Genomic DNA, 60,948 nt, shown 5'->3' on the forward strand with positions numbered 1-60,948 from the left:
CAACTCCTGGGGAGACTGTGATTGAGAGGGTTTTCAATGCAGTGTATTCAATACATTCTTTTCTGTTAATTAACTATCTTTAAGATTTGTGAACGGAGTGAAATATAAGATGATAAATCTCGAGCACAATTGATTTACACGTGTCAGGGGAAGTTTTCTTTGTCAGTCCTTATCAATTTTGAACTTTAATTTCATTTAAATCTATTACTTACATATTTTTATATATATAACATGTAGACAACTTGATGACTCATTTGTAGCATAACGTGATAAACACAAATGTGAACAGACAAAATTGTCATCAGATTCATGTTTCAGAAGAAAAACTGCCTAAAACTCTGTATAGTCCTGTTCTATAAACTCTGTATAAAAAGTACATTTGTAATATATAACTTGGTGTGACAATATCTTGGATGGTTTGAACGATCTGTCTTATAATCCAAGTTTTAATATCATTTTTTAAATCCTTCAAATTCTACCACAATGTTTTTCACATTAACTTTTAACATTAATGATATGGAAGAGGTCTTTATTTCTGAATGTCTTAGTAAGTCCCATTAATGTGTTTTTCTCTTAACTTTCCTGGGTTGTAGAAAGTTTTATCAATTTCTTTTTAAGGAATATTTGCTAGTTATATTATAAATACCTTATAAGGTAAATGCCCTTAATACATATCGGCAAGGTGATTGACATGAAGAAAAATTCACATTGTTTTAATATTTAGTAATTAATATTGGGCTTTTATCATGTTCTGAAATCAGGTTCACTTGTACTTCCGATTTCTCATGTGCATGGTATCCTGTTTATAAAGGGAGGATGTTTTGTGCTTTTCATTAAATATCAACATATTACTGAAGAGGAGTTATCTCCCTTTTATTTTAATGGTTAGCACCTTAACATCCAACTGATCATACAAAACCTGTAGGTATATTTTTTCCTGGTAGAATTGATGTTTGTGACCATGATATTCGTTTTATCATGACATATTAAGTTGTTGAAAATTGTTTGCATAAAAGTTGTTTCTTTTAAAACAAACATGTATTAGAGGAAAAAGTCATTTCATGTAGTAGAAAAAATTTTAAAAATGAAATTTTTTGTTGTTTTTAGAATTTATAGTATGTTATACCAAAGATATAGGTACGTTTTTGTAGTTTGCTTTTGTAGGTATGAAAATAGATTTTAACAGGTAATTTGCAATAGAATCAATACACTTTACAAGAGGGTAAGGGACTATATTGTACTGTTTGAGAATTGCTATAGATTTGATTTTCAACTAAATGTTAGCTTGATAATTTTCGAAGCTTTACATATTGGGTTTATTCCAATTCTAGCTGGATTTGAATATTTGATGAAATCTTTCTCAATGACACACATTTTATTTTCAACTTAAATTTACTTAATCATTTATTTCAAATCATGATTTCATACACCAACTTGTATTTTGCAATATTATGTATTCTTTATGTCTTTATTTTACTAGATGTGTTAGAATATATCATAGAGTTCTTCATACCCATATATAATATGTATAAAAATAGGTGTGTGTCTGTATTTAGTTCCCTAAAATACATTTATATATTTAAAACTTACATATGATAAAGAATTCTAACTGAAATATACATATTATAAAATTATGTAAAGAAATATTGATTATGTTAGAAAACATTGTAAATATCATGATTCTGGCATATAAATGAGACATGTACAACTTTCAGATTGTGTTGATATTATAGTAACGTGTAAAAACGTTATTGTGTCATAAACTTAAACATTATATAAACAAAACCACAATTATAGCATGTGTATCTTTTTGTTGATGTTCATTGTGTGCTAATTGATAACGGAAAAATATTTTTTTTAGATTCTTCAACAAATCTGCTGTAGTTTACCATTATCACTTACATTTGTTAAAGATATGTACTGAAGATATATATATATATATATATATATATATATATACATGTATTGGGTATTGCATTTCAATTCAATCCTAAGATCTGTTTGTGTTAGAGATATATGTTGTGGTAGATAAATTTATTTGTGAGAAAATAATATTTCTTAAAAATGTTTATAGTGTTTTCTCGTCTTTAGTAAACTTTTTAAATAGCTTGTCTTTCATGGAATGTCCTCAAACAATTCTTAGGTTATCCTGGTCCAGGTTTTGTTTAGGGTTATTCCAGTCAAACATCTATCCCACCCCAAGGACTCCAGGTTTTGTTTAGGGCTATTCCAGTCAAATTTCTATCCCACCCCATGGACTTCAGGTTTTGTTTAGGGCTATTCCAGTCAAACTTCTATCCCACCCCCAAGGACTACATGTTTTGTTTAGGGCTATTCCAGTCAAACTTCTATCCCACCCCCAGGACTACAGGTTTTGTTTAGGGTTATTCCAGTCAAACTTCTATCCCACCCCAAGGACTCCAGGTTTTGTTTAGGGCTATTCCAGTCAAATTTCTATCCCACCCCATGGACTTCAGGTTTTGTTTAGGGCTATTCCAGTCAAACTTCTATCCCACCCCCAAGGACTACATGTTTTGTTTAGGGCTATTCCAGTCAAACTTCTATCCCACCCCCAGGACTACAGGTTTTGTTTAGGGTTATTCCAGTCAAACTTCTATCCCACCCCAAGGACTCCAGGTTTTGTTTAGGGTTATTCCAGTCAAATTTCTATCCCACCCCAAGGACTACATGTTTTGTTTAGGGTTATTCCAGTCAAACTTCTATCCCACCCCAAGGACTCCAGGTTTTGTTTAGGGTTATTCCAGTCAAACTTCTATCCCACCCCAAGGACTACATGTTTTGTTTAGGGTTATTCCAGTCAAACTTCTATCCCACCCCAAGGACTCCAGGTTTTGTTTAGGGTTATTCCAGTCAAACTTCTATCCCACCCCAAGGACTACATGTTTTGGTTAGGACTATTCCAGTCAAACATCTATCATATCCCCAAGGACTACATGTTTTGTTTAGGGTTATTCCAGTCAAACATCTATCCCACCCCCAAGGACTACATGTTTTGTTTAGGGTTATTCCAGTCAAACATCTATCCCACCCCCAAGGACTACATGTTTTGTTTAGGGTTATTCCAGTCAAACATCTATCCCACCCCCAGGACTACAGGTTTTGTTTAGGGTTATTCCAGTCAAACTTCTATCCTGTCCCGTGGACTACATGTTTTGTTTAGGGTTATTCCAGTCAAACTTCTATCCTGTCCCGTGGACTACATGTTTTGTTTAGGGATATTCCAGTCAAACTTCTATCCTGTCCCGTGGACTACATGTTTTGTTTAGGGTTATTCCAGTCAAACTTCTATCCCACCCCAAGGACTACATGTTTTGTTTAGGGTTATTCCAGTCAAACTTCTATCCCACCCCCAAGGACTACATGTTTTGTTTAGGGTTATTCCAGTCAAACTTCTATCCCACCTCAAGGACTACATGTTTTGTTTAGGTTTATTCCAGTCAAACTTCTATCCCACCCCAAGGACTACATGTTTTGTTTAGGGTTATTCCAGTCAAACTTCTATCCCACCCCAAGACTTCATGTTGAACTTTGACTTGTCTCAATGGCACCAGGAGAACTGGAGAAGTTTATGATGTTTTCAAGATGACGGCCCGATCTGATTTCTGTCAGAGCTGGAAAATAACACATTTTCAGGATCACTTCATCTCAATCTCTCTGTTGGGACTTAACAATAAGTGTAAAATTTAAATATTTTACACATGGCATACCATGGTGGATGAAACATGATGACTATATGTTGATCTGACACGAAACCCTGACCCTTCATATGGTTAAAATCATAACCCGAGGAAGAAAAACCTGAGGAAGGAAATTTCCATACACAATCAAAATCCTAAGAAACAAAGGTCAATAACACCTTCAAACTACCGTGCAGAATTACTCATCTTCCATGTCATGGTGATTAAGCCTGCTAGGTTTGAAAGAAATTGAAAGTAAACTGAGAGAGCTGACTTATGGACAACATTAACATTATGAAAACAAGGGGCAGTAACTCTTTCAAATATAGTTGAATCATACAGCTATTCAGGAAAATATAATTTCATATACGGGCGATTAATTTCTCAAAGTTTGAAAGAGATTGGTTAAAAGCAGTGGGAGATTTCCTGGTACAAATCACACAATGAAAACAAGAGGAGGCGATCACACTTCCAAAAACAGTAAAATCAAAGTCCCATTCCGAAAAGGCCAACTTCACGTCATAGTGGTTATAAGGCCAACTACATGTCATAGTGGTTATAAGGCCAACTTCATGTCATAGTGGTTATAAGGCCAACTACATGTCATAGTGGTTATAAGGCCAACTTCATGTCATAGTGGTTATAAGGCCAACTACATGTCATAGTGGTTATAAGGCCAACTACATGTCATAGTGGTTATAAGGCCAACTACATGTCATAGTGGTTATAAGGCCAACTTCATGTCATAGTGGTTATAAGGCCAACTACATGTCATAGTGGTTATAAGGCCAACTACATGTCATAGTGGTTATAAGGCCAACTTCATGTCATAGTGGTTATAATGCCGACTTCATGTCATAGTGGTTATAAGGCCAACTACATGTCATAGTGGTTATAAGGCCAACAACATGTCATAGTAGTTATCAGGCCAACTACATGTCAACTACATGTCATAGTGGTTATAAGGCCAACTACATGTCATAGTGTTTATAAGGCCAACTCCATGTCATAGTGGTTATAAGGCCAACTTCATGTCATAGTGGTTATAAGGCCAACTACATGTCATAGTGGTTATAAGGCCAACTACATGACATAGTGGTTATAAGGCCAACTACATGTCATAGTGGTTATAAGGCCAACTACATGTCATAGTGGTTATAAGGCCAACTACATGACATAGTGGTTATAAGGCCAACTACATGTCATAGTGGTTATAAGGCCAACTACATGTCATAGTGGTTATAAGGCCAACTACATGTCATAGTGGTTATAAGGCTAACTTCATGTCATAGTGGTTATAAGGCCAACTACATGTCATAGTGGTTATAAGGCCAACTACATGTCATAGTGGTTATAAGGCCAACTACATGTCATAGTGGTTATAAGGCCAACTACATGTCATAGTGGTTATAAGGCCAACTTCATGTCATAGTGGTTATAAGGCCAACTACTTGTCAGTGGTTATAAGGCCAACTACATGTCATAGTGGTTATAAGGCCAACTTCATGTCATAGTGGTTATAAGGCCAACTACATGTCATAGTGGTTATAAGGCCAACTTCATGTCATAGTGGTTATAAGGCCAACTACATGTCATAGTGGTTATAAGGCCAACTACATGTCATAGTGGTTATAAGGCCAACTACATGTCATAGTGGTTATAAGGCCAACTACATGTCATAGTGGTTATAAGGCCAACTTCATGTCATAGTGGTTATAAGGCCAACTACATGTCATAGTGGTTATAAGGCCAACTACATGTCATAGTGGTTATAAGGCCAACTACATGTCATAGTGGTTATAAGGCCAACTACATGTCATAGTGGTTATAAGGCCAACTACATGTCATAGTGGTTATAAGGCCAACTACATGTCATAGTGGTTATAAGGCCAACTACATGTCATAGTGGTTATAAGGCCAACTACATGTCATAGTGGTTATAAGGCCAACTACATGTCATAGTGGTTATAAGGCCAACTACATGTCATAGTGGTTATAAGGCCAACTACATGTCATAGTGGTTATAAGGCCAACTACATGTCATAGTGGTTATAAGGCCAACTACATGTCATAGTGGTTATAAGGCCAACTTCATGTCATAGTGGTTATAAGGCCAACTTCATGTCATAGTGGTTATAAGGCCAACTTCATGTCATAGTGGTTATAAGGCCAACTACATGTCATAGTGGTTATAAGGCCAACTTCATGTCATAGTGGTTATAAGGCCAACTACATGTCATAGTGGTTATAAGGCCAACTACATGTCATAGTGGTTATAAGGCCAACTACATGTCATAGTGGTTATAAGGCCAACTACATGTCATAGTGGTTATAAGGCCAACTACATGTCATAGTGGTTATAAGGCCAACTACATGTCATTGGTTATAAGGCCAACTACATGTCATAGTGGTTATAAGGCCAACTACATGTCATAGTGGTTATAAGGCCAACAACATGTCATAGTGGTTATAAGGCCAACTACATGTCATAGTGGTTATAAGGCCAACTACATGTCATAGTGGTTATAAGGCCAACTACATGTCATAGTGGTTATAAGGCCAACTACATGTCATAGTGGTTATAAGGCCAAACTTCAGTGGTTATGCCACTACATGTCATAGTGGTTATAAGGCCAACTACATGTCATAGTGGTTATAAGGCCAACTACATGTCATAGTGGTTATAAGGCCAACTACATGTCATAGTGGTTATAAGGCCAACTACATGTCATAGTGGTTATAAGGCCAACTACATGTCATAGTGGTTATAAGGCCAACTACATGTCATAGTGGTTATAAGGCCAACTACATGTCATAGTGGTTATGTTGACCAGGTTTGAACAAAATATAAGATGAAAACTGTGGGAAGATATCTCTGTACAAATGATGGACAGACAATGCCATACAATTATACATCAGGTCAAAGCTTTTTTATGGGCATATAAAATGGAATATTATCATAAACATCACATAAAACAAAACATCATATTCACTCTGTTTGGTTTTATTATGTACAAAAATCATCCTGCATATTTACACACAAACACACGTTTTCCATAAATTATTTTTCAGGTACATTCACAATAACAGTAACATAAATATAGAATCTTAAACAAGTAACAAAGTATCCAAAACGTCACTACAGTATTCTAATATCTATACTTATTCTAATGACAACAGCAGAGAGGTTCTGAAAGAGTAGATTGGATAGAAATGAGAATATACTGTTTTGTTGAATACTTTTACTGCGGAAAAAACATTCAGAAAATCAGAAACCTCTTAAAAGACAACATAAAAGTGTTTAACTTTCCATCTCTAATTACGTCTCTTGTTCTAAATTAAAATAGCAACATTGTAACAAGTTGATAGCTGCTCTTCAGTCTCAGTCATGGTTTATATCGTAATTATTTGGTCAACTGATGGATGTAACCCCAACAATTCTAGAACATTAATTATACAGTCTTCCTATTCAACATGTACTGTTATAAACTGAAAATTCAAGTTTTATACTGATGATGTAACCAAGAAAGAGTTTAAATGACGTCATATGTTAATGGACAAATAAACAATCTGAAAAATTAAAACTATGATAACAATGATTATAATTTATCATAATTAATTAATAAAAAAATAGATAAACAGTAAAAGCTCTGAACCTATAAGATGTCTCTCCGGTCAAAATCTAATTTACAAATAATTCATTATGATTAAAGACTATGTATATTGATACACAATGAATTATAACTTGTTGATATTTTGACACTAAAATGATATTTCAGAACTACCTTAATTAATAAAATAAAAAAATACTATAAACAGTAAAAGCTCTAAACCTGTTGATATTTCTGACACTCCGGTATGAATGACACTAATGTATGATTACAACCTGTATAATTGCCACACCTTATGATTAAACAGACCTGTATGATGTTTCCCTTACACTACATATTTCCCTGACACTACCTGTATGATGTTTCCCTGACACTACCTTTATGATGTTTCCCTGACACTACCTGTATGATGTTTCCCTGACACTACCTGTATGATGTTTCCCTGACACTACCTGTATGATATTTCCCTGACACTACCTGTATGATGTTTCCCTGACACTACCTGTATGATATTTCCCTGACACTACCTGTATGATATTTCCCTGACACTACCTGTATGATGTTTCCCTGACACTACCTGTATGATATTTCCCTGACACTACCTGTATGATATTTCCCTGACACTACCTGTATGATATTTCCCTGACACTACCTGTATATGATGTTTCCCTGACACTACCTGTATGATATTTCCCTGACACTACTGGTATATTCTCCATACAACAAGACTATTGCCACATTAACACCCTAGTGCACCAAAAGTCTCTAAAACTTAATTTTAAGTGTAAATGTGTCTTGATTTAACATACAATTAAAAAGCAGGATTTTTCAGTTGTCAGCTAGCTAATTCTAACTTAAATTCACTTTAACATTTTTCGCAGATTAGATATTTTTCAGAAATTTTTGGAAGCAAATTACAATTATCTCACGTGAGAGGGCCTGTTTTGCTATTTTATGAACATCAAATCTAAAAAAAATATATATATTTGATAAAATTAATTTATCATTTCAGAAGTCAAATGCATGGTAGAACATTTCTTGTCCTGGCATTCCAATGGACTATTTTAAGAATACAGGGTTTCTATGAAACTCAACTATTAGAAGTTTATATGTAAGTTAATTAAATTATTCAAAAAATTGTGCTAGACATAAGTCAGATGTTTCATCATAATGTATCTGCCTGTAGTAATTTAGTACTGACATCTACTATGAACAAATATATATACCAGTGACCAGAGGTATTCTGTCGTTACTGATCTACTACAAATGTTCATGTATTATTTCGTTCCCTGATTATATAAGTCATTACCTGAAGCCTATCTATGCAGTCTGTATAATGGTCAGTGTAAGACCATGGCAATAACCCATGTATTATTCAATCCGTGGTTAACTGTTAGCTAATGTGTATTAGTATTTTATCAGTCAATTAACATGGCTAGTATAAATACGACCACATCTCTAACCAGTATGTATCTGAGTGTTCCATCTCTTCATAGCCTACATCACAATAAACATACAACACTCAAACTGCGTTTGGACTTCTTCATCTTCACTCATCACCACACAAAACAAACTTCATTTTAAAACATTTGAGTTTCCACTTGCCTCATCTAATTATATTACTGATTATAAATAATCCATTCATGGCTTCACACTTTCATCATTTAACTTCAGACATGTAAGATTTTCAGGAGAATAAATAAAATTGACATGTACCCTTTCAAAAAGTAGGGTGTAGTAACCTTATGACTGTATGGAATACCCTGTGACTACATGGAACATACACAATGCATGTTGTTAATGCATTCCTCCAGTTTTACTGGTAAAGGATTACAAAAAGGTCATTACATTATTCTAAAGACGTGTTTCCACATACGAAATTGGCTTCACAAACAATAATTTAGACAAAGATTTCTCTTATTCCCACAAATACAGAAGTCTACAGCTGTTAAAAAAGTTTAACAATGAACATATCCTGAAAATAAAGGAGTAATGTAAATTTTCTGCTTTTTGTTCTGTTTTTAAGAAATCAATTCAGCCCCAAAAAGTACACCTGCTGGAATTACATGAATGTATAAATTTCAAAAGTTTTGAAAGTAAGTTAAATTACTTTAGTTTCACTGTAATAAAAGCTTACTATGTCTCAACGTATGAATTGGTTTAGCCTCTAGCTATTTTAACCTCATTCTATTTCATTTTAGCTAATTAAAATTTGTTTATGTACTTTTTCTTGTATTATCTAGCACTTAATAACTAAATACAGTAATTAAGATATTTGTTTTAATCAAGTTTCCTCCCTGATGTGCTTCATACTACAGTAACTAAATGACATGCCAGGGTTAGATAAATTAATCTTTATGCACACTCCATCTGCTATCTAAGACACCCAGCAAGCCAACAATGTTAAATTGTCAATGATTGGTCCATACTCATTGTACTAGGTACATGTACATATGTAACAAGGCATTCTACTGGTTGTTGTGTAGCAATCAAAAAGGTCTCTGCACTAGTCTATCCCATAATGCATTGCGATCCCCCTGTCTAAAAGTCTGCATTGCACTATGAAAGAGATTGCTAACTGCATATGAATATTGCTATCAAAACCTGCTATGACATATGTATCTAACATGATATGTGATTATCTTAATCACTAACAAATCAAAAAGATAGTTTCTTGTCACTTTCATCAAAAAACTTGTTGTCTTTGTGTGCGAGATTCTCTGGTAGTTCTAACTTTTCTTTGGCGTGGGCTATATCAGCATGGATTTCTGTAACAAGCTCATCTGAAAAGAAATAAAAACAAAATTGAAGGGTATGAATTTATTTTAAACACGACAATTACAAAATGTTACAGCAAAACACTTAATCACACTAAAAAACCTGGTTTCAATATACATAAACCCGGTGTGACTACCTATCTGATGATATCTGGTCAGAGTCCTTCAACGTGAAGTGGGACAGACAAGTAATACTGGATATCACCATGTTTTTTGATGTGTAATTTCTCAGAAATTTTAAAACCTATTTAATTCAATTTAAGTGTAATTCATCTTTTTCAATTTTATCGTCTCAAAATAGACTTCATTCTTTTGTGATTTTGACAGGGTTGCTAAATCCACAAGTGATAAGATACAGGCTAATAGACATGATGATCAGGTTGACATTACAAAATCAGTTGGAATCACTGTAAATATACACAAGGGTTAAGGAACATATTACATCAGAATCAAGTAACACCAGTTTGATTTTATGCAACAGCAGTATATATGTGGGCTTATTATCAGACATGGGCTTATTACTGGATAAATACAATTATCAAAACAATACTGAAAAATCAGAAATTTTCATTAAATTATCTAAGTCAGTGATACAAATATATCGTAACAATGTTCAACTTAAGGGAATTTCCATTTAGTTTCACTGTGAAATTAGTGAAGAATGTAATTCAATAGCTATATAAGACCAATTTGTCAACTTGCAGTTTTATAATAGACATCACTTTTCAGAATTAAATTTTAGGAAGTAGTTAAAAACCTTTTCAGTTCAGATCAAATACACGCCAATTTATTTTTAATGCAAATTAGTAGATTCGTTAAAATTAGGTTGGATAATTAAGGTGGTAATTGGAGAAGTCACTACACCAACTGACATTGATATGTTTCCTATTACCTGCTATAGTTTTGCAGAATTTATTGGAGAAATTATACTTCAGATTTTTTTAGAAGCAATTTTTATTATATAAAGTATTTATCATATAATTTGTATTAGATAAGTAAGTAAGCTGATATGGTCTGATGTATCAACCTTCTCTCCCAATAAACACTCTTTGTCATTTAAGTTAATACATTATATCATGTTCTTTGGGCTTAAGTTTTTCACACAGTAAGGTGATGACACACCAGAGTACCCCCACTCAGTTGCTGTGAGATGTTCCCTGAACCCTGTAACACAAACCAGGTATACACTAATTATTGGCTAGTGTACCCAGACATTACCCGAGGCTGATATCTGTAACAGGGGAGGAGTTAGAAACAATAGGAGTATCAAGTTGATGAAGTGGGAAAAGATTGAAGGTATTTTTCTTTCAATTATTTTTTACTCAGAAATGTTGTGATCAAAATTGTTTTTTAAAATTAAGAATACTTCAAGAAATATATATAAAAAGCTCTAAATGCTGATTGCATACTTACTCAAGGCAAAAGAGGGTTTTTTTTTTATTATTTTTACAGAAGTTAACCAAGACCTCATCCAATTTTTTTTTAAAATAATTGCTTAGTTTTGCTTTCACATAACCCTTTAATTTTTTTTAAATTTCCTCATAATTTCCTCAGTAGTTATTATCTTTACTTTTGTTTGCTGTGAATTTTCAGTTTACTGAAGGCTCCATAGATACAACAGTAATAATACAGAAATATACATGTATAAATGTACCATTATTGTGAATTATTGGTAGCATACATGTCACAAATGCTTACATATTAAAACTTTAAAAAGTTCACTGTTAAAAAGTCACTGATGAACCAGACATATAATGTTTAAAAATGTTTGTCTGAAAAGGAAGTTCTGCAAATATATGCAATATATCTGCATTGTTATCGTCATTGAAGTGGAGACGTGCTAAGTGTGTAATATACTACAAATATACACACATTATTTATCATGCTAATAATGTTAAACCTATCACTGATGTGCATCATTTTAACAATGATATTGTTACTTCCCACACAATAATATTGATATATCCCACACAATAATATTGATGTATCCCACACAATTATATTGTTACTTCCCACACAATAATATTGATATATCCCACACAATAATATTGATATTTCCCACACAATAATATTGATACTTCCCACACAATGATATTGAGACAGGAATGATATAAAATAGATTTATAAATCAATATGTGTTTAAAATTTCTAACTGAAATTCTGTGGTGAATTTCTGAACTGACATGTTTTTAAAATTATTTCTTCATTTTGGAATAATTTTTATTTACACACACATTACTCATGCAGACACATTTGCATAAAGAAAAAATAAAGTAAAGAAAGAAAAAATGTGAAGTTCATTTCATTCCTATATTTGCTAGTTTGTCACCCAAGTTTCATATTATAAATTTCTTTTATAGATAAAAGCCCAATGTAATAAAGAGCTTCAGACGTGGAAAATACTTAAAGATCATATTTGACAAACTTTATGTGTCCTGAATTGATAAACAGAAAAAAGTTGACAGGAATTATAGGTCTAGTGGGGTTTGTGATCAAGATTTATCAACAACAATCTAGTGTATATACTTGGAAGACGTCAAAATTTGAGCCCCATAGACATTTATGATTTTACAGTGTACTAGATGTGGAGAATGTTTTTACGTATTTACTGGTACAAACATTCAGACAAGTGACAGGTGTTTTCATGAATGTATATACAGTATCAGTACAGTGTAACTTATAAAAAAAGAAACAGAAATTATATTCTGTGTTGTATTATACTAATTTGTACAAGGACGCAAAACATTAGAACGGTGAAATGGAATAAAATATTTATCAACAAAAATTCACAGCAATTCCATTCATATTAAACTGGATTTTTGTCTAAAATTTTCAATTATTAAGCTAACAAAGCTGTATTCAAGATTTATTCAAAACTTAAAGATAATTAAAAACTTTGTACTATCCATAACATCTAAAGCAATAAATGACAGCTGTTGTATGTAGTGTAAACATACCCAAATAGTAACTCACATGATTCATTCACAAAACAGTTAGACAAGTACACTGTATTTCTGGTTCCCTTTAACAGTGGGATTGCCTGAAGGAATTCATGTAATTTTCATTCATTCAAGCACAACATTTCCATTAACAGTACAGATATATCTGTTTAGCACTAAACAAACATCATATCTATCCCTTCCTCAGGGTGAACTTGGATTTAATCTTATGACTGGTACCTCATATATATGCTGTATTCAAAAAAATAGGCACACATGCCCCATATTAATCTGTGCCGTTTCTTTTTCCGGGAAATAAGGATGGGTGCATTTAAGAAAAGTTATCCTTAAAAATTATCTTGAACGATCATGTAATATTTACAGTTCGCAAGTGATCCACCTCCTATTTTGCTGCATAATTCCTTTATCCTTTACGATGCATGGTTCATAATGGGGCATCATCACAAAGTTGACATTAACCAGTGTGACATTGCATCATTACAAAGTTGACATTAACCAGTGTGACATTGCATCATCACAAAGTTGACATTAACCAGTGTGACATTGCATCATCACAAAGTTGACATTAACCAGTGTGACATTGCATCATTACAAAGTTGATATTAACCAATGTGACATTGCATCATTACAAAGTTGATATTAACCAATGTGACATTGCATCATTACAAAGTTGACATTAACCAGTGTGACATTGCATCATTACAAAGTTGACATTAACCAATGTGACATTGCATCATTACAAAGTTGATATTAACCAATGTGACATTGCATCATTACAAAGTTGATATAAACCAAATTTCCTCAAGTAGACAGAAGGTCAATGCAGTTGACTGAGCTGTTAAAAACTGTTTTATTAATGGTTAAAAATCAGTAAAATGAATTTTAAAAACAACAGGTGGTAGCGATAAAGCTTCCTTTGTGACACGATCTGCTTTTACATTGCCTGGTGTTCCCATGTGCCCAGGAACCAAGCAAAAAGCAATACAAAAGTTTTAGGCAAGTTCATGATATAGTATTAATGTATTACGAATGAAATTATTTTCGATATTTCTATTGCTAAGACTATGTAGTACAGGAAGAGAAACTTTATAGGTAACAGCTCTCATTATTTTGTTTGAATATGTTCAAAGATGAGGTAGATAGCTCATGCTTCACCATTGCTGGGCAGCCAGCATCCATAGGCTTCATCTTGTGTAACAATGGCTGTTGCAGCCTTATCATTATCAATTGAGCCATCAGTATATAAATGTAGAAATATTTTAACTGCAATTTCAAGAAGGACAAACAAAAGGGTAACTGTTTGTGACTGATTTAACCATTTCATGAAGTGAAAAAGGTAACTTCAGGTGAATTCATGAGCCAGGGTGGAATTTCTATCGTTCCTAATGACTGAATTTCATCAATATCAATATTTTTGTTTTGCAAAAGAGCGGAAATTTTAATACCGAATGGTGGAATGGTTTTGGTTTGTTTTCAAACAAAGTTTTATATTTTGGATCAAATAGAAGTGAAAAAGCAGGATTTGAAGGATTTGACCTTAGCTGAATGGTGTATTGCAAAGCCAATTTATTTCGACGGCTATATAGTGATGGTTCATTAGCCTCTACATAGAGGCTTGCTGAAGGTGTTGTCTTAAAAGCTCCGAGAGCGAGCCAGAGACCTTGGTGATGAACAGTGTCTAATAATTTGAGATATTAAAGTCTAGCAGATCCATACACAATGGAACCGTAGTCTAATTTTGATCTACTAAGAGCTCTATAAAGTCTTAGCAAAACTTTTCTATCAGCTCCTCAATCAGTGTGGGACACAACCTTTAGAATATTCAGTGTCTTAAGGCATTTGGCTTTAAGATAGTTTATATGTGGCAGGAACGATAATTTCCTGTCAAATATTACACCTATGAATTTCGTTTGCTCAACAACTGCTAAAGGTAACCCACAGTAATTGACTTAAAATCTTATTTTTCAAAATATTTTTGTTGGAAACAGCCTTGATGTGAAGTGCTAGGCACAATGTCCTGATGAAATAAATCATTTACCTAAAGAAGAGAAATTCTTCATCGGTCGTATAAATCCCAGCATGACTGTTTTCAATGTACTGCCATAGAAATCTTCCTCAAATTTGTGGATGATGTGTGTTTCCTGAAAAGGAACAGGAAACAGTGTTAATTGTATCAATTTAGATAAACTATAATGAAACCTGTATTAGTTACCACCTTTAGAGATTGGCCAGGTGTCTATAAAGACTAGTTTTTGGTTTCCTGTGTAACACAAATCTTTATAATTGAATCTTTATTTAATGGATAACTGGCTATACAGGCCACTTTTCTCTGCTCCCATGCACAGCCTTTATACACAGGTGTGACTGTGTCACATCTTACTGTAATTAAACCTCTATATAACAACCACCTATGTATACAATGTATAGGCCTCTTATACACAGGTGTGACTGTGTCACATCTTACTGTAATTAAACCTCTATACAACAACCACCTATGTATACAATGTACAGGCCTCTTATACACAGGTGTGACTGTGTCACATCTTACTGTAATTAAACCTCTATACAACAACCACCTATGTATACAATGTACAGGCCTCTTATACACAGATGTGACTGGATCATTGCTCTGTTAGAATCAACAATATATACTTACTACAATATATATCTCATGTAAAATTGGCCATTAATGCTAATATGGTACATGCTATCACTGTACATCATATATGTTGAATGATATGAATTCATATCCTAGATTGATGAAACTACAAAAGGCATATAGACCTTGAATAGATAACCTAGTTTTGACATTTCTACAGAACAATTTCAATCAAAGAATTTGCTAAATAACAGTATTTCGTATTAGGTCCTGCCCTTAAGGCCCCTGGGGGTCAGATTCAACTTTTACACAAAACAGAATCAATTTCCACCCAAGGGTGCATCTCAACAAATTTAATGAAAATCTGCTCCATCATTAATGACAAGTAGCAAATTGAAGAACATGGTAATGGTTGGATGGATGCCGTGTGTAGCTCATAAATATCTGTAAGTAAAGTGTGTCTAACCAAAACTAATATTTTGAAATGTAAAAATGAAACTCACCATTGATCTTTTTTCGTTTTTGTAGTATGGATTATTGCCTATACTCATCACCATTTTAAACACAGTGCCATTATCGACATTAGCCCAGCCATAGTACACACCTCCCTGTATCTCCTGTGGTAGCCGTTCTACTACATCCTCTGGGTAGTTTGCTGAAAAATTAGAGAAAGTTGTGTTAAACCCAAATATACCTTTAGATTTGACGTATCTATCCATTTATTTACATTAAAAAGTATATGAAAATGATGTAAGAAGGGAGTCAAATAACCAGCCTGTCCCTTGTTCAGGAAAGTGATTTTCTACATATTGTTTGACCTTTGACCCTTCAACCTTGATTGATGACCATCAATATCAACAAGGTGTAGAACTCATGCTGTATGATTTGAATATGAACACTAAATCTATGTTAAGACATCATGTGAACAAGAGTAAAGACTTCACGATTTTATTTATTCTAGTGTGAACTTGTATGACACACAACGTGATAAAGACTAAAGTACATGCATGCTCCTATCTCTAAACCTCTTCAATATCTGAAGTGAGATGACATTTTAAAAATTGGGCCACAGAGATCAGATAGTTTTCTATCTAAACATATGGATTTGAAATTTTCACATCAAAACAATCAACATAAGCTTATCAAAAAGATTTTTTTTATGTTGTTTTATCACCACATGAAGCTGCATTACATGCAATCTGAAGCAGTGTATTATTCGGGTAAAGTGTCTTGCCCACAAACACATACTGGCACTGACTCCAGACCAGATCAGACTAAATTCAGACTACAGGAGACAACCACGAAGGCACAAGACTGTCCTTGAGTAGTGACTTCAGCTTCCTAAAGAAATACAAACTGCCTGTTTACCTGGGTTTACTCTGTAGCTGGCAGTGCAGTCATTGGAATACATCTGCTGTATTTGGCAGTAACGGAAACAATCTTTGTATTAGCATGTGGATTAATTTGATAAAATTACTTTCTGATATACTTAAAGTCAATCAAACAGGCGAATGGTGGTAGCCACATTGCCAAGTGTCAACCTGTGTCAGTCTGAAGCTGATAATCTTTCTCGTTTTTCAAAAAGTGCTACTTAAATAATTTTATAAAAAGTCTAATTTTAAGCATAACAATGCTTGCCTGAAATCAGCGCATGGAAGAAAATAACGAAATTTTTAACCAGTCCCTTTACATACTTCATTTAAAAACATACATAATAGTTTCAATGAGTGGTTTTATTTGTTGTGGCAAGTGTTTTTTTTATGAATATTCATAAAATTGCTTTGTATATCCAATGATATGTGGAACTACACAGAGTAATTACTTTGATGTGCATTGTCAGACACATTTCAGCATAGCATCAACATCAGGTATACAAAGATTGTGTCAGACACATTTCAGCATAGCATCAACATCAGGTATACAAAGATTGTGTCAGACACAGTTCAGCATAGCATCAACATCAGGTATACAAAGATTGTGTCTGACACATTTCAGCATAGCATCAACATCAGGTATACAAAGATTGTGTCAGACACATTTCAGCATAGCATCAACATCAGGTATACAAAGATTGTGTCAGACACATTTCAGCATAGCATCAACATCAGGTATACAAAGATTGTGTCAGACACATTTCAGCATAGCATCAACATCAGGTATACAAAGATTGTGTCAGACACATTTCAGCATAGCATCAACATCAGGTATACAAAGATTGTGTCAGACACATTTCAGCATAGCATCAACATCAGGTATACAAAGATTGTGTCAGACACATTTCAGCATAGCATCAACATCAGGTATACAAAGATTGTGTCAGACACATTTCAGCATAGCATCAACATCAGGTATACAAAGAAGACACATTTCAGCATAGCATCAACATCAGGTATACAAAGATTGTGTCGGACACATTTCAGCATAGCATCAACATCAGGTATACAAAGATTGTGTCGGACACATTTCAGCATAGCATCAACATCAGGTATACAAAGATTGTGTCGGACACATTTCAGCATAGCATCAACATCAGGTATACAAAGATTGTGTTAGACACGTTTCAGCATAGCCTCAACATCAGGTATACAAAGATTGTGTCTTCCTGGAATTACCTGGCCACCTGTATAATACACCTGGACCTGTTACTGGCTTTACTGGGACTGATTGGCATTTCTGGACAGTAAAATATTCTGTATTCTGTTGAAATCAGAACTGTATCGTGGAGTTGTTTTAACCAATGCACTACTCAGTCAGGAGGAGTTTCAACAGGCCATAGTGGCAGAAAGAGCCATGTTCCGTCGGAGACTGAATTAGAGGAAAATATTAAAACAGACATGGAACCAAGTATAAAACAAGAGTTGGATGAGGTTGTCAGCAAAGAAGATTCGAAGAAAATGACAGCAGAATTAATGAAACTATCTTATGTTAAAAAGATGGTGTCTGAAATAGCCTCTGAGATAATGGAACAGTTAAAACGTGAAATGATGAAGGACATGGAAAAACAAATAATTTCAAAGACAGCTAAGATGAGAGAAGAAATGGACATTTTGAACAACAAGAACTACAGATTACAGGAGTCAGTCAGACAGATGGAGAGAGAAATATAAACTCTAAAACAGGAACATGAAAATACATGTGAGGAGCTAGAGGCCCAGAGTAAAGAATTGGAGGTCAGGTCTTTGGATATTGAAGGAATCAGAAAAGGAAATTAAAATGATCAATATAGTCATAGAAACAACTTGAAAGTTATGAACATGGAAGAACTGGACACAAGAGAGAATGAAAACCGGAGAGACCTAGCTAAGGATTTTGATGAAGCCATTAATCACAAGGTGTCAGAAGGAAATATCAGCCCTGGGGATCTGGCCGCAATTCCCAGAATTCCCAGAAGAGACATCAAATAAACCCAGGCCAATAGTGGTAAAATTCTGGAAAAAGGATAAAAAACTTTTGTAATGAGTAATAGAAGAATCTTGTCAGATCTCAGAGTGGTCAATGACATTACCAAGGACAATGTACTACTGATTAATTCACAGAAGGAAAATTCACAAATTGACAGTGTTTGGTACTTTAATGGAAAAGTGTTTGCAGAAAAAGGTGGAAGCCAATTGGCTTATTTGAAAGGGTTGAAAAAGTGTTCAAATAGTCAGGGACTGTGATAGGAGGGACTGTATATGGACAAATAAAATTACTAAATGTGAGAATGTGTCTAACGAGTGTAGTGAAACTATCTTCTCCATTTATATGGAATGGATACAATAGTAATTCACTCTAAATTTTGGTGTAGTGTGTTATTATCTCTAGCAGAATTAAAGTGTCCACCAAACACACCTGAAGAATTCTTAGCTTTGTACTTCTCCAGAAAGTAAACCACTGTATCATGTGGAGAAATTTTGGTCTGGCTACAGTTAACAATTTGCATGTATTTATAAATACATTACCCAATTTTTGGGAAGAGATACGACATGTGGTGCATCTAAATATTATTGAATACCATGCAATTTTTCAAAAAAGGAATGAAAATTGGAAAAATGAATATAGAATTGCACATGTGAATGGTGAAACATTTACCCCAATCAAAAATGATGTTGTTCAGGAAATGTTAGATTTGAAAGACCAAAAATTCTTAAACAGACTTTTCTTCAAACATAACATTAACCTGTTAAGAGTCAGGAAAAGTGGAAAAATTTGATTTGGAAAATATTTAAAATATTGCATTTTGTTGTACACAAGAGACTAAGTTAAAACCATTAAGGGACAGACCATAGAACTTTTAGTTAATGCTCTGAGACTTGAACCATTGGGGGACTGACCATGGAACTTTTTGTTAATGCTCTGAGACTTGAACCATTGGGGGACAGACCATGGAACTTTTTGTTAATGCTCTGAGACTTGAACCATTGGGGGGACAGACCATAGAACTTTTTGTTAATGCTCTGAGACTTGAACCGTTGGGGGACAGACCATAGAACTTTTTGTTAATGCTCTGAGACTTGAACCGTTGGGGGACAGACCATAGAACTTTTTGTTAATGCTCTGAGACTTGAACCATTGGGGGACTGACCATAGAACTTTTTGTTAATGCTCTGAGACTTGAACCATTGGGGGACAGACCATAGAACTTTTTGTTAATGCTCTGAGACTTGAACCATTGGGGGACTGACCATAGAACTTTTTGTTAATGTTCTGAGACTTGAACCATTGGGGGACAGACCAGAGAACTTTTTGTTAATGATCTGAGACTTGAACCATTGGGGGACAGACCATAGAACGTTTTGTTAATGCTCTGAGACTTGAACCATTGGGGGACAGACCATAGAACTTTTTGTTATTGCTCTGAGACTTGAACCGTTGGGGGACAGACCATAGAACTTTTTGTTAATGCTCTGAGACTTGAACCATTGGGGGACTGACCATAGAACTTTTTGTTAATGCTCTGAGACTTGAACCATTGGGGGACAGACCATAGAACTTTTTGTTAATGCTCTGAGACTTGAACCATTGGGGGACTGACCATAGAACTTTTTGTTAATGCTCTGAGACTTGAACCATTGGGGGACAGACCAGAGAACTTTTTGTTAATGATCTGAGACTTGAACCATTGGGGGACAGACCATAGAACATTTTGTTAATGCTCTGAGACTTGAACCATTGGGGGACAGACCATAGAACTTTTTGTTAATGCTCTGAGACTTAAACCATTGGGGGACTGACCATAGAACTTTTTGTTAATACTCTGAGACTTGAACCATTGTGGGACAGACCATAGACCTTTTTTAAGTACAGCCTTTTTATCATGTTTATATCTACCACGACATTTACCAACACTAAAGGTTTTGTTGTGGCTGGACTCTCTTCCTCTTAGCCTCTCCACTCGCTCAGTAGCGACCAAGAATTCTAAGAGGTCATGTGACGTTTCAGTGTGATGTATGTGTGTGGGTGCGAGTTTGAGGATCTGTATGTGTGCATGATTTGTGAGTGTGTGTGAGATACAGGTACCAGAGTGAACATATGATAAAACCACAGAAGGATTATACAGGCCAAGATTATATGTTTCTTTTCCCATAAAGGACGAGCACATGCAACTTATTAATATATAATGTGTGATTTGTGCATATTTTGGGTCTGTGGATAGGTGGAGGCCACTGTGTATGTGTGTTAATCTATATCCGTGTTAAGAGAAAATATCATCAGTGTATTCTATACATTGGGTGTTGGTAGTTGTGTGACTAGAGTTGGCCAGGTCTGTATAGAGTATCTGCACCATTGTATTTATCAACAGTGATTATAGATGACAAAGAAAATATTGAAATGTTTGAAGGATTTGAAGGAAGTATATGAAAGCTGACATAAAGGGCCAAACCTTGGCAGTCTTCCAATACAAATATGAATACATGGCACAGAATAAATAAAATATATGGCCAGTGTCTGTGCTTATATCATAACACAATAGCCATGTATTGTCTTTTCATTTCCTCTTAATGAAGTGAGACAGGTACACTGGCCACAGGAGACAATTTGTTTCCTCTCTGGTGCAAAGAAGTAAGAATGGTCTGATAAAGGGTGGCATTAATTAAAGTCATTGATATGTCGTTCATACAATTTCAATGACATTTAAGTAGTCCTATACTATCTATCTTTATAGGTTTAATTCATGATATTTAATAATTGGAGACTTAGTATTTTATATAACCATTTGTAGCCCCTGGAGTATCGAGGATGCAACAAAATTACAACACTCCTATAATCACTGGTCAGCTGATTTATGATGTAACTGTTTTGTGATCTGTCATCAATTTCTCACCATATACACCTCTTACATTGTTGTATTACTATATGTGTTTTGTTATGTAGTTGATGTACCTTTTAAAACTTATTTCTCGTTGCTAGCACGGGTTTCCTGCTTGTATTGGAAAACCTATCAGGCAAACTCTAGGGTATTTAAATTTAATTCCCAGACGATGAAATGTTTGCTAGTAAGCCCCCAGATAACCCGGCACGTTGTTAACATCGTTCCATTTTGTGCACGTTAACCTTACTCACTTCCTGAATGACAAATATGTCGCGTCATCAAATATCAAATTACAGCATGTCTACATGTCACGTACATTTTACTACAGCCATTTTTGCTATACCTTTCGTCTATTATAGTTCACTAGCAAGATAAAATACACACGTGATGTGGTTAGTAATTATTACGTACAGCTGACAAATAATTGTCAATAAAAACTTCGAGAATGATCGATCGAGTACATATTGTTTTGTACCTGTTGGTATTCCGAGTTCTTTACTGCCTCGTCCAAATCCCTTGATTACCCTTCCCACAGCACAATACGGAAAACATGACATGTCGTCTGTAAATGTTTCGTAACGTGTGTCTCATACCCATGGATGTCAAAATGAGGCTGACGGCGCACAGGCAGCGCCATCTACGTAGTGTATACAATATGGCGGCGAAGCATTGTTGTGTGCCACTATGCTGTAATGACAGCAGACATGGGAAGGATATCTCTTTCCATGTTTTTCCTAAAGACCATTCAGTAAGGAAGAAATGGTTAGTCTGCATCAGACGAGATGAAGGTCCTATGTTCAAGGTATGTGTATAATAAATAGGTTAAGCTAAAACCATTCCTGACCTTCCGCCGGAAAATCGGAATGCACCCCTACCCCTACTCCTCTACATGTACGTATAAGTGGTCTTAGTCCGCTATGTTGCACGGCGCCAGTCAGTATTATTTCGCCGTGTTAAACCTCTAACATTGTTGGAGTACCCTACCCCTAACAGTCTCACACACACATCCCGTTTCATCCCTTAAACGGGATGTATAAACAATAACAACATGTACAGCTGTACTGCATTTTCAACTAAGGCCTTCCATATATGTTCCCACATGCATCTTCACACTGAAATTCCTGACCTAGATATCAGTACACAGCTAGTAAACACTGACCAGGAAATGATTATGGAAGGGGGTGAGGATACCATACAGGTAAAACTTTACCAAAAGCAGTGTATTTGTGGTGGTGGTGAAGGGGGCTGTTTGAAGGGTGTCATCCTTCTTGTCCCAAAATTGAAAAATCAGGTAAAAATATTTTTTGGGACAAACAGGATTTTGTATGTATAAGTCTGTAATGGCTAAGAAAACAAACCAGGTAAATTTAGCACTACATTATACTATAATATAATGTACATTTTATATCATTTTACAATTATACTTACAACATAATTTAACTTGGAAGGATGTGATATAGTATACATTTTATGTTCAACTATACAGTTCAGGACATAACTATAGAAATCAATGAAACCAATAAATTTACACAATTCAAAATAAACCGAAATCAGTCCATGTGCAACAGTTATGTGGCTCTGCCTCCGTAGTTGATGTAGTCGATGTCGTTGTTTCGTAGGACAGTTTTCAGTTGGATAAGACGGTCATTTAGCATTTTGTAGCGGCGTCTCTTTGACACAGGCAGTCCTCCAGCAGTACGTTGTAGGCGGTTAATGTAATTGGTAGCTTGAATGTCTTTCAATTCTTTGAGGAATATGAAGATGTTTGGATGTGCATGTGGAATATTTTTTCTTGAGTTTGCTATGCCATCCTTCCAAGTTGTTTGTTGTCCTGGGTCCATCGTTGTCAAAGTGGTTCCAAACTTGTTGGTCTCCTTCTATCCATTGGGTGGTGACATAGTTAATGAATGGTGTTGTATCTACGAGTAGGTCGACGTCTTCAAGGTCCTCCAAGGCGTTGAACCAGTAGTCCTGGATGTGATGTGGTGGTATTAGTGGAAGGAGGGCGGCTCGGCGAATCAGTCTGTGGATGTCTTTATTTTCCGTGTAGTAGGTCTTGAGTCCAAATAGCTGGATCTTTCTCCAAATACATTTGATCATCTATCATAGCATGGATGTGTACAGCTGGCTGAAGAATCTTGGGCATGTGTAGAAAGTTCAATCGCAATAGAGTGTGTCGGTAGTTGATAGAATCTCCAGGTTTGTTGTAGTGGCAAAAGCTAACATCCGTGTGTTGTCACTGTTGTCATCGAATAGGAGAAACTGGTCCCTGGTGTTGGTCTGTGTCCATTCGTCCTCTAGAATAGTCTCTGCTGCTGAGGTTGGGAGCTTTGGTAGAAGTATGGCTCTGCTGTGGTAGATGGATGTCTTACACGATGTGTAGGTGGGTATCTGTTCCGCCAGTTGTCTAGTCTCATCTGTCCAGTTGTGCGTCTGTACTTCGGCAATTTCTTCGTCATAGATGGTTGGTACGGACTTCAGTTCCTCTTTGTATCTTTTCTTAATGTTGTTCATAAGCTTCTGTACTTCTCCTTCGAAGTGGTTGGGTGGATGGCTGTGTTGGTGACCTAATTTTCCTGGGATGTCATTCGTGGTGGTGATTGTTGCAGGGCAGTTTCGAATGCAGCACCTCCAGTAGGTAGTTGTTCTTCAACATGTAGCGGAATCCGGCCTGAAGTAAAGTCCTACCCCCTCGCTTATTGGTTGTGAACTGAACTTGAACTTGATAGTTTGCCATGTTTACAATGATACTGTTCCCTTCCAGTGTCTGATATATATATATGCTTGGGTATTTCTACTCACTCAGGATGGCTTGGAAGTTCACCTCATCCTAATGGTGACTACTGTTCCGGTACAGTTATGCATATCTAGCTTGGGTGTTCAATTTTTATATAGGGCTTGGATGTTCATTACTTCCTCTTATTCCACTTACCTGTTTTAGGCAACCATTTGTTTTTTCACATTTTTTTTAAAATGTGTTATTAGATATTTTAAATTTGAATTTTTAAAATATATATATGTAATACAAATTGAAATTATATAAAATATTTTAAAGATATATTTTCACAAAATCATTTGTTTCTGATATCCTATTTAGATTATTTTATTTACTTCATATTAATTATTCATACATGCATATATATTAGTTAACGTTAAAATAATATTTGTATTCTGTCACTGAGCCTTTGTACACAAATATAACACTTTACAAAATAGTTTTTACTGATTCAGTAGATACTACATGAACAAAAAGAATTTACATAATACAGTTTGGTTAGGTCTATATAAAATGTCCAAATGTCCAGGTCGTAGCTTGACAGCTCAGGAGATGCTACAACAAATAGATTGAGAGCTATAGGTCACACATGACCGATCACCATCCTGTACATGTGTGGAACGTTCCTCGAACATGGGGTAAGTATCCTTGAGAATGGGTAAGTATCCTTGAGTATGGGGAAGTTTCCCAGAACAGGCGGAGTTACTTCCACAAAATTGAGGAAACTCCCACAAAAGTATTCACCAGTGTGATCAGCTGATTATTGTACATTGTCAAATTTATGTTAAAGAGTATACTATATATACTGGCTAAAGTAACATTAATAATAAAATTGGAACTTGAGGTTATTTCACAGGTTCTCTTACAGAATGAACCATAATGTTTTTTTTTTTTTTTTCTTTGTTCAATTTTGGGAGTTCCTTTATATCAGGATATCTTACATTTTTGGAAATGTTTTTTCAGACTATCCTTCCTTTTCCAGAACATTTTAATGCTAACTAGTCTATATCAGTTCCCTGTATTGAGATATGTATCGTATCGTTTTGACTTTTCCAATACATGCATACCCAGCCCTAATGCTACCCCCCCCCCCCCAATTTATTGTTTTAATAGAAGCACCATTAAATTCTGAATGTTCATTCAATAACCTTAAAATAATAAAATAAAACATAATTGCCAACCTATAACATGTATAACGGACAGACCATAATTATTTTTTGAGATAATGGCCGTTTTTTTTTAGGTTATCTGACCTGAAGGGTGTGATAACCTATAGTCATCATGCTTCGTCTGTCGTCGTGCGCCGTCCACTAACCTTGACATACTTTCAAGGTCACAGGGGTCAAAAGTCTAAAAAAAACTCTTTAAGAAACTTCTTCTGAATAACCAGAAGGCTCAGGATACTGATATTTGGCCTGTAGCGTGCATGGATGAAGGGCTAACAAGTTTGTTACAATGAATGACCTTGACCCTCTTTCAAGGTTACAGGGGTAAGTGTTTAAAACCTTTAAGAAACTTCTTCTGACTAACCAGAAGGTCTAGGGTAATGATATTTGACCTGCAGCATGCTTGGATAAAGGCTTACCAAGTCTGTTCAAATGGTTGACCCAGACCCACTTTCAAGGTCTCAGGGGTCCAATTTGTATAAAATGTAAGAATTTTTTCAGTAACATCATTAAGTATTATAAACAAACAAATAACCTTTGATGTTCATATTGGGCCTATTATCAATATGATAGATTAGATGGTTACTTGATCTTGATCCTTGAGCCTGAATAAAGGTGAAATGAGTTCAAAATCTTCAAATCTTCCGTTTTTGTCAGATGACCATTAAGGCCCATTGGGCCTCTTGTTTCCCTCAATATTTGTCTGTGGAAACAGAAATTGACTCAACTTAGCAATAAAAGCATGTGAAAAGGAGTATCTTGAATACTTTCCCATTTGATATCTATATATATCAGCAGTTATAAGTGAGTTTAGTGTGAATATTTCATTTCAATTTGAACCGTTTTAAAAGTTGTTCATAAATGTACCATCATGTTTACAGGTACAAATTCTACATATATGTGCTCAGAGCATTTCCCATCGGACTCCTTCAAAAGGACATTGACTAGAATAAGAAAGCTGAAAGAGGGAACCATCCCAACTGTGTTCAAATGGAGCAAGGCAAAAGCAGAAAGACCACCTCCTAAGAGCCGTCCATTCGTCCTGTGAGAGATTTTTTTTTAGTTTAAACGTATTTTTATCTTTTCAACAATTTTTTGTTTTCTTTCAATTACCTGATAACAAAGAAGCGTATGGTAGCTTATTGTGTTTGTAGATTAATTAGTGATCCGATATAAATGAAAAATTCAAGTACCATCAATTGGTAATTTAATAGTGAACCTTTTCCTATACCCTCCCCCCACCCCTGGTATATTATAAATATCTTTCAAAAATAAAATAATACTGAAAATATCACATAAGACAGGATATTGGTTTTGTTATTGTACAAAAAATCTTTTTATTTTGGTAATTTGATAAGAAAATAGACACAATTGAAAAAAATACATGGATATTTACTGTTTAAACTTTAAAAGTGATATTTCATGCAGCTGCCCTATTAATACAGATTTTGTCAATAAATGATGAAGTACAAATGTATGTTAACTAGTTAGTGAATTGTTTCTTTTGCAATGAGCATAGGAAACAACAATAAATCTTTGACTGTGAAAATGCAAGGGTATTGGTCAGAGGCATGAACTTTTCACTTTTACAGTATTAAAGTAAATTCAATGTAGAACTGAACTTTTTCTTTTTACAATTTACATGTTTTTTGTTGTTAATTTAACAAACCAGATACATCATGTACATTAAATGATCTTGATTGCATATAAAACATTTGAATTATAACTTCTTCATTTCCTTTTACATTTTTTTGTAATGTAGGGCATTGGTGTCAGATTTGACAGTGGAAAGCAGCCAGGGGTTTTGAGACCTGCCTGGTACATGTGTATATATATGTAAAGGAAATAAAAGATTTATTTAAAAAGACTTGAATATTAAAAATAATTTCTTACTACTCTTGGTGCACAATCTAGTAATGTCTTCCTTGTATAACATGCTTCTGCTACATCAAAAGGCATCTTTCACAATTTGATTAATCAAATGATCAAGAAGTATCCAAATTTTCTTCAAATTTGTTGAAATTTTATGTTGATTTTCCTTTGTTTTGCATGTACACTCAGAGTTTTGTATTTGGTACCGTCCAATTAAGTTTGGATGCTGGGTTCGAGTCCCAGAGGGCTCACTACAACATGTATGTAAGCGATATTGAAATTTTATTTTTAAACAAAGTGAAAATCAACAAAGTTTAAAACATTACCTAGTTATCAAAACAAACAGGTATGTACAGTATATATATGTTGCTTTTAAGTTACTGGTAAACTACCTGGTGCATGTAATTGTATGATGACAAAATCTAATTTTACATGTTATATCAATTTTTTTTTTCAATAATTTCATGTGTTAAGTACAGATATATTATGTATAAATATCACTCTTCTTCGGTGTTTAATTATTACAGGTTACCAGTATTTTACTGCTTTGATTCTATGATTTGGCAACTCTGCTGTGATACTTAATTCTTGTTTTCAGGATTTTGAAAATTTGGGTTTTTTTTGGCAGAGATCAGGAAAATCATGTCACAGAGAGGGAAGACATTGCAGCTCCTTGTGGTAAAGCTGATTTCCAGCCAGTTCCAAGCCAGGACCATGACTATGTGACCGATCCGGTTCCAGTGACCGATGCAGAGAAGCTTCAGCTTGCCGAAGAATATATAGCAGTACTTGAAGCTAAGCTTCATGAACAAATTAATACAAGATTTTGTATTGAAAGGTTTATAACTGATGAGTGTACTTTAAATATGTACACTGGTTTTAAGTCATATGCATGTTTGAAAGCTGTATTTGAAAGTTTAAAGCCAACTGCTACAATTATGACACGCTGGAGTCAGGTTCAGCGTATGCGGGGAGGTGTTGACAGTAGAGATGAGCCATTCCGCTGTGAAACACTTCCCCTTATTGACCAATTTTTTTTATTTCTGTGTCGTATACAAAAAGGTTTTAATGGACATGATCTAGCTATCTGTTTTGGAGTGTCAACTAGCACAGTTAGTAGATTACTAATCACATTGGTCAACTATTTGTATTTCATGTTGGGAAGCTTGCCCATTTGGCACCCAGAAGCAGGGTGAATGAAACTATGCCTGAATGTTTTCAAGTCACATACCCAAACACTAGGGTGATTGTGGACTGCACTGAGCTGCGTGCCCAAACTCCTAGTGCTAAGGTATTGAATTCAGAAACTTATTCTAATTACAAGTCACACACTACATTTAAGGGTTTAATTGGTATAACACCATGTGGTGCAATCTGTTTTGTTAGTGCTTTACACACTGGATCCATATCTGACAAGGAAATCACCAAAGTGTCAGGATTAGTAGATCTCCTTGATGTTGGAGATGAGGTGATGGCTGACAAGGGATTTCTGATACAAGATCTCTTGCAGCCAGCTGGTGCTAACCTTGTCATTCCACCTTTTCTTGGTTTGAAAGGCCATTTTTCAAAAAGTGAGGTGAAAAACACACATGAGATTGCTAGATTAAGAATCCATGTGGAGAGAGCAATCCGAAGGTGTAAAGAGTGTAAAATTTTTGATTCAGTATTGCCCCTCACTCTGGCTGGTTCAATTAATCAGGTGTGGACTGTATGCTGTTTGTTGACAAATTTCAGGGGTAAATTGTTTTGAGATATATTATATATGAATGTGACCAGTTAGGACTATTCCAGTAAAACATCTACCTGACCCGATGACTCCAAGAATGAATTGCTTCTGTCTATGGTTTGGTTTCCTACCTCTTACTTCTATTATATATAAAGGAAATTGTCAAAAGAAATTCTATGGGTGGTATCCCGAAACAAAACCTGGAGTATCGAGGAAGATTTCTGCAAAGGGAGGTTACTCTTAAAACATTGTGCCGTTTTTTGCCGGGTTGCACATAGTGCAAATCCGGGTTATAGTATGGCGAATGGCGGGCGGGCAGGTGGGCCGCTGGGCAGGGAAAAGGGGTACCAGTTTTATAGAATCAACTCCTCCTAGAGTTTTTGACGTAGAAACTTGAAACTTTGTAGGATGTTTATACATATGTTGAAGATGTGCACCTTCTATTATGGATTCATTCCGGACATTTTCTGGATTTTCCGGGCTTTGGAACTTAGTCATTTTCCGCATATAAATCACTTTGGGTCTTAGATGTCCATTGTCTATTTTTAAGAACATCTCTGAATCAAAAATATCTGTTAACTTCTTTCTTCAAATGCCCTTCTTCTGCACCAATTCATAAAATACAGCCAAACTTTCTCTCTTTTAACAAATATTCTACATACTCAACAAATGAAACATCCTTAACTATCTTGTAAATACCATATAACATTGCACTCATCCCGCAACCAGGACAATTGTGGCTTTGCCCCAATTTTTATTATTATTACTGCTATCTTGACGGCCCGTCAACACATAAAAGGTCATTAGGGCCATCAACTGGCGAAACACACAGCGATCCAAAAAGGAAATAACATCAAACAAACTACAAAGTAAAAGACAAATGCTTAAAATCATAAATGGATAGATTATCACAATAGATTATAGTGGTAAGTCATATTCTATAATATAGACCAACATCTTTCAGATAACACAGAATGTTTTAAATCTCAAGTTTCAAAAAGGGTCTTTAGACTGGTAATTTTACAATTTAAAAAATTCTCGAGTAGACAGAAGGTCAATGCAGTCCAATGAAAAATGTTTAACAGTAAATGGCTCATCACATCACACGCACCAATGATTATCTTCGCTTTTCAACATATAAGAATGCGTATCTTTCGAATTAGTGGAAATAGAAGGGACGATGAGAAATGGACATATAACAACCAATAGTAGTACACGAGTTCAATTATTTGGAAATGTTGAATTTTAATGGGAAATTTAATCACTCAGAAACATACTGCTAATTAAGGAAGAAAAACTTTATTTGCAATTAGTAGTAAAAAGAAGAATAAAAATTTTAATATTAACACAAAGTGTTCAGTTTTTGATACGTATGTATGTCAATAGTCACGTTACATCAATAGAAAGTTAAAAGTACTAAAATACTGGTTAAAATTAAAAGAATCCAAAAATTGTATACTGGCGACATGTTTAGAAGAGCTATTAGGAATGAATGATACTTGGCTGAACAATATTAAACTAGAACTAGATAAATTAATCTTATCTTATATTTGGAATATTGATACTGTAAATACTAACATATATATAAAATAATAGAACAGCGATTTAAGTATTCTTACACACAGGAAATGAGAGCAAGAATTCAAAATGCTGCCAGAGGTGACCTATATAAACATTTGATCGATAATTTTTGCATGAAATTTTATTTACTAAAACCCATCGATTATACTTATAAACAGTGTTTAGCAAGCATTAGAGTGTCGTCACATCAGTTGAAAATTGAAAACGGGCGCTATTTTAACATTGAAAGGAGACGCAGAATATGTGAATGCTGCGAAAACAATGAAATTGAAGACGAATTTCATTTCATACTCCAGTGTGTTTTTTATAAAGAATTAAGACAAAAAGTATATTAAAAATATTATAAATCACCTAGCGTTTTCAAACTGGTACAGCTGTTAAGTATAGATAATGTGAAGGACTTAAATAATCTTGGCAAATATATTTATATATATATCTATTTAGCCTTTAAGAAAAGAAAAACACACTTCAGAAGATAATGGTGATTACTCTTTAGTTATTCCTGAAACAATGCAAAGTGGAAAATGAATAATAACTGATATATTGATGTATACACATATTTTCACCCATTTTACTAACTTGTTGCTTGTAAAAAAATAAATTCGTTTGATTAATTTATATTAAATATAACATTAAGACTTTTGATTTGCAATCAAAGTGATTTGTCTGTCATTTGGCGTGTGGCTAAGATAAAATGGTATCATATAACTGCATGTAAGAAGAACATTGTTAAAACTATGTGCATACTAGGATAGAAAAAGGTATAACATCTAATATATATTTATTGTGCATGCATTTAAGAAAGAGAAAATATACCAACTCGTCATCATTATATACCTTATAATACGAAGCATCTCGGGTGATATTGTATATCTATGTAAAGCACTATTTTGGCCGTGAGTGAGGGCGTTTTTGTTGTGTGCGTGAGTGTTATGTATGTGTGTTACTAGATGTTTTCTACATTATTATGTACTACAGTACGTGTATGTACAAGAGATCACTCTCCAATTAACAGTATGCATAATTGTATAATCATGTATATAATTGTATACTTATGAGCCGTAAGGCCGTCGGAATAAAATTTGAATTGAAAAAAAAAATTGTAAGGTATGTATGGCCCATCCGAAGACGGGCAAGGGCAACTTCGTCTCGGTGGTTGTCTCTATAGCATGGAGACCATTTACCGATCATAGGTTTAACGGAGTGCAGTTTGTTTGACTGCTATCTAGTGATGGTTCGGTAGCCTCTACATAGAGGCTTGCTGTAGGTGTAGTCTAAAAAGCTCCGAGAGCGAGCCTGACACCTTGGTGATGAACAGTGTCTAATAAATTGAGATATGAAGGTCTAGCAGATCCATACTCGCAACTCGTGAGTGATATTGGGCGGTAACTGGAGGGATCTGTCGTGTCTTTATCCTGTTTGGGGATAGGAATCACAGTTGCCATTTTCCATGACTTTGCGACATTACATGATCAAAAAACATAATTGAAAATACCAAGAAGTTTTTATAAATGACTACTGTGGTAGATGGTTAAGAAACTTATGGTGAATATGATCAGGTCCTGTTGCAAAGTCATGTGATTTTGTCAACGATTCTCGAAGTTCTAACACTGAGAAAGGTTGATTGTAAGTTTCATTGTGTTCGGAAAAGAATTTCAAAATATGACATATAAGCTGTATTTCATGCTATTGTTACTCAATAATGTGACTATGGTATACAGTGTTTTATTTTAAATTTAAGTATGTAATATAACTGTAATTGTTTTGTCTTCTGCTAGAGGTATTATAAGTGAGGTCTTGTTATTTCACAATAAGCTGACCAGTTAAGTCATGCCTCAATGAGTTCTGTTATTCAAGAAATATCTTCTTATATTTCCTAACATTGTATTTTGTCATGAAGTGGTGAGTTCCGTGACTTAAGAAAAATCAATTTCCCCACATTGTATTTTTGTTTTTTTTTCATGAATTGGAGAGAATCGAATCTAAATAATGTAATATATTCTCCGCCATTGAACATGACATGTGTTTGTTTCGATCATTATGAAAATTATTGTATGCCTATATGCAGTGTGCATTTGGTAATAAAATTGAATTGAAAATTGAAAGCGACAATTACCTGAGCGACCGCTAGCAAATTACCGCAATCAAATTATAGAAGCATTCAATTACTACAGTAAGTAATATTTATTAAATATCATTGATCTTGAAAGAGCTATGAAAGTGGAATACACTGAAATCTTTTTTTGGTGTGTGTGGGGGGGGTTTCCAATTTTTGGGAGTCACACTTCAACTTCATTCCTCAAAAAACATTGGCAAGATACTTTATTATTTTGAATGCCTGCAAAAGGTCTCCTGTATGATGTTCAGCGAGATAGTCACTAACTGCTACTAAGAGACTCAACCTCAAAATATGACCTTGGCTGTTCACAGGGCAATAAACATAAACTAAAATCCAGATGTGAAAATTGGTTCAACACTCAGGTGCGGCTGAATCCTGTTTGTCCCAAAAACTGAAAAAAATGTGTCCCAAAAACATTATGTACACAGAGAGGGCAGTGTATTGTTATAACATTTAAGGCATGTTGTTGTAACAGGTAAAAGTAAAGAACTTTTATATATTTTATACTGGTAAACTTACACAGGTAAACCGTAAAGCTATCCGAAACATTTTGAAACATCAAATACAAATATCATTATAACGTAAACTAATATATATGCATGTATGAATAATTAATATGTATTAAATAAAATAATTTAAATAGGATATCAGAAACAAATGATTTTGTTAAAATATATCTTTAAAATATTTTATATAATTTCTTTTTGTATTATACATATATATTTGAAAATTTTAAAAATTCAAATCTAAAATATCTAAAATCACATTTTAAAAAATTGTGACAAATACAAAGGGTTGCCTAAAACAGGTAAGTGGAATAAGAGGAAGTAGTGAACATCGACGCCATATATAAAAATTGAACAGCCAAGCTAGATATACATAATTGTTCTGGAACAGTAGTCACCATTAGGGTGAGGTGAACTTCCAAGCCATCCTGAGTGAGTAAAAATACCCATGCTGAAAAGCATATATATATACCAGACACTGGAAGGGGACAGTATCATTGTAAACATATCAAACTATGAAGTTCAAGTTCAGTTCACAACCAAGAAGCGAGGGGGTAGGACTTTACTTCAGGCCGGATTCCACTACATGGTGACGAACAGCTACCGAGACACCACCAACTGGAGATGCTGCATTTGGAACTGCCCAGCAACAATCACTACCACAAATGACATCCCAGTAAAATTAGGTCACCAACACAACCATCCACCCAACCACTTCGAAGGAGAAGTACAGAAGCTAGTGAAAAACACTAAGAAAAGATGCAGAGAGGAACTGAATCCTGTACCAACCATATATGACGAAGAAATTGTCAAAGTACAGGCGCACAACTGGACAGCTGAGAAAAGACAACTGGCGGAACAGATACCCACCTACACATCGTGTAAGACATCCCTCTACCACAGCAGAGCCAAAGCTCTCAACCTCAGCATCAGAGATTATTCTAGAGGACGAATGGACACCGACCAACACCGGGGACCAGCTTCTCCTCTTCGACGACTTCGAATCTGCCGCCCAGAATGCGGTCAAAGCCGTCTTCCCAGGGATTACAGTGAAAGGTTGTTCCTTTCATTTCAGGCAATGTATTGAGAGAAAAGCCCGATACTTGGACTCCAGACCTACTACAAGGAAAATAAGATATCCCAATTTATTGGTTTCATTGATTTCTATAGTTATGTCCTGAACTGTATAGTTGAATATAAAATGTATACTATATCACACCCTTCCCAGTTAAATTATGTTGTAAGTATAATTGTATAATTATATAAAATGTACATTATATTATAGTGGTATGTAGTGCTAAATTTACCTGTATTTTAAATAAAACACTTGGTAGATTAACTGCTGGTTTGTTTTCGATTTCTTTATTGAAATTACGCCTTACGAATTTTCATTGAAAAGCCAGTACAGCAGTTATCAATGCAGAATGTCTCTTCACTTCATTTCGTGTTGAACACAATCTGCCCCTTGCAAATTCCGATCATGCCTCAAAACTTTTTCCAAAAATGTTTCCGGATTCCGATATCACTAAGAAATATGGATGTGGTAGGACTAAATCGACAGCAATTGTCTATCACCTATCACACCTATTCTCCATTAAAGTGTCCATATGACATATTTGTGTGTCTTTGTGTTGTACCTACAGCATCTGAACAAATGTATACATTCCGTACTTTTTCTTCTTAAATATAAACCATAATTGATCAAATCATTGGGTATAATAATTGGTTTTCAGAAAATTGTGCTGACAGCAGGCACCCAAAAATTGTTTATTTGACAAATTATGCTTGTCGCTTGACTACAACGGCATATTAGCACATTAATAAAATAAGTTTCCATATTGTCGGAGTGTCTATTACACGTGTATAATATAAACCAGTACTTCAACTGCTGACGGAAGAAATTTCAAGAAGATATCTGTTAATATGACGAAGATATGCACGTTTTGATAATGTCGCCAAAAAAAACGTAATCTACGTTACCTCACAAAGGTATAGTATTACACAAACTTTTTACTTTTCTTCAAATTGATTAAAAAGCTTCCATAAACTGCCTTCGTACCTTTCTCCTTGAAAAACATTTCAATTAAGTCATACATATTACGGAAAAAATATTATCAAACAATTTTGATTGGACATTTTAGCGTATTTTTAAGAGCGTAAGCTACGTTCCTCTTTGTGTAAGAAAAATAGTTGGAATATAATCGAGTGGCATTACGAACTGAACATTCTCTATGGTAAAATACATTTAGGAATAAAAAGAAAGTTTGAAGTTTATTTATCAAGACAGAAATTGTTTGGACATAACTGTCAGTAAGTTACGTTATGTAAGCTACGTTGACAATATCTTTCATTTTCAAATTTTATCTGTGAACAATTTGTGATTTCGGAATCATGAGTTTATCCCAAACCGTCCTACGTTTCATCTCATATTATGTGTGCATCATTTCCGCCTGACTGAAGTTTAAGGGTGTCCAAGTTCAAATTATACTTGAATTATTCCACTGATTTAACGACGAAAATAAAGGTAAATATCTCAACTCTAAGATATAAAACTAATATAAGAGTTAATGAATAATGTATTCATTTAATTAATGACCAATTATGATACATTGGACTGTGAAAATCACTGTGATATGGCACCCACGTGGTGTGGATGCAACATTCAAGGACGAATCAAAGTGGTTTTTTTTTTCGTTTAACTACACAAAGTTTGCGATGATATTTCAATCAACTGAGATATATACAAACAAATACCAGTGTATACGTTGATTGATACGTTCTTTATTTATATGAAATCGAACGCATTATAAGATATTTATAAATATTTGTAGTCATTTGTTTCAATGAAATATTACATAACGTAGCTTACTTAAAAAGCATCAAATAAATTTTGATGAAGGATTTTTTTGTTTACAATATTGTATGCCGGATTTTTCTTTTGTTCCCCTTTTTAAAATCGATTGAACAAATATTTAGATACAGAAAAGGATGTTGACCTGGACTCTATTGTGAACAAGACCGTTACAATGATAGATAACGTAGATTACATAAAATATAACGTAGATTACAAAACAAGTATGGCTCTGGCCTCGAAATGACGTCAACCTAAACAGCTCCGGTAAACAAAAATGTAAAAGGTAATTCAGCGAGGTCCTGAGGTCCATAATTCAAATGGCGGGTTTTTAGACGCCTCCTTATACCACAGTGCGATAAAATGCCACATTATTGACAATTTGTAGCTATATTTTGGCCTTCATATTGAACAGTGAGTACCCATGCCTGGCCCGTGCATTCTGTGGCAGCCATTGTATATGTATCCCGATGATAACATGTAGGTGTCCATATTTACCTACAGTTATCTACGCTGAACTGTTTTAGTAATATTGAAACTGCCAATTCATATGTACTTTTAGCACACATGTCTGTATCGTCTTTTCAAGGAGAAAAACGTAATCGAGTTAGTTCATCCTCCTCCTCCTCGACCGGCTCACTCACCCCCCGGGATCCTAAGAGACACAAACTAACTGAACTTTCTGAGGTGTTCACTCTACGAGATACAATGAGTCTTACTCCTGGCCAACCTGGGTTTCAGCCCCAGCCTCAGTATACCACTCCACCTAGTCATCCCTACCCCCCGGGCTACATCCCACCCAGTTCATTTCCTGGGTCGTATCCAATGGGCAGTGCTAGTCCATCGTCGCTGTCGGATAATGATATTGACAGGATTGTAGTGGCTCTAAAGTCTTCTTTTAAGGCGGACATAGCTAACTTAGTTACACAGGAGGTCAACGCCCGTGTATCCCCCCTCATCCAACGTATTGATATGCTCGAACAGGAGAACCGTGATTTACGTCTTCATATAGACGACGTCGAGCAATATGGACGTCGAGCCCTGGTTCGATTCTCTGGATTCAAGGAATCACCCGAAGAGGATACTACAGCCGTTGTCTTGAATGCTGCTACTGCTGCAGGTATTGACTTACAACCCACCGATGTTGAGAGATCTCATCGTGTGGGTAAACCTCGTCAGCAGCATAGTGCTAGTGTACGATCCCCTCCTAAACCTCGGCAAATAATCGTCCGTCTGAAGTCAGTCGATACGAAGTTCAAGCTTCTGAAGGCAAGGAAAGCATTCCGCGATAATGATTCCTTTTCGCACATCTCAGTGAATGAAGATCTCACCAAGATGCGGAGTGAACTCGCTTATCATTCGCGCCAACTTGTAAAATCTAAAGCTATCCTTCAAACGTGGACGACGAATGGCAAGGTGATGGTTAAAGATCTAAATGCCAAGGTCTTCGGCATTAGATCGGTAGACGATCTGGTTCAGTTTGGACACGTGATCCAGTAACCAAACATACAATAAAGTTCACTATAGATGACCTTAATTCTAGCTTACTACTTTTGACTTTGATAACCTGTCATTTGATAAATCCAAGCACATTTCATTATCAATGAATTAGTTTGTCATTCCGTGTCATTGTATTTCAAAAATATTGATCGATTATGCATGAATTATCGTAATCATGTATTAATTGTCTGTGTACTAGATATCTTGTCAGCTTAATCTAATTTCGAAATCAAATAAGATCGGTTTGTAATACACGGTTATATAACTTACATGACCTGTACATACCTGTACTTTTTCCCATCTCATGTGTCAGTATTATTTTTGTCTCGGTCAGCATTGTGTCCACACCGTCACAGTTTAACTGCTATGGACAATTACAATGTATTGAAAAGTCTGCCCTCTTTTTCTTTATCTATGACCCATAGTATCAGATTTCTCTGTTTACAAACATATGTATGTGCACTTCACTGAGTGTGTGTGTGCAGTCACGTGGTCAAGTGCATGCTACCGTGAAGCAGACATATTGGGTTATCCCATATGTAGGTTTACCAGTTACCTGTATCATGTGAGCTGGATCTTATTTACATGTTATAATTCCACTGTTTTCATCAATATAATTCTCCTAATGCCGCATAAATAATAAGTTATTACCTTCATTCAATTACTATATAACCACGCGTTGTGTTTGCACATGTAAATATGTAATTATAAAATCAAAGGCTTTCTCCCTGTTGCCGCATAGACAATTCTTCGTATTAACCCGGCCCGTGCGCCAATGTTAGAACCTCAACTTTGACCTCATTGTGTACCTTGCTGTTATCCAAATGCACACGACGTTTATATTTCTCTCTCTACTTCTTCTGTTCCTTCATTATCCTATCCCCCGACCCGTCCCCCACCTTACTATTTATATGATACTGTCGTTGTTCAAACTATATCTGTTGTATTCTGTCCGAGCACACCATTGTTTCATGCTTTTGTACACCAGTACTGATGTGACATAATGCTGATCTCGTTACAATTACACCGTGCTCGGATAGGACTATTTAATAGAAAAGTTTTTCAGATTTCTACGAAATTAGTTAAGGTTATAATTAATGCTAAATCTCAAGACTCTCTGGGATTTTGTGATGTAGCTCATTGTCTTTTGCATTTTTTTCTCCTGTGTGTAATTCAGTTGTTACTTATTATATCAGGCAATATTGAGATAAATCCAGGTCCTTCGGACAACTCCGACTCTGCCTCTGAAATCTCCTCCGAATCTTCCTACCTCTCTAGTAATGCAAGCGACTATTACGACAGTACTAAGTATTCTTTTGTTCACTTGAACGTCCAAAGTCTCCGGAATAAGATGGATGTATTATTTACCGAACTGCACAACGTCTGCGTACTTTCATTTACTGAAACTTGGCTCTCCACTAATGATAACTTAACAGATTTTACTTTTCCTGGTTATTGTGAACCGTTTTGTTATATTAGATCTGATCGTGTAGGAGGGGGAGTGTCTGTGTACGTAAAAAATGACATACCTGCTAAGCGTCGCCCCGACTTAGAGCTTCCTACTGTTGAATGTGTTTGGGTAGAATTGAATTTAGCAGGTACTACTGTACTTTATGGCACTTTCTACAGACCACCTAATTCTCCAGTCTCTACATGGGATCATATTTCACAATCGTTAGAACTTGCTTTTAATACTGGGTGTGATAATATTGTTTTAACCGGTGACTTGAATGCTGATTATTTAACTAATAACCAATCCGTTCCATATTTACACGAATTATTACACACTTTCAATTTAACCCAAATGATATCGTCTCCTACCTTTTATACTGAAAATTCTTCATCATTGCTTGATGTTATTTGTGTGAGTAATCCATATTTGATTGAGAAATGTTCTGTTGGGGAAAGTTTTCTAGACCAGCCCCTGAGGTATCACTGTCCTATTTTCTGTAGCCTAAATATAACTGTACCTAAGAAGTCGTCAATGAAACGTAATATTTGGTTATATGACCAAGGCAATTATGACATTTTTAGAGAGAAACTTTCTATTGTTGATTGGGATACTGTTTTAACATATGATGATTTAGATGCCTCTGTCGATGGCTTTGCTGATATACTCATTAACACCGCTAAGGAATGTGTTCCAAACAAAGTAGTTACTATACGTAGCAGAGAACCTCCGTGGATGACCAGTGAAATTCGTAAGTTAGCTCGGAAACGTAAAAGATTATTTAGATTAGCTAAGAGATCAGGAACCATAGAGGATTGGTGTAAGTATAAAAAAATTAGGAACAAATGTGTAAATACAATACGTAATGCAAAAACTAAATATGTCCGTAAACTATGTGGAATGCTGGGTAACAATACACGTGGGAAGTCTTGGTGGAAAACGGTAGGTAAACTTATGCTTAACACCAACAAAACCTGTAATATACCACCCATTCATACACAAACTTCTATTTTTTCTGATGACATTGATAAAGCAAATGCATTTAATGAATTCTTCTGTCTCAACTCTACCGTCGATGATACTAATGCTGAACTTCCACCTACTACTAACAACGAACCTCTTCTTAGTCATATATATATAGATAGGAATGACATTATTTCTGTTCTATTAAATCTAGATTGCTCTAAGGCAGTCGGACCTGACCTAATTAATCCTAGACTCCTTAAGGAGGCAGCAATAATCTTGAGTTACCCCCTCCAAGTAATCTTCAATAACTCTTTAACTACTTCATATTTTCCTAATAATTGGAAATTAGCTAATGTTACGCCAGTGTTTAAAAAAGATAACCCTTCTCTTCTCAACAATTATCGTCCTATATCATTAATATCTATTGTCGGAAAGGTAATGGAAAGATGTGTATATAAATATCTGTATAAGTTTATTATTGAGAACTCTCTATTATCATCTTCCCAATCCGGATTCAGGGCTGGTGACTCTACAATTAATCAATTACTCGCCATTACTAATGATATATATTCGGCTTTAGATAAAGGTAAAGAAATTAGAATGGTCTTTTGTGATATCAGCAAAGCCTTCGACAGAGTATGGCATGCAGGGCTACTTTTTAAATTACATAAAATAGGCATTGGGGGGAGTTTGCATTTGTGGTTTAGAAGTTATTTAGATAACAGAAAGCAAAGAGTAGTTATAAATTGTAAAACCTCTGAGTGGAAAGTAATAAGGGCTGGTGTTCTAATTTTTATAAATGACATAGTTGACGACATTAACGCAATAATAAAACTATTTGCCGACGACACTTCACTTTATGCTATAGTAGATACTCCGCTTCAATGTGCAGACTTACTGAATGACAGTTTAAGGAAAATATATGCCTGGTCTGAAAAATGGTTGGTTACTTTTAACCCTGATAAAACTGAATCTCTTCTGATTAGTAGAAAACTCAATAAGCCCCATCACCCACCTTTACTTATGAATGACGTTCCTGTTAATGAGGTCAAACATCACAAACATATAGGACTCTTCTTCTCTCATGATGGTACTTGGTCTGAACATATTAACTTTATGATAAAGAAAGCCTCTAATAAACTCGCTGTTTTACGGAAATTTAAGTTCAAAATAGACAGAAACTCTCTACAAACTTTGTATTTTTCATTTATCAGACCTATTCTAGAATATGGCGATATGGTCTGGGATAACTTAACTATTCAACAATGTCAGTCTTTGGAGAATATTCAGCTTGAAGCTGCTAGAATTATGACGGGTGGGACTAAACTAACTAGTCATGCTAAGCTTTATGAGGAAACTGGGTGGGATAGTCTACAATATAGACGCAATGTTAAGAAAACAGTTCAAATACACAAAATGATTTTTGGTCTCTCTCCCCCATATCTCTCACAACTACTTCCTCAGCACAGAACCGACGCTCATCAATATAATACACGTGATGCTGATAATCTGAGTAATGTATTTTGTAAAACTAATTTATTTAAGAAATCTTTTCTTCCTTCTTCTATCGACCTTTGGAACTCGCTACCACCACTAGTAAAAAATAACCCCTCTATAAGTAATTTGAAAAAATTACCTACACAGACACTCCCGTACTGTCCCTCCTTATTATAATTTTGGGAATCGTCTTGACCAGGTTCATCACGCTAGGATAAGGATGTCCTGCAGTTCTTTAAATGCCCACCTGTTTAGTCGTAATCTTGTCGATAGTCCTTATTGCTCCTGTAGACAGTCACACGAAACTACTGAACATTTTCTTCTATTTTGTTCTAATTATACAGACATAAGAAATGGATGTTTTTTAAATTTGCCCGAAAATTACACACTCGACATGCTTTTGTACGGAGATCCAAATCTAACTATCAATGAAAATGAAAACGTTTTCCGTTGTATACAATATTTTATTTCTAAAACCAAACGTTTCGCAAATTAATAGTGCTACCTCATTGATCCCAGAGAGTTGTGTGAACTAACACATTTGCGTATGTTTAATTGATGTACAATATGTAATTATGTACAATGTAGCAACTACAGTTTAGTATCATAATGGTATTAAAACACTTCATTATCCCCCTTTCTCCCCTGCCCCCTCCTCTCTCTCTTTCTTTCACTCTCCGTCTTTCTTTCCTTCATATATTTACAAAGTTTATCACTTGTCTATTTCAAACATATTTCTTACTAAGTATGTTGTAAAGTTTTTAGTGTTGTCACCTGCTTGTCATTATTTAAGGAGACAGATTCATATAAGTATGTAATACTTTTTTCTGAATCCTTATATTAATTATGCATATTATGTATACATAAAAATGAATGAAATAAAATATGGTTTAAACTAATACTGATCAATATCATCTTCGTCTTAATAGACTCTTTAATGTTTCACTAGCAAGAAATCAAATATATATTACCGGCTTTTCCCCAAATACATGGAATAACCCATCTTGCCGGTTTACTGCAATGTCGTCCATTAGTGCAATAAAAGCAATGTGTTCTTTCAACCTATTGCAGATGCCGAACGCCAGTGAACGTTTTTTTTTAAAAAAATAAAGTCAATGGAGATAGGAAATTAATATAACTTTATGTCAGTTAAGAAATTCTGTAAGTAACTTGAACGCCGATTTATGTAATTCCTAGCTAATTCATAGCTATGTTTGTACTTGAGGTCATCAAGTTAAAAGTTGCTCTCACTTCTTTCTTTGTCCTCTTTTCACTAACCAAAGACAACTCCATTTTACTTCTGCCCTGAACGAACGTATTCCATTCAAACATTTCTAACTGGTTGCCATGAGCTAGATGCAGTTACAAATGATTCCATACTTGAGTTGATTCAGAGATCCATTACTGATACCAGACGTCTTTTAAAGTAAACGTTCCGTTCGTATATTGTTGTGTCAGGTTTTTGTCGGCTTGTTTCTGTATAAATTCAGCAAATGAAAGTGAAAATGTATAGGCAGTTTGTTTTTGCTGCCTTCCATGCATACTGACATTCGGAATGATCCTTTTCCAGAGACAATGAGTGATATTGATACCATTAAATGTAAGTATTTAATATTTATTACTGTTATTTGACTGATGTGTATATTTGTTTATATTAGCAAAGAGATGGCCTGTATAGGCTATACCTGTTGCCCAATCTCTTTTGTCAGTAAAATCATGATAATGAAATATTGCGAAATGAAGAACACGTACTCAATCCATCTGAAATCCTTTTGGTAAGATATGTTGTAATTAATAAATCTATGTATAAATGCAGTCTGTTACCATGTCATGGCGCGTACCAAATCAACCGCTAAAAGAATAGTGTTCTAGAAGAATACTGCATATACTGCATTAATCGCATACTAAGAAATTCTTGTCATTGAACTCCAGCTGATTTGTCAATAATTGGGTGACGATGATATATAAATTACACTTATTCCCTGGTATGATATGGTTTATTACTTCTCCAACAAACTTTAATAATCCTTGTCTTTGTCTTTATGGGTTTTCTTTTCTCTACTTTTCAGTAAGCTTGCAAATTTCTATCCTAAAAATCGTTGGATCCTCAGTACAGCTTCTGTAAAGAGAAATTTTAATTGATACTTGTGCATGTACATACTGGAATTTGATTAAAGATCAAGACAAACAGTGGGAGAACATTACTATTTGAACTGATAAGAATCTTTTGCTGCGTCTAAATTCGAAACATAACAAGCCGGTATTTAAATACTACAAAATATGTCCTGCTTTCAAAATACTAAAAAACAAATTAATGGTACAGTTTTATAACGCCTGTTTTTTGTATTTTATTTTTAATGTTTAACAATTTTAGTTGATCAAGTAAAATACGATACAAATTAATTAATTATATGGTGTTTTTCTCCAGTTTCTAGAAAACTGTGAAAGACAATAACAATGTGCAAATGTACAAACGACATGATTGAAAGGTTTACAGTATTTATGGAAAACTAGAAGAGAAAACACGCCAGTCGGAGAAATTCTATAAGAACTAACGCTCTACCAAGTTCAGGTGATTTATTTGTTTATTTCATTTCATCTTTTATTTCTATTTTTTTTTCTTTTTAATTACATATCACTTAAGTCAGTATACGGGTAAATGCAAAGGGTTAAATGTATCTTTATCTTTCTCTTACCCGTAGCTGTACTTGCCGACGAGAGCGTACCCTTCCTCAATCTCAAACTCAAATCCAAGTTTGAAAGAATACAGTACATTCGGTATGAAGCAATCGGTGAGACAAATACCTGCAATAAAGACGTTCGATTTGAGCTCATTTTCTCTTTGTAATTCGGCTATATTGCTAGCGTTTAATTACGATATCAGGTACAAACAAAATAAACAAGTTATCGGTAACCGACACAAATCTACCCAATCGGCTTGTTTTCCATGGACTGGTTTTGGAATTCCTGAGATTGACCAATCAAAAAGAACTTAACTTATTGTGTCGAAAGGAAATATTTTTTATAGAAACAATAACTTTCAATTTTATGAAAGCAGTGTATGAAGTTTCACATGGATCAGTCAGCGGAAACTCAAGTTATTCAACGGCAATGAATTTTCAATTCATAGTAACAGTGACCTTTATCTTTGACCTGTCACATCGAAATGCAATCCTATGCAAACAGCATCGGTAAGGAAGCACTAAGGAAAGTTTGAATTGATCAGGTTCTAAAAGAACACAATTATCGGGTTAAAACCAATTCTTTAATTACACTTGTATTTTCACCCAAAAAAGAAACAGTAGGCAAGCACTTCCTATAGAAAACATTGTGTGAAATGCTTGAGTCTGCTAAGTTTTTGTACCAAAATGGACAGGATGACGGAGGGACGCAGTTATTCTGATATTTAAAATGGACTTTAAATTTTCTTTTTAATACCGTATGGTACTTTTGTCAACATGACATTGTTAGCAGTAGGATTTTGAATTGCATAACTAAAGTATATATATAGATTTTATCTCCTTTGAAGAAAATTGGCTAGCCTAAAGGTTTACCGTGAATCTGAGGCCATGAACGGGGCGTTAAAACATCAAACAGAGTTGTTTGTTTTTTTTTCACTTCAAGCGCTGTTCATCAAATTTTCATGAGATGACTATGTTACATGTCTCTTTGTATTATACATTCTCTGGAAGGGATTTAATTGTGTTTGTTATACCGTTCTTTTTTTAAAATATGATGAACATCGCATGTCCTTTAAATGCTTTAAGTCATCGTCCAAAACCCGATCATGAATTTCTTGTCAGACCTCGAGAGGCCCCTTGGCATTTACTCTTCTTAGCCCTATTTAGAGATCAGTGCGACTCTGGTAATCTACCAGAATGACAGGTCCAAACTCGCAAATAGAGACGAGTATACTTAATGGTCTGTCTGAAAGCAGACGTTATACATGTGACTAAACACGATAAGTCAGTAAGGAAAAAGATACAATAACAATTTATGTATATATAAAAGAGTAGAGGAATTCAGTTTCGGTTGATTCTGAGTTCGGAGGAATTTAGCTCAGAATTAGAATTAATGTCAGTCAGACACCGTTGGTGGTGATTAGAATTTACAAATCCTCTGTCACAGATATATTACCTTGAGTGGGAATAAGAAGACCAAACAAATGTTTGCTGAAGATAACCACTACGGCAAATATGAAAGCATTTCCTCTTTGGGAATGTGGTATCGGTTCATATAAAACAATTTTCCGAACATCACATGGCTACGAAGGAGTAGGACACATCAGAATTCCAGCCTTGGTATCGGCTTTTGTTGTCTTGCATGCTTGACACTGAGGACATGAGCGTATATATATCGTTATAATAAGAGACAATTAGGGAAAACAGCAATGTTCGTTGAATGTATAAAGATTATGCTGGATACCAAAATGTCCTCCCATAGTTGAATCAGGATAAAGGTAAAGGGCAGATCTTCCTCTTGCACAGTAAGCTGGTAGCACTGTAGTGATGTGGTCCGCTTTGCGTTGGCAATACGTGAATGAAAAACATTCGATATACCAAACTATAATAAAAAGACTAAATAAAATCTTCGAGATGCTGTTTGACAGCCTGGTAGTAATTGATTTTCGAAATAGGATATAATTGATCCAAAGGTGGAATCATTTGGCAAATAAAATATCTCCTCTAGTTCATTTATGACTTTCTGTACTAAATTTGCACGAGATGGTAGCAAATTGTTGTCTCTTGATACTACTCGTGCAACGACATTGATGTCATCTACGGTTCTGAAGCATCTCCCTGTGTAAATACTGCAAAGATGATGTGATTGTCCTTAGATATTGGCGGTGCCTTAATCAACTGCGGATCGTGTTCAGCATCCTGCAGATCGGTACCATGGCAATAAATCTCTGTCCGAGATGACGGTTGCAGTCAGTATGAAATGAAACCTTAGTCTCGGGAATGGAAGAATTGTCTCCTCCTATGGGTCGGCTTCTAAAAGCACAAATGGTTGGATGCAGAAAGATGCCTGATTTAGCATATTCTTTGACGCTTGCCATACGTATCATGAATCTGGTCCTCGGAATCACCATCATAGCCATCATCCTCATCGTGAATAAGGGTTGTCTTAGATGGAATAAACGAGACGAGCTGAGTGTATATTGCTGACCTGGTCATTTTCAGATGAAGAGTGTCCTATGAGGTCTGCAAGGCGATGTCCTCAAGGGAGATAAATGTCACCAAGGTTGTCGGCTATATAAGGAATAAATTTTCGAAACCACTTAAACATTCCAAGGAGTCTTTGCAATTCTTTGATTGTTATGGGTGGTTTGTGATTGACTGGAGGCAAAATGTCATCCTTAAAACTTTTCTGATCTAGGAATTTCCTTGGGCCTAATTTTGGTGCAGCAGAGCTTAGTCTCTGAAACGCTTTCTCTAGATCTGTGAAATGCTTGATGCCTACACATGTGATGTAAAAATATATTCTGTATGATCAAAGAGTTGTACAATCTGCACGTGGTCACGCAGTGTTGATCCTCGAGTAACGTTTAAGGACATTTCGTCCCAGCGAAGCAAGAATCGCTAAATAACACAAATTTGTTCATATTAAACAGTCAGTAACCATTTTAACATACTTAAAACGTCACGACACCAGCTTAGAATTCACCACCATGTAGAGTTCGGGGCAATTTAGCTCAGAATTAGATCAAATTAACTGCTTAAAACAACGCTTATTTTGGTCCGCGTGCTCTGTTTCTTCCAAATCTCACATCAAATACCATTTCCCCTCCTCCTCCTCTTCTTCCTCCTCCTCCTCGTTATAAGTCTGACAAGAATTATTGCTGTTCCCCAGTTTCCAAGTACTACACGAATTATACACATAACACTGAACAGTTAGGTAAATAATTAAACTTACCTTTGAGCTGACAACAGACTGGCTTCTGTTCGTCCCTACCCACCAACACATGGTTTTCAGGACAACGGAAAGACTCTGTCCTGTTATCGTCATCTGTCAAAGAAAGTCTTGCATATTATTGTCATTATGTCGTCAATATTCGCAAAATACTATTTGAATTTACAAAGCTAAAAGAAAAACAAAACAGTAAGAGTTGTTTCCCTTCTATTATAGGTGTGATTACTCATCATGCCAGTGTAATGAAGATTTACTGACACGATGTCAAAGAAAATCTACTTAAAACAACTTTCACATGCATTTGTCCGTCATTACCTAGAATAACACAGTGGTCCTTCCTTTGAGTCGTTGCATCGCACGATAATTGGAATTTCCCAATGAGCGGATCAAAACGACTGTTGGATGGAAGAGAATCTCCAGGGCAGTTTTCGAAAAGGGCGGGTTGGTCACACGGTGCAGCGCTACAATACACGAAAAGGTCTGTTAAAGTGATTGCTTTTGAAAAATAACGAAATGCTTTGAAATTGGATCATTTGTCCTTCTTAGTTGAAACATTGATTTCGACTAACGTTATTTTTTTTCCAGAATCTCAATGCTTTAAGTCTAAAGCATCACCATCAAGACCTAGAAAAACAAACACCGCTGTAGTGCACTTAAATTCCTTATTGAGCGATACCATGCCTTAATTCGTATTGAAAGGCGTTATTCACTTTTATTTATTTTTAATTTAAATACATATTTGAAACGTTTTATAAATGTGATGATTAGTTCTCATTTCATCCGTTAGTATTTGAACTCGTGACCTCTGGCTTACTGGTGGCATGCTCCACCGATCGAGCTAAAGAGAAGTTTTCTCTTGCTGAGCTGTAGATTGCGACTAATATCTTAATAATATAATAATTAATTAATTATCATAATATCTCCACTTAAGAACATAATTCGTCCTCGAATTTTGGGTTTGCAGCAATCCTTGTAATGGAGAGCCCCTTCATAGGCGTCAGAGTTCATTATTAAATTTCAACTGAGGGAAGTCTTTAGCAGATTTACATACATTATATATCAAATTCAGAAATTAGTAAATATGTATATAAACCAGACAATTTGTTATCCCGTAGAATACCTGTCACATTGGTGTCTGATTTCTAACACGTTAGGGACTGTACAGTACCATACGTAAAGATGCGAAATCTATTAATGTTGACGGTGTAAAACATTGTCTATACATTCTCATTTTTATTACATTTGCAGATATTTTTCTCAAACCAGATGTGTGAAACTGATATTCGGATCGAAATGCATCCTAAAACATTATCCTCAACTTTCAGAATTCATGAATAAATAATCATATCTATTCTGAATCGCACAAAAGTATACAAGTTGCAACATATTATAGTCGCTCTCCATCAGGAATCCAGAACGAGGCTAGGGGAACTCTGTGAAACCCGACGTGATCGTGATTGTCAACCTCCATCTTCAGTAATTAATATCTAATTGATCTAAATAGTCTTATGAAAGTTTGAAAATAGACATGGTTTATTATATGAGGTGTCTCTTTTAGGCCATATTTCATTGAAGTAGCTGGAGGCGACCTCACAGAACAATAACGAAAAGTCAGTAGACTGCCATCCAATGAGAACGGGGAAAATGTCTTGCTGAAAGGACAAGATCACTACATAGCATGATGATCAGATTCATAAGCTGTCGGTGAAACACAAAACATATCGAATAGGGATTGTCAGATTACACATCTCTTTACGCGAGGTTTTCTGAGTTTGCTATCTCAAGCAAGTATTGATGAATGTTGTCATAACAGTAATTGTCATAGTGCGGTCAATACTCGACCTTCGCTCCGTAAATGATTTTTATGAAATACAAACAGTACATTTTACAAGAACAAGAACGTGAAATACCACAAATTGGGCCATCAAAAGATCTAAAACCATATTAATTAACTTTTATTGTTCTGTTTAAGGAACATCCTGCATGATTAAATTCCAACCGGATAGTCAAACTGTTTTAGGAGCATTTTGTGTCATTTAACTCCTTGTCAAACACATCGTACACTAAGTGAGAGTTCTTGTATTTCAGGTTTCTAAAATTGTGTCGTGTTTAGTTTAGCGCATTGAATGCCACTATCTTGTTTTATAAGTATCTGCAGCTTTATTTCTAAAAGAGGAAATAAAACTTTTCATAACCTTTCATAAGACTTAATATGTTTGCAACAAACTTACGCCTTTTCAAACTTACGTGGTAGTTCCGAATATTCTCGACTCCACTTTGTTGACGAAAAAACCAGTTATCAGTACCAGGCAGATATTCCCACGTGTGACCGCCATTGTTCGTATCCGGATGTCAGTTGGTTGTCAGATAATGCCAAATCTGTTCAAAAGAGCGTGTTGCAAAATATCGATTCAAATTGCTTTTGATCTATATAAAATAAGGTGATATATGTATATATATATATATCTGTGTGTGTATATGTGCGTGCGTGCGTGCGTGCGTGTGTGTGTGTGTGTGTGTGTGTGTGTGTGTGTGCATAGATATCTAACCTAGATGCTGCACGGCCTATCCGCCGCTGTTGACGCAACATGTCTGCAGCGCCGCCATCTTGGGAAGGTATTGCCGCTAGCGCAAAACCATAGCTACACAGTGGGCCTCATGCTAGAAATCACACTAAAAGTGTAGCTCGGTCACTAACCCACGTATCAACACAAATACTTCATTTTATAGCTGAGAAAAAGTTCTATGCTGTAGTCATCTTAAAGAGGAGTTATCGGGAATCAAAATTATAGAAAAAATAACGGAAATGTTTAAAATGTAAAATTATTGAAAAAAAAAACCCAACTTATTTTGCATAGGTTAATTTTAACAATAAACTGACATATGATAACCAACCCCACCCCAAAAAAAGAAGAAAAAAAATAATATAGAAATATTAAGAAATGATAAATAACATTTTATTCAAATTCATTTTTTTTAAATAGTAATAAATAACTTGATTGTGGCAATGGAAAAGGCAATATAGAAGTAAGGAACAATATACCCCAGGATTTACGCACTTAATTTGTAGAGTGAATAACATGTGTGAATACATATCCCAATCTATTAAAGGTTATATCAGCATGCAGAACACCGAATGCAGAGTACCACACAGCCGCTAACAGCCTCTGACTATGAGATGCACTAATTAATAATATATATAATCAAATGCAATGTGACTGTGGGAGTCTTAGTAAAAAACATGAAACTAAGAGACATTTTCATTCATATTTTAATACATAACAATATGCAGGGTGAATATCCAAAATGACACAAGAAAATCAAGTGCACAATAAAAGTATGTCTTGATATTTATATGAGTAATAATTATAAATAATATAATCCCACTGGCTACTTTCTTGAATTTTTGTGCATTATGAATGAGGAGACCACAGCAAAACAATGTAAGGTAATATACAGTCGGATCTCGCTTACAGGCGAATCTAATGAAGTGCAGCATGTCTTTGCTTTCACACTTAACATTCACATACATATGTAGAGAAGGTAAACCTATAATCCAACAACTGTTTGAAATCGATGCAACAACAACCACATAATTCATGACAATAATGAAAACAAGTACAGTTTGACCTTGCTTGAAGTGCACACTACTTTATTTTAAGTCCCATACCTACTAGTCAAATACAAAGTATACACTTTCTACATATGCAGCACTGATACTATCTGTCTACATGTTCTGTATTCATCACTAATAAGCCCAAGATATCTATATATTGTACAATGTATAGGCTAGTTGCTTATTTTGTCACCAAAATGAAACACTGTCAAACACAAAACGTAACTGTAATCAATCACACTACTACATGTCAGTTTCACAACAGCATGTTACAGCAAAATACAAAAAAAAAAAAATACTCCTTACATGAGGTGATTGACCATCTCTTAATATAGCTGCTGAAGCACTTAATGATAGTAGCCCCCAAAAAACCCCTGTTTTATCATTACTTGAAACACTGTTACAATGACATCTACTACTTAGAACTATATATATGTTTACAAGCCAAAATGAATAGGCCCTATCATACAAAGGTAAATTGGAATGGTACACATTCTGTAGAACATCAATTTGTACAGCTTGTACAATACCTTCCAAAGATGGCGGAGCGCTAGACACGTCACAGGCCCCGCCATGCGGCATCTAGGATAAGCTATCTATGTGTGTGTGTGAGGATGAGGGTGTGTGTGTGTGTGTGTGTGTGTGTGTGTGTGTGTGTGTGTGGGTGTGTGGGTAGGTGTGTGTGTGAATAGGTGGGTGTGAGGGTATGTGTGAGGGTGATCAATGAAGTAATAACGACAGTACAGGTGAATTGTCATGTGGCAGATTGCCTCGAAAATTTGACAATTCACTTGTCGTTATTATTTCATTGATCATATATCTATTCCAGTAAAATGCATCCAACGAACATCTGTTTGTTAGGATCCAGTACCAATATTGGACAATACCGTGTATAGCACTTACGAGATTCTATATGCATATATAATGTACATTTATGGTCGTCAACCCAATACAATTAAATCTATAGCTACCTTTACTGTTAGCCATTTCCGAAGTCGATTTCACGGCTGTTAGCCCTACCTAACATCCGGTCTTAGGCAAACGCGTGGTTAATCCATAAACGTACTAAATTAAAGATAATTAAGTTATTTTTACATCTCAGATATAGTTTAAGCTTATACTATATAGTCAGTCACCTTAAAATCATTTTTACATATCAAAATCATGTCACATGGTTATAACTGAATCTTAACTGAATGATCCTCTGAAGTGACGGAGAATGCAGAGAACACGACCAAAAGACACGAGAACATTTTTATTCAACCAAGGAATACTAGGGGCTTGAAATAAAAGCAACTTACGTTTGATGCTAGATGTCATCTTTTTCTCTTTTTTGTCGATTGTACAGTATCTATCTACACTAGAATAATGACAGAATTATTGAAATGTCCCCGACTACTAACTAGTAATTACATAAACCGAAATGCCTTGGGCTATTTGTAAAATCACATGACTGGAGTATCTAAAATTCGACAAAAATGGTTTTAGATTTAACTCAAAAGGAAGCTATTTCTGCAACATCCGATGGAATTTTAGAAATCCATTTATTAACTAGAAAAAATGTCACAATCATTTTGATTCAAGTAAACAGCAACATGCGGCATTAGACGACAATAAGTTATTAAGTTGTTGTAAAATAAGTAAAGTATAAATTTTTTGTAAAGTAGAACACCAAGATCGCATGTGCTGTTTCAAATCAACAATGACAAATAGTGACAGGAAGAAGAAATAATGACAAAACAATGAGAATACTTAAATATTACCAGATATGCTCTTATTTTCTCTGAAACAATTATTCAACATTCTTCTGTTCAAAGTAATATATTAGAGAGAATATTTAAGGTCGTTTACAATGACCTTGATTTTCCAGATTTTCTCATCTACGTAGAATTAATTTAGTTATATATTTATCTACAACACGGTGACAAATACAATGAAAATCACTTCTTATATTACTAAGTTAACTATTTTTGTTGGTCGTTCACCATTTCAGTTTTGCCAGGCAAAGAAAGTTTTTAAAACATAGAAATAAATAACACGCACTTTCATTTTTTTCAGCATTACTACTGTTTTAACTTTGTTTTAACTATACAACGGCCAGAACGGCGAAACAATATATAAATTTACCTCTGTGTCCTTCAGACACACAACCCTCGAGAGAACAATTTCTAAATTTAGCACTCGGTAAAGCCTCCTGAAAAAACTTTTAGACGTATTATACATCAACCGTCAACACAGAACCAAAATTACAGCCAACATCTTAATCTGTGCGTTTGTCTCGTTTGAGTCCAGTGTTCAGTCATATATTTCAACTTACAAACAAAGAACACGATTGGTTTGCTCACCTTGGTGTGCGGACAGCTACTCTGCAATCACATCGAATGTAAATGCAAGTTTTCGTAATAGCTAGTTTGGCTGACACTCAAAAGTCATTTTATTTTTGTGACAATCAGCTGTTACTTTTCACTTTAAATCCATAAAAATGGTTATATGTTTTCCTTTCGGCATGTTTTCTCAATAAAATATATACACATCCATATTTAATTTCATTTGAATTGGTTTTACATGACGCCAAATGTTTCACTACCATTAAACATTATATAATCATTATATCGGCCAAGGTGACGCTGACAACTGTACTTGGTTTTTCTTTTCAATTTCAATGCTTTTTCCTTGTTGGCATTTAATTTTTTTTTACATTGATCTGGTCTAAAGTTTAACAATCAAATCAGCATTCCAGATTGTTAAAAAGAATTCAGTCAACCTACGCTTTATAATTGAATGTTAAAGTGACTGTTCGTCATTGCCTGTGACATATGGGCTTTTAATATATCCTAAATCAATCTAGGTTTGCCTGAAAATATCAGGACATTTCTATCTTCTATAAGAAAGTCCTTGATCAACTTAAATTAACTATGACATGTACACTTAGTCTTCCATCATCTGAAATTAATTATGATATAGAAATCAAGTGCTTTTTCTTGTGTATCCTAATAAACACATCCTCTACAGAGACATTCCCCGTCAGCGCCAGCCAAGATTAGGAAATCTAATGTCTTATATTTTTCGGCAATTTCATAGCATTTAAACAGAAATAAACGTACTTACTCTTAGATCAACTGAATTGATTATGTGTCGGGTGCTGTTGAAACTCGAATCATGCAAAATTTTACCCACTCTGATATGATTTATTTTATTTCAACAGATTTTATGAGCTAACCATCATCAGATGACGGGCTTTTCTAATCCTTTCTGTCCTCAAACAATTCTTTTTGTTAGTATTTATGGAGAAGCAACCCATGAATCATTTTCAAATTTCATATTTTGATTTGCATTAGTCCCTGGTAGTGCATAATCAATTTTGCGACTTACCAGAAAAAAAAAGAAACCAAAATGACTGATAGGCAGCCATCGTGGTTTTTTTTTCAGATATTGTTTGTTATTACTATTTCTGGAAAAGTATGGTGGTTCATTCTCATATTTGATACAAAGGTCATGTTCATTGCTAGATATCCGTAGTCCATTTTGAGACTAATTGAAAAAAAGGAGAAACCCCCGCTGAAAAGCGGCTGTCTTTAAAGACCAGCTATAACTATAAGTATCTCTTTTTTAAGTTATAAACTTTTTAAAACTTGCTCAGACCTGTTATGATTTTTAATTTTTAGTGTGAAGTAAAGAGGACATTTGCAGCCAGTTGCTGACATGCATTTAAACAGATAGCTCGATGCATTGGAATTTGTCAAAAAATGTATGTGTCATCTTAACCGAAAACTCCATTTTACTCTCAGTGCAGTAGCTCAGAGTGGTGGAAAAGTTGGTAAGTTTCTGCAATATCTATCGCTCTTGAAATCTCAAAAATATTGCTGTCTAGACAGTTGTATATATAGTAGCTGTAAATGGTACATTTTATCACAAAGGACAAATACAATTATATTTAGCGATATAATGTATTTGTACAGAGGCGAAAATAGCATTCTACTTTGAAATAACTTAATTCTTTTAATAAGAAGCAGTCTATTTAAAAAGCAGTGAACTGATCTAGTCAGCGTGCATTTCGGGTTAGAAATGATGTCGCCTTTTTCATGAGAACGGTATCATTTGTTTGTTTGCTCACGAAATGATTTATCTTCTTATTGTCAATATGTAAGACAGTACCATACAATTACATACAAAATATCTAATCAGGGTGTCACTTATCACATTTCTGTACCAACCATGTCGATCACATCCATACGAGAAAATATCCATTCATACCTTTAAACATAATTATACTATCATGATATGGGGTAACTTTGCACCACAATTTACTTTCTGGGAAATGTAGTGAAACGCAAAGTTAGGTAGGAGTCAACATTTCTTGCTGTGTAGAGGACTGAATAAAACCAGTTCGTGTTTGTAACATCAGAATTACGTCATTTTAACTAGCAATTGTTATTAAACTGTAGTTTAGTACAATAACAAAACTGTCTAAAAACAATATCACTAAATGAAGAAATATTTGTCGACTGTTTTTGAAGATAAGCTGTTATACATGTTTATCTATATCCACTGAATTAGTATTAAAATAATTAATTTTACTTGAGATCCCTGCGTTACCATTACGACAAGTATCGGAAATACAAGTTGAGCAAAGCTGTGGACTAATGCATGTACATATAGACGTATTTTATTCAAACAAGTTGTGAAAAGTGAAATAAATAAAATACATGTATCAATATAACTCCCTTGCTGGAAAAACTGGCAGTGTAGTTGAATGCACATGGATTTTAGGTCAAAGTTTGTCAATAATGTATTATGATATTACAATTGTGTTTTGAGCAATTCATTTTATATTAAAACCCGCTGTATATGACTTACCTCCCATGGGTTTGTCTTGTAAATTCTTATACAATTTTCCTTTCAATTTGTAAAATTTGTAATTATTATGTTCTGTTCTGTCCATCATTTGGGGAGAATTTGAATTAGTTTCGTCTGTTATTTAATCCCAATTGACATTTAAGTAAGACAAAGTGCGTTACCAAAGCGCCATCAGATCATCATATTTTTTCACCAGTGCTAGTATGTACTCAAAAGAAACTGCACTATCCGGCCGATTTGAAAGGCATTTATTTAAGGATGAATGTTGATCATGTATACATGAAGATATATACTTACATAATTGGTTAAATTCATTAATTCTATAAATTTCTTATTTTCCATTAATCTCATAAATTTGAAAAACTTAACACTATATTTGGTTATAACAGAAAAAAAACAGCATATTGAAGGTGTATCACAATCATAACAAAAGGTTTAAACAGACATATTGTTGACCTTTGCTTCACCTGAATTCGGATACTATTGTAGTTTACAGTAATTACTATTGTACAGTATAGTCCTGCTATGTGAACACAGAAACAATTCATTGTTGGATAAGGTGTGAGTAACAATAGATATGAATAATATTACTAATTATTTAAAACCCCAAAATAACCTGTCAAACAAAATGTCTGATAAGACAGTAAGACTGATTTCTCTGGAATAAAGCACAGGGATGCAATTAGCGACACTCGAGATTACATTTTGGACAGTGTTTTATCAAGCGAGGTAGGCCTGTCAGGACTACATCTGCCTTATTGTTATTCCAGGCCAATATTTTTAACGCTTTCATAGACATAATAACGTGTACAATAGCAATTTGTATAGATGAAACACAATGCGAATACCGGTAATCATGTAGACAATGGCGAGTTCACACAAACAATCTGTAAACGTGAATATTGAAAAAGACAAAACAACCGACACGTATCAAATGGGGAATATGTAGTTATTTTAGGTTAAACTGATTTGAAGACAAGCTGGTTTTGAGAAACGCTTTTTATATTATGGTTTCGTTTTTATTTTAATACTTTTATTTACAATTATCTAAAGGATCTGTGTTGATTCTTACTGTAATTCAATCATGTGGATTCCGAAAAAGCCGTGTGTTTTTTCTGCTACAGTTTTGTTATGTCTTGGTATGCTTGTAGTAATCGGATTTTACCATACGTCTACATCACAAGTTCCAACGTTTGAACAACACACAAGGATTCGTCATACACATGTCGTGGAACTAAAAGATGGAAATCGATTGTCAACTCTAGAACAATATTTCGACTTGGAACGTCTAGAGAAAAAATTCTCTAACGAAGCATGTCCGAATAGAGATGTGGCCATGATGAAAAGCAGTTTCGATAAAAACACAGGATTGTTAAGTTTTCCAGCATCTGGAAACACCTGGACGAGACATATGATAGAACAGCTCTCAGGTAAGTTTCAATAATTATATCATCTTATTTGTCAACTGTTGTATATATCATTGTTCTACGATTGTTATATCATTTTCATCATCAACTTCGGAGATACATCATTGTCTCGTGAATTTATTCATATATTATATTGTACGATATCAATTATAAATCCTCATTTATTACAGGAATTCAAACTTGTTCATTTAGGAGCAGATCAAATACCAAAGCTAATATATGGAGTGGAACTAGAAACGTCTGTATTGTATATAAAAGTCACCGTCAAATCAACAAGTTTGATGGAGCTGTAATTATCATTCGGAATCCATTGTACGCTTTGAAGTCATATTTCCATTACTTACACGGAGAAGTAGAAGGCAAGTCTCTTTCAAGCCGCAACAGAATAGAGAGGCACAAAAGTTATGCAAATAAGTCTCTATTCCTTTCACCAGGTAAGTAACAGTATTTTTATACAAATGCTTCTGTCGTCGTGTCATAGGACTGTATTTACCCCTGGCACTTATCAGACCGTGCCTCAGCCTGTTTGATTCTTGCTATATGAACCATTCCAGGCAGATCAAATTTGTTGAGTTGTAAAAATTGTTTAAACGGTATTGTACCAATGATAAATAAGATTTTTTTCAGATTAAAAATTATTTTAATTTACCGACTTGACAACGACAATTTTTGTACATTATCTGATAATCAATTGATCACGATCACGATAAAATTAAGCTGAAGATTAGTAAAGTCTTAAAATACAGAGATCTTGTATGATCAATTGTTCTTGTCAAATGTTTTATTTCAAATACGATCGCTAAATCAATTGTCGGCGCTCTTATTGATATCGATATACACTGAAGTATTCTGCGCGAGTGATGAAAGGTTCAAAAGTTATCCTAGAAGTTTAAAATACTGTCGAAACTCGTTATCTCGAACCTGTATAACCCAGAGTCCCTCTTTAATTCGCAGTAGTTCGTCTGTCGGGGTTGCACTTTCCATTAAAAGTGAATGGTTTGATAACTCAAAGTTTTCCAACGGTCCTATCGACATCGAATTAAGTTCGACAGTACAAGAGAAAAAATAATGTTTTGACTAGGTTGCATCTGAGCCGAATCATATCAGAGACTAAACAATGGTGTTGACAAGGTGTCTTCCCACTCAGTTAACATAAGTATAAGGCATTATGTCATATGTATTGTTGTTACAAAATGAAGACAATTGATACTAATTACAGGTAAGGTCTATCCTGTTTCGAAAAGGTGAACTAAAATTATTATTTACAGGTTTGTTTAAATTTGGTGACCATGTGACTAGCATGCAACCTATTTGTGTGTACATATATTTTTTTCTCTGAAAATATCATCCGACACAATTTCACATAATTAAGGGTACATGTAATAAACGTAATTGATACACACAAATACCAAAGGATACACCTACCCTATATATTACTTATCATCTAAACAATACCACTACGGGCCAGAATGTGAAGTTTACAACTGGTACAGAGTATTCTTGAAATTCTTAGAACTGGTTTTTATGGACTTTCTAAAAGAGAGCGCTTATCTAACGCATGTGTTAAATCAGCGTAAGAGGTTGAAGGTTTTAGACAACTTTTATAAGCAAATAGTGTCCTGACAGAGAAAATGTATTTCGCTTTGTGACAACAGCTAGTTTTAGGCGAATGTAAATTCAAGAAATAGCGTATTTCTCAGCAATTATCAGCGATGACGAGGTCACAACAACATCATCAGACATCGCCACGTGCAAGGAACTGCATGATTATTACGACAACTATAAATCTAACTTTAAAATACTGAAGGCAGAAAAGTGGAATATTACTATAAAGAAATCAAATATTAAATTTGATGGTACGTCTGTGTTAGTTTGACCGATGGTCACATTTTAATGAGTAAAGGTCAGGGTTATAATATTACTAATAAACACTTAGGATTTAGAAAATACTTGTTGTTAGTGAATGTTGTTTTATCAATAGAACTTTTAGAAATGTTGACGGCCAATATCGTTACTTTATTGGTGACTAAATTACTTTTTTTTAAACTTTAAAGTCATGAAAATCTGTGTCATAAGATGATTAAGGAAGGATTATGGAGGAGTTTCTACACTGTAAGAAGTCTATGACCATTTAAGATGTTATATTAAAGTACAGATGTATAATTGAAATCTTTAAATGTAATTGTGGATCGTTTCAAGGGGAAATATTGTCTCCTCTTTTGTTTACTTTATTTGTTGATGACGCAGAAATTGATTTTGTAAACAAAAATATTGTTCATCGATAAAAATCTATCAACCTTTTCTTAATTATGTATGCAGATGATTTAGAAACGTTGGTTTAGTACGCTTGAACGAGGAGTGATTCTATTATAAGGAAGAAATGAAAAATAAAAAAATGTATCTTGACGGGTTCGCTTTCACGGGTTAATTTTCGGGGCGTAATCGAGTTTTGGCATGTTAGTAGCGTATTTGTCAATAGACCTGTTTACAGTGCTTGCTTTTATATTGTCGGGCTAATTGTCACAATGTTAAGTAGATAATAACGTAACATAATTGACAGTATGTTGATATCGCTTAATTGAAAACTTTCAACAAGATTGTCTTTTGAAATTTCCCTTACATATGCAGCTATTTCTACGGGATACCGTGGATTACTTCCCCTTACCGGTTATATCAGTAATATACAATTCGTAGGTGCCGTTTTACTGGGAGATCCATACATCCATTGATATATAGTAATCTGTTGTAGCCTACATAGAGGTTACATATCTACTAGCCCGTAATAGTACGGTACATAACACAGTGGACTTATTTCGATTTTGAATCCGTGATAACATAAATATCAATGTTCAAAATCACAAAAAAAAAAAAAAAAAAAATAGCCGTCTTTAATTATTATTATAAAAATACAATTCAGTTCAACAATACCTGTTGAATAAAAGATAAAATCTTGTAATATAACTGCATAAAGTCAGGTAGTTCGAATGACGCGCAAGCAAAACCCGAACTAAGAACTCATGTGATTAACCTGGACAGGTGTGAACTATAGCCATCCCTTCAATGAGCTAAATTATCATCGTCTGACGCTATGTCCTATATGATTTCAAACATTACTACAGGCAATGCACGACGAACTTATCTGATTTGGTCAGTGGGTATTGGATAAAGACACCCCTGGATTTGGTTTG

The 60,948-nt window shown here is 34.8% G+C and overlaps 3 protein-coding genes across 3 annotated transcripts; 1 reads left to right on the forward strand and 2 right to left on the reverse strand.

The window, feature by feature from the left end:
• Window positions 1–7,656: 7,656 nt before the first annotated feature.
• LOC132552637 (riboflavin kinase-like) lies at window positions 7,657–22,500 on the reverse strand. The gene is made up of 4 exons (XM_060216829.1): window positions 22,413–22,500; window positions 16,149–16,300; window positions 15,085–15,187; window positions 7,657–10,092 (listed from the first exon to the last, which is right to left on the reverse strand). Exons 1-4 carry the CDS (start codon window positions 22,492–22,494, stop codon window positions 9,968–9,970), a joined length of 462 nt encoding a protein of 153 aa, XP_060072812.1. The 5' UTR covers window positions 22,495–22,500; the 3' UTR covers window positions 7,657–9,967.
• A 2,867-nt stretch (window positions 22,501–25,367) lies between these two features.
• Window positions 25,368–28,947, forward strand: LOC132552586 (uncharacterized). The gene is made up of 3 exons (XM_060216775.1): window positions 25,368–25,371; window positions 26,761–26,923; window positions 28,380–28,947. The coding sequence occupies exons 1-3, from the start codon at window positions 25,368–25,370 to the stop codon at window positions 28,945–28,947; spliced, it is 735 nt and encodes a 244-aa protein (XP_060072758.1).
• Window positions 28,948–44,005: 15,058 nt separating this feature from the next.
• On the reverse strand, window positions 44,006–50,196 carry LOC132552596 (uncharacterized). The gene is made up of 5 exons (XM_060216786.1): window positions 50,108–50,196; window positions 48,176–48,321; window positions 47,864–47,956; window positions 44,644–44,752; window positions 44,006–44,066 (listed from the first exon to the last, which is right to left on the reverse strand). Exons 1-5 carry the CDS (start codon window positions 50,194–50,196, stop codon window positions 44,006–44,008), a joined length of 498 nt encoding a protein of 165 aa, XP_060072769.1.
• Between the last annotated feature and the right edge of the window lie 10,752 nt (window positions 50,197–60,948).

The sequence above is a fragment of the Ylistrum balloti genome, unplaced genomic scaffold, assembly GCF_031769215.1.
Source record: "Ylistrum balloti isolate Yb309-2 unplaced genomic scaffold, AGI_CSIRO_Ybal_v1 Utg369632, whole genome shotgun sequence".
In the NCBI taxonomy this organism is placed as follows: Eukaryota; Metazoa; Mollusca; class Bivalvia; order Pectinida; family Pectinidae; genus Ylistrum; species Ylistrum balloti.

What these genes read in the sequence shown, in the direction of transcription:
- LOC132552586 (XM_060216775.1), top strand. An exon ending in AAGAGCCGTCCATTCGTCCT is followed by an intron (nt 26,924 to 28,379) that starts GTGAGAGATTTT and finishes TTTTTTTGGCAG; the next exon opens with AGATCAGGAAAATCATGTCA.
- LOC132552596 (XM_060216786.1), bottom strand. Translation starts at nt 50,196, where the DNA reads ATGGCGGTCACACGTGGGAATATCTGCCTGGTACTGATAACTGGTTTT. An exon ending in GGACCACTGTGTTATTCTAG is followed by an intron (nt 47,957 to 48,175) that starts GTAATGACGGAC and finishes TTTCTTTGACAG; the next exon opens with ATGACGATAACAGGACAGAG. An exon ending in GTCGGCAAGTACAGCTACGG is followed by an intron (nt 44,067 to 44,643) that starts GTAAGAGAAAGA and finishes TTCTCTTTACAG; the next exon opens with AAGCTGTACTGAGGATCCAA.
- LOC132552637 (XM_060216829.1), bottom strand. Translation starts at nt 22,494, where the DNA reads ATGTCATGTTTTCCGTATTGTGCTGTGGGAAGGGTAATCAAGGGATTT. An exon ending in AGAACTCGGAATACCAACAG is followed by an intron (nt 16,301 to 22,412) that starts GTACAAAACAAT and finishes CTAATTTTTCAG; the next exon opens with CAAACTACCCAGAGGATGTA. An exon ending in GAAGAATTTCTCTTCTTTAG is followed by an intron (nt 10,093 to 15,084) that starts GTAAATGATTTA and finishes ATTTCTTTTCAG; the next exon opens with ATGAGCTTGTTACAGAAATC.